The following is a 69,157-nucleotide window of genomic DNA, read 5'->3' as shown; positions in this document are numbered from 1 at the left end:
CGAGCCTTACACTCGAACTCCGGCCAAGTCCCCTCGCCTAACTCTCCTACTAGGCTTAGGAAGCTTGGTCTCCCTGCCGAGGTAAGGTCGAACATCCTGCCGAGCCTTACACTCTAACTCCGGCCATGTCCCCTCGTCTAACTCTCCTATTAGGCTTAGGAAGCTTGGTCTCCCTGCCGAGGTAAGGTCGAACGTCCTGCCGAGTCTCACACAGGAACTCCGGACAGGTCCCCTCGCCTAACTCTCCTACAAGGCTTAGGAAGCTTGGTCTCCCTGCCTAGCTAAGGTCGAACGTCCTGCCGAGCCTTACACTCGAACTCCGGCCAAGTCCCTTTGCCTGACTCCTACTAGGCTTAGGAAGCTTGGTCACCCTGCCGAGGTAAGGTCAAAAATCCTGCCGAGCCTTGCACTAGAACTCCGGCCAAGTCCCCTCGCCTAACTCTCCTACTAGGCTTAGGAAGCTTGGTCTCCCTGCCGAGGTAAGGTCGAACGTCCTGCTGAGCCTTACACTCGAACTCCGACCAAGTCCCTTTGCCTGACTCCTACTAGGCTTAGGAAGCTTGGTCTCCCTGCTTAGGTAAGGTCGAACGTCCTGCCGAGCGTTACACTCGAACTCCGGCCAAGTCCCTTTGCCTGACTCCTACTAGGCTTAGGAAGCTTGGTCTCCCTGCCGAGGTAAGGTCGAACATCCTGCCGAGCCTCACTTTCGAACTACGGCCAAGTCCCCTCGCCAAACTCTTTTTCTAGGCTTAGGAAGCTCGATCTCCCTGCCGAGGTAAGGTCGAACGTCCAGCCGAGCCTTACACAGGCACTCCGGACAGGTCCCCTCGCCAAAATCTCATTCTAGGCTTAGGAAGTTTAGTCTCCCTGCCGAGGTAAGGTCGAACGTCTTGCCGAGCCTCACTTTCGAACTCCGGCCAAGTCCCTTTGCCTGACTCCTACTAGGCTTAGGAAGCTTGGTCTCCCTGCCTAGGTAAGGTCGAACGTCCTGCCGAGCGTTACACTCGAACTCCGGCCAAGTCCCTTGGCCTGACTCCTACTAGGCTTAGGAAGCTTGGTCTCCCTGCTGAGGTAAGGTCGAACGTCCTGCCGAGTCTCACACAGGAACTCCGGACAGGTCCCCTCGCCTAACTCTCCTACTAGGCTTAGGAAGCTTGGTCACCCTGCCGAGGTAATGTCAAAAATCCTGCCGAGCCTTGCACTAGAACTCCGGCCAAGTCCCCTCGCCTAACTCTCCTACTAGGCTTAGGATGCTTGGTCTTCCTGCCGAGGTAAGGTCGAACATCCTGCCGAGCCTTACACTCGAACTCCGGACAAGTCCGCTCGCCTGACTCCTACTAGGCTTAGGAAGCTAGGTCTCCCTGCTGAGGTAAGGTCGAAAGCCCTGCCGAGCCTTACACTCGAACTCCGGACAAGTCCACTCGCCTGACTCCTACTAGGCTTAGGAAGCTTGGTCTCCCTGCCGAGGTAAGGTCAAAAATCCTGCCGAGCCTTACACTCAAACTCCGGCCAAGTCCCCTCGCCTAACTCTCCTACTAGGCTTAGGAAGCTTGGTCTCCCTGCCGAGGTAAGGTCGAACATCCTGCCGAGCCTTACACTCTAACTCCGGCCATGTCCCCTCGTCTAACTCTCCTATTAGGCTTAGGAAGCTTGGTCTCCCTGCCGAGGTAAGGTCGAACGTCCTGCCGAGCCTTAAACTCGAACTCCGGCCATGTCCCCGCGCCTGACTCCTACTAGGCTTAGGAAGCTTGGTCTCCCTGCTGAAGTAAGGTCGAACGTCCTGCCGAGCCTTACACTCAAACTCCGGAAATGTCCCCTGGCCTAACTCTCCTACTAGGCTTAGGAAGCTTGGTCTCCTTGCCGAGGTAAGGTTGAACGTCCTGCTGAGCCTTACATTCGAACTCCAACCAAGTCCCTTTGCCTGACTCCTACTAGGCTTAGGAAGCTTGGTCTCCCTGCCGAGGTAAGGTCGAACATCCTGCCGAGCCTCACTTTCGAACTCCGGCCAAGTCCCCTCGCCTAACTCTCCTACTAGGCTTAGGAACCTTGGTCGCCCTGCCGAGGTAAGGTCGAACGTCCTGCCGAACTTTTACACTCGAACTCCGGCCATGTCCATTCGCCTGACTCCTACTAGGCTTAGGAAGCTTGGTCTCCCTGCCGAGGTAAGGTCGAACGTCCTGCTGAGCCTTAAACTCGAACTCCGGCCAAGTACCCTCGCCTAACTCTCCTACTAGGCTTAGGAACCTTGGTCGCCCTGCCGAGGTAAGGTCGAACGTCCTGCCGAACTTTTACACTCGAACTCCGGCCATGTCCATTCGCCTGACTCCTACTAGGCTTAGGAAGCTTGGTCTCCCTGCCGAGGTAAGGTCGAACGTCCTGCTGAGCCTTAAACTCGAACTCCGGCCAAGTACCCTCGCCTAACTCTCCTACTAGGCTTAGGAAGCTTGGTCTCCCTGCCGAGGTAAGGTCGAACATCCTGCCGAACCTTACACTCGAACTTAGGCCTAGTCCTCTCTCCTAACTCTCCTACTAGGCTTAGGAAGCTTGGTCTCCCTGCCGAGGTAAGGTCGAACGTCCTGCCGAGCCTTACACTCGAACTCCGGCAATGTCCCTTCGCCTGACTCTCCTACTAGGCTTAGGAAGCTTGGTCTCCCTGCCGAGTTAAGGTCGAACGTCCAGCCGAGCCTTACACTCAAACTCCGGCCATGTCCCTTCGCCTGACTCCTACTAGGCTTAGGAAGCTTGGTCTCCCTGCCGAGGTAAGGTTGAACGTCCTCCCGAGCCTTAGACTCGAACTCCGGACAAGTCCCCTCGCCTAACTCTCCTACTAGGCTTAGGAAGCTTGGTCTCCCTGCCGAGGTAAGGTCGAACGTTCTGCCGAGCCTTACACTCGAACTCCGGCCAAGTCCCCTCGCCAAACTCTCCTTCTAGGCTTAGGAAGCTTGGTCTCCCTGCCGAGGTAAGGTCGAACGTCCTGCCGAGCCTTACACTCGAACTCCAGCCAAGTCTCTTTGCCTGACTCCTACTAGGCTTAGGAAGCTTGGTCTCCCTGCCGGGGTAAGGTCGAACGTCCTGCCGAGCCTCACTTTCGAAGACCGGCCAAGTCCCCTCGCCTAACTCTGCTACTAGGCTTAGGAAGCTTGGTCTCCCTGCCGAGGTAAGGTCGAACGTTCTGCCGAGCCTTACACTCGAACTCCGGCCAAGTCCCCTCGCCTAACTCTCCTATTAGGCTTAGGAAGCTTGGTCTCCCTGCCGAGGTAAGGTCGAACATCCTGCCGAGCCTTACACTCTAACTCCGGCCATGTCCCCTCGTCTAACTCTCCTATTAGGCTTAGGAAGCTTGGTCTCCCTGCCGAGGTAAGGTCGAACGTCCTGCCGAGCCTTAAACTCGAACTCCGGCCATGTACCCGCGCCTGACTCTCCTACTAGGCTTAGGAAGCTTGGTCTCCCTGCTGAAGTAAGGTCGAACGTCCTGCCGAGCCTTACACTCAAACTCCGGAAATGTCCCCTGGCCTAACTCTCCTACTAGGCTTAGGAAGCTTGGTCTCCTTGCCGAGGTAAGGTTGAACGTCCTGCTGAGCCTTACATTCGAACTCCAGCCAAGTCCCTTTGCCTGACTCCTACTAGGCTTAGGAAGCTTGGTCTCCCTGCCGAGGTAAGGTCGAACATCCTGCCGAGCCTCACTTTCGAACTCCGGCCAAGTCCGCTCGCCTAACTCTCCTACTAGGCTTAGGAACCTTGGTCGCCCTGCCGAGGTAAGGTCGAACGTCCTGCCGAACTTTTACACTCGAACTCCGGCCATGTCCATTCGCCTGACTCCTACTAGGCTTAGGAAGCTTGGTCTCCCTGCCGAGGTAAGGTCGAACGTCCTGCTGAGCCTTAAACTCGAACTCCGGCCAAGTACCCTCGCCTAACTCTCCTACTAGGCTTAGGAAGCTTGGTCTCCCTGCCGAGTTAAGGTCGAACATCCTGCCGAACCTTACACTCGAACTTAGGCCTAGTCCTCTCTCCTAACTCGCCTACTAGGCTTAGGAAGCTTGGTCTCCCTGCCGAGGTAAGGTCGATCGTCCTGCCGAGCCTTACACTCGAACTCCGGCCATGTCCCTTCGCCTGACTCTCCTACTAGGCTTAGGAAGCTTGGTCTCCCTGCCGAGGTAAGGTCGAACGTCCTGCCGAGCCTTACACTCGAACTCCGGCCAAGTCCCTTTGCCTGACTCCTACTAGGCTTAGGAAGCTTGGTCTCCCTGCCTAGGTAAGGTCGAACGTCCTGCCGAGCCTTACACTCGAACTCCAGCCAAGTCTCTTTGCCTGACTCCTACTAGGCTTAGGAAGCTTGGTCTCCCTGCCGGGGTAAGGTCGAACGTCCTGCCGAGCCTCACTTTCGAAGACCGGCCAAGTCCCCTCGCCTAACTCTGCTACTAGGCTTAGGAAGCTTGGTCTCCCTGCCGAGGTAAGGTCGAACGTTCTGCCGAGCCTTACACTCGAACTCCGGCCAAGTCCCCTCGCCTAACTCTCCTACTAGGCTTAGGAAGCTTGGTCTCCCTGCCGAGGTAAGGTCGAACATCCTGCCGAGCCTTACACTCTAACTCCGGCCATGTCCCCTCGTCTAACTCTCCTATTAGGCTTAGGAAGCTTGGTCTCCCTGCCGAGGTAAGGTCGAACGTCCTGCCGAGTCTCACACAGGAACTCCGGACAGGTCCCCTCGCCTAACTCTCCTACAAGGCTTAGGAAGCTTGGTCTCCCTGCCTAGCTAAGGTCGAACGTCCTGCCGAGCCTTACACTCGAACTCCGGCCAAGTCCCTTTGCCTGACTCCTACTAGGCTTAGGAAGCTTGGTCACCCTGCCGAGGTAAGGTCAAAAATCCTGCCGAGCCTTGCACTAGAACTCCGGCCAAGTCCCCTCGCCTAACTCTCCTACTAGGCTTAGGAAGCTTGGTCTCCCTGCTGAGGTAAGGTCGAACGTCCTGCTGAGCCTTACACTCGAACTCCGACCAAGTCCCTTTGCCTGACTCCTACTAGGCTTAGGAAGCTTGGTCTCCCTGCTTAGGTAAGGTCGAACGTCCTGCCGAGCGTTACACTCGAACTCCGGCCAAGTCCCTTTGCCTGACTCCTACTAGGCTTAGGAAGCTTGGTCTCCCTGCCGAGGTAAGGTCGAACATCCTGCCGAGCCTCACTTTCGAACTACGGCCAAGTCCCCTCGCCAAACTCTTTTTCTAGGCTTAGGAAGCTCGATCTCCCTGCCGAGGTAAGGTCGAACGTCCAGCCGAGCCTTACACAGGCACTCCGGACAGGTCCCCTCGCCAAAATCTCATTCTAGGCTTAGGAAGTTTAGTCTCCCTGCCGAGGTAAGGTCGAACGTCTTGCCGAGCCTCACTTTCGAACTCCGGCCAAGTCCCTTTGCCTGACTCCTACTAGGCTTAGGAAGCTTGGTCTCCCTGCCTAGGTAAGGTCGAACGTCCTGCCGAGCGTTACACTCGAACTCCGGCCAAGTCCCTTGGCCTGACTCCTACTAGGCTTAGGAAGCTTGGTCTCCCTGCTGAGGTAAGGTCGAACGTCCTGCCGAGTCTCACACAGGAACTCCGGACAGGTCCCCTCGCCTAACTCTCCTACTAGGCTTAGGAAGCTTGGTCACCCTGCCGAGGTAATGTCAAAAATCCTGCCGAGCCTTGCACTAGAACTCCGGCCAAGTCCCCTCGCCTAACTCTCCTACTAGGCTTAGGATGCTTGGTCTTCCTGCCGAGGTAAGGTCGAACATCCTGCCGAGCCTTACACTCGAACTCCGGACAAGTCCGCTCGCCTGACTCCTACTAGGCTTAGGAAGCTAGGTCTCCCTGCTGAGGTAAGGTCGAAAGCCCTGCCGAGCCTTACACTCGAACTCCGGACAAGTCCACTCGCCTGACTCCTACTAGGCTTAGGAAGCTTGGTCTCCCTGCCGAGGTAAGGTCAAAAATCCTGCCGAGCCTTACACTCAAACTCCGGCCAAGTCCCCTCGCCTAACTCTCCTACTAGGCTTAGGAAGCTTGGTCTCCCTGCCGAGGTAAGGTCGAACATCCTGCCGAGCCTTACACTCGAACTCCGGCCAAGTCCCCTCACCTAACTCTCCTACTAGGCTTAGGAAGCTTGGTCTCCCTGCCGAGGTAAGGTCGAACGTCCTGCCGAGCCTCACTTTCGAACTCCGGCCAAGTCCCCTGGCCTAACTCTCCTACTAGGCTTAGGAACCTTGGTCGCCCTGCCGAAGTAAGGTAGAACGTCCTGCCGAACTTTTACACTCGAACTCTGGCCATGTCCATTCGCCTAACTCTCCTACTAGGCTTAGGAAGCTTGGTCTCCCTGCCGAGGTAAGGTCGAACATCCTGCCGAGCCTTACACTCTAACTCCGGCCATGTCCCCTCGTCTAACTCTCCTATTAGGCTTAGGAAGCTTGGTCTCCCTGCCGAGGTAAGGTCGAACGTCCTGCCAAGCCTTAAACTCGAACTCCGGCCATGTCCCCGCGCCTGACTCCTACTAGGCTTAGGAAGCTTGGTCTCCCTGCTGAAGTAAGGTCGAACGTTCTGCCGAGCCTTACACTCAAACTCCGGAAATGTCCCCTGGCCTAACTCTCCTACTAGGCTTAGGAAGCTTGGTCTCCTTGCCGAGGTAAGGTTGAACGTCCTGCTGAGCCTTACATTCGAACTCCAGCCAAGTCCCTTTGCCTGACTCCTACTAGGCTTAGGAAGCTTGGTCTCCCTGCCGAGGTAAGGTCGAACATCCTGCCGAGCCTCACTTTCGAACTCCGGCCAAGTCCGCTCGCCTAACTCTCCTACTAGGCTTAGGAACCTTGGTCGCCCTGCCGAGGTAAGGTCGAACGTCCTGCCGAACTTTTACACTCGAACTCCGGCCATGTCCATTCGCCTGACTCCTACTAGGCTTAGGAAGCTTGGTCTCCCTGCCGAGGTAAGGTCGAACGTCCTGCTGAGCCTTAAACTCGAACTCCGGCCAAGTACCCTCGCCTAACTCTCCTACTAGGCTTAGGAAGCTTGGTCTCCCTGCCGAGGTAAGGTCGAACATCCTGCCGAAACTTACACTCGAACTTAGGCCTAGTCCTCTCTCCTAACTCTCCTACTAGGCTTAGGAAGCTTGGTCTCCCTGCCGAGGTAAGGTCGAACGTCCTGCCGAGCCTTACACTCGAACTCCGGCCATGTCCCTTCGCCTGACTCTCCTACTAGGCTTAGGAAGCTTGGTCTCCCTGCCGAGTTAAGGTCGAACGTCCAGCCGAGCCTTACACTCAAACTCCGGCCATGTCCCTTCGCCTGACACCTACTAGGCTTAGGAAGCTTGGTCTCCCTGCCGAGGTAAGGTTGAACGTCCTCCCGAGACTTAGACTCGAACTCCGGACAAGTCCCCTCGCCTGACTCCTACTAGGCTTAGGAAGCTTGGTCTCCCTGCCGAGGTAAGGTCGAACGTTCTGCCGAGCCTTACACTCGAACTCCGGCCAAGTCCCCTCGCCAAACTCTCCTTCTAGGCTTAGGAAGCTTGGTCTCCCTGCCGAGGTAAGGTCGAACGTCCTGCCGAGCCTTACATTCGAACTCCAGCCAAGTCTCTTTGCCTGACTCCTACTAGGCTTAGGAAGCTTGGTCTCCCTGCCGGGGTAAGGTCGAACGTCCTGCCGAGCCTCACTTTCGAAGACCGGCCAAGTCCCCTCGCCTAACTCTGCTACTAGGCTTAGGAAGCTTGGTCTCCCTGCCGAGGTAAGGTCGAACGTTCTGCCGAGCCTTACACTCGAACTCCGGCCAAGTCCCCTCGCCTAACTCTCCTACTAGGCTTAGGAAGCTTGGTCTCCCTGCCGAGGTAAGGTCGAACATCCTGCTGAGCCTTACACTCTAACTCCGGCCATGACCCCTCGTCTAACTCTCCTATTAGACTTAGGAAGCTTGGTCTCCTTGCCGAGGTAAGGTTGAACGTCCTGCTGAGCCTTACATTCGAACTCCAACCAAGTCCCTTTGCCTGACTCCTACTAGGCTTAGGAAGCTTGGTCTCCCTGCCGAGGTATGGTCGAACATCCTGCCGAGCCTCACTTTCGAACTCCGGCCAAGTCCCCTCGCCTAACTCTCCTACTAGGCTTAGGAACCTTGGTCGCCCTGCCGAGGTAAGGTCGAACGTCCTGCCGAACTTTTACACTCGAACTCCGGCCATGTCCATTCGCCTAACTCTCCTACTAGGCTTAGGAAGCTTGGTCTCCCTGCCGAGATAAGGTCGAACATCCTGCCGAGCCTTACACTCTAACTCCGGCCATGTCCCCTCGTCTAACTCTCCTATTAGGCTTAGGAAGCTTGGTCTCCCTGCAGAGGTAAGGTTGAACGTCCTGCTGAGCCTTACATTCGAACTCCAACCAAGTCCCTTTGCCTGGATCCTACTAGGCTTAGGAAGCTTGGTCTCCCTGCCGAGGTAAGGTTGAACGTCCTGCCGAGCCTCACTTTCGAACTCCGGCTAAGTCCCCTCGCCTAACTCTCCTACTAGGCTTAGGAAGCTTGGTCTTCCTGCCGCGGTAAGGTCGAACGTCCTGCCGAGCGTTACACTCGAACTCCGGCCAAGTCCCTTTGCCTGACTCCTACTAGGCTTAGGAAGCTTGGTCTCCCTGTCGAGGTAAGGTCGAACGTCCTGCCGAGTCTCACACAGGAACTCCGGACAGGTCCCCTCGCCTAACTCTCCTACAAGGCTTAGGAAGCTTGGTCTCCCTGCCTAGCTAAGGTCGAACGTCCTGCCGAGCCTTACACTCGAACTCCGGCCAAGTCCCTTTGCCTGACTCCTACTAGGCTTAGGAAGCTTGGTCACCCTGCCGAGGTAAGGTCAAAAATCCTGCCGAGCCTTGGACTAGAACTCCGGCCAAGTCCCCTCGCCTAACTCTCCTACTAGGCTTAGGAAGCTTGGTCTCCCTGCCGAGGTAAGGTCGAACGTCCTGCCGAGCCTTACACTCGAACTTCGGCTAAGTCCCTTTGCCTGACTCCTACTAGGCTTAGGAAGCTTGGTCTCCCTGCTTAGGTAAGGTCGAACGTCCTGCCGAGCGTTACACTCGAACTCCGGCCTAGTCCCTTTGCCTGACTCCTACTAGGCTTAGGAAGCTTGATCTCCCTGCCGAGGTAAGGTCGAACGTCCAGCCGAGCCTTACACAGGAACTCCGGACAGGTCCCCTCGCCAAAATCTCATTCTAGGCTTAGGAAGTTTAGTCTTCCTGACGAGGTAAGGTCGAACGTCCTGCCGAGCCTTACACGCGAACTCCGGCCAAGTCCCTTTGCCTGAATCCTACTAGGCTTAGGAAGCTTGGTCTCCCTGCCTAGCTAAGGTCGAACGTCCTGCCGAGCGTTACACTCGAACTCCGGCCAAGTCCCTTTGCCTGACTCCTACTAGGCTTAGGAAGCTTGGTCTCCCTGCCGAGGTAAGGTCGAACATCCTGCCGAGCCTCACTTTCGAACTCCGGCCAAGTCCCCTCGCCTAACTCTCCTACTACGCTTAGGAAGCTTGGTCTCCCTGCCGAGGTAAGGTCAAACGTCCTGCTGAGCCTTACACTCGAACTCCGGCCAAGTCCGTTTGCCTGACTCCTACTAGGCTTAGGAAGCTTGGTCTCCCTGCCGAGGTAAGGTTGAACGTCCTGCCTAGCCTTACACTCCAACTCCGGCCAAGTCCCTTTGCCTGACTCCTACTAGGCTTAGGAAGCTTGGTCTCCCTTCCGAGGTAAGGTCGAACGCCCTGCCGAGCCTCACTTTCGAACTCCGGCCAAGTCCCCTGGCCTAACTCTCCTACTAGGCTTAGGAACCTTGGTCGCCCTGCCGAAGTAAGGTAGAACGTCCTGCCGAACTTTTACACTCGAACTCCGGCCATGTCCATTCGCCTAACTCTCCTACTAGGCTTAGGAAGCTTGGTCTCCCTGCCGAGGTAAGGTCGAACATCCTGCCGAGCCTTAAACTCGAACTCCGGCCAAGTACCCTCGCCTAACTCTCCTACTAGGCTTAGGAAGCTTGGTCTCCCTGCCGAGGTAAGGTCGAACATCCTGCCGAACCTTACACTCGAACTTAGGCCTAGTCCTCTCTCCTAACTCTCCTACTAGGCTTAGGAAGCTTGGTCTCCCTGCCGAGGTAAGGTCGAACGTCCTGCCGAGCCTTACACTCGAACTCCGGCCATGTCCCTTCGCCTGACTCTCCTACTAGGCTTAGGAAGCTTGGTCTCCCTGCCGAGTTAAGGTCGAACGTCCAGCCGAGCCTTACACTCAAACTCCGGCCATGTCCCTTCGCCTGACTCCTACTAGGCTTAGGAAGCTTGGTCTCCCTGCCGAGGTAAGGTTGAACGTCCTCCCGAGCCTTAGACTCGAACTCCGGACAAGTCCCCTCGCCTGACTCCTACTAGGCTTAGGAAGCTTGGTCTTCCTGCCGAGGTAAGGTCGAACGTTCTGCCGAGCCTTACACTCGAACTCCGGCCAAGTCCCCTCGCCAAACTCTCCTTCTAGGCTTAGGAAGCTTGGTCTCCCTGCCGAGGTAAGGTCGAACGTCCTGCCGAGCCTTACACTCGAACTCCAGCCAAGTCTCTTTGCCTGATTCCTACTAGGCTTAGGAAGCTTGGTCTCCCTGCCGAGGTAAGGTCGAACGTCCTGCTGAGCCTTAAACTCGAACTCCGGCCAAGTACCCTCGCCTAACTCTCCTACTAGGCTTAGGAAGCTTGGTCTCCCTGCCGAGTTAAGGTCGAACATCCTGCCGAACCTTACACTCGAACTTAGGCCTAGTCCTCTCTCCTAACTCGCCTACTAGGCTTAGGAAGCTTGGTCTCCCTGCCGAGGTAAGGTCGATCGTCCTGCCGAGCCTTACACTCGAACTCCGGCCATGTCCCTTCGCCTGACTCTCCTACTAGGCTTAGGAAGCTTGGTCTCCCTGCCGAGGTAAGGTCGAACGTCCTGCCGAGCCTTACACTCGAACTCCGGCCAAGTCCCTTTGCCTGACTCCTACTAGGCTTAGGAAGCTTGGTCTCCCTGCCTAGGTAAGGTCGAACGTCCTGCCGAGCCTTACACTCGAACTCCAGCCAAGTCTCTTTGCCTGACTCCTACTAGGCTTAGGAAGCTTGGTCTCCCTGCCGGGGTAAGGTCGAACGTCCTGCCGAGCCTCACTTTCGAAGACCGGCCAAGTCCCCTCGCCTAACTCTGCTACTAGGCTTAGGAAGCTTGGTCTCCCTGCCGAGGTAAGGTCGAACGTTCTGCCGAGCCTTACACTCGAACTCCGGCCAAGTCCCCTCGCCTAACTCTCCTACTAGGCTTAGGAAGCTTGGTCTCCCTGCCGAGGTAAGGTCGAACATCCTGCCGAGCCTTACACTCTAACTCCGGCCATGTCCCCTCGTCTAACTCTCCTATTAGGCTTAGGAAGCTTGGTCTCCCTGCCGAGGTAAGGTCGAACGTCCTGCCGAGTCTCACACAGGAACTCCGGACAGGTCCCCTCGCCTAACTCTCCTACAAGGCTTAGGAAGCTTGGTCTCCCTGCCTAGCTAAGGTCGAACGTCCTGCCGAGCCTTACACTCGAACTCCGGCCAAGTCCCTTTGCCTGACTCCTACTAGGCTTAGGAAGCTTGGTCACCCTGCCGAGGTAAGGTCAAAAATCCTGCCGAGCCTTGCACTAGAACTCCGGCCAAGTCCCCTCGCCTAACTCTCCTACTAGGCTTAGGAAGCTTGGTCTCCCTGCTGAGGTAAGGTCGAACGTCCTGCTGAGCCTTACACTCGAACTCCGACCAAGTCCCTTTGCCTGACTCCTACTAGGCTTAGGAAGCTTGGTCTCCCTGCTTAGGTAAGGTCGAACGTCCTGCCGAGCGTTACACTCGAACTCCGGCCAAGTCCCTTTGCCTGACTCCTACTAGGCTTAGGAAGCTTGGTCTCCCTGCCGAGGTAAGGTCGAACATCCTGCCGAGCCTCACTTTCGAACTACGGCCAAGTCCCCTCGCCAAACTCTTTTTCTAGGCTTAGGAAGCTCGATCTCCCTGCCGAGGTAAGGTCGAACGTCCAGCCGAGCCTTACACAGGCACTCCGGACAGGTCCCCTCGCCAAAATCTCATTCTAGGCTTAGGAAGTTTAGTCTCCCTGCCGAGGTAAGGTCGAACGTCTTGCCGAGCCTCACTTTCGAACTCCGGCCAAGTCCCTTTGCCTGACTCCTACTAGGCTTAGGAAGCTTGGTCTCCCTGCCTAGGTAAGGTCGAACGTCCTGCCGAGCGTTACACTCGAACTCCGGCCAAGTCCCTTGGCCTGACTCCTACTAGGCTTAGGAAGCTTGGTCTCCCTGCTGAGGTAAGGTCGAACGTCCTGCCGAGTCTCACACAGGAACTCCGGACAGGTCCCCTCGCCTAACTCTCCTACTAGGCTTAGGAAGCTTGGTCACCCTGCCGAGGTAATGTCAAAAATCCTGCCGAGCCTTGCACTAGAACTCCGGCCAAGTCCCCTCGCCTAACTCTCCTACTAGGCTTAGGATGCTTGGTCTTCCTGCCGAGGTAAGGTCGAACATCCTGCCGAGCCTTACACTCGAACTCCGGACAAGTCCGCTCGCCTGACTCCTACTAGGCTTAGGAAGCTAGGTCTCCCTGCTGAGGTAAGGTCGAAAGCCCTGCCGAGCCTTACACTCGAACTCCGGACAAGTCCACTCGCCTGACTCCTACTAGGCTTAGGAAGCTTGGTCTCCCTGCCGAGGTAAGGTCAAAAATCCTGCCGAGCCTTACACTCAAACTCCGGCCAAGTCCCCTCGCCTAACTCTCCTACTAGGCTTAGGAAGCTTGGTCTCCCTGCCGAGGTAAGGTCGAACATCCTGCCGAGCCTTACACTCGAACTCCGGCCAAGTCCCCTCACCTAACTCTCCTACTAGGCTTAGGAAGCTTGGTCTCCCTGCCGAGGTAAGGTCGAACGTCCTGCCGAGCCTCACTTTCGAACTCCGGCCAAGTCCCCTGGCCTAACTCTCCTACTAGGCTTAGGAACCTTGGTCGCCCTGCCGAAGTAAGGTAGAACGTCCTGCCGAACTTTTACACTCGAACTCTGGCCATGTCCATTCGCCTAACTCTCCTACTAGGCTTAGGAAGCTTGGTCTCCCTGCCGAGGTAAGGTCGAACATCCTGCCGAGCCTTACACTCTAACTCCGGCCATGTCCCCTCGTCTAACTCTCCTATTAGGCTTAGGAAGCTTGGTCTCCCTGCCGAGGTAAGGTCGAACGTCCTGCCAAGCCTTAAACTCGAACTCCGGCCATGTCCCCGCGCCTGACTCCTACTAGGCTTAGGAAGCTTGGTCTCCCTGCTGAAGTAAGGTCGAACGTTCTGCCGAGCCTTACACTCAAACTCCGGAAATGTCCCCTGGCCTAACTCTCCTACTAGGCTTAGGAAGCTTGGTCTCCTTGCCGAGGTAAGGTTGAACGTCCTGCTGAGCCTTACATTCGAACTCCAGCCAAGTCCCTTTGCCTGACTCCTACTAGGCTTAGGAAGCTTGGTCTCCCTGCCGAGGTAAGGTCGAACATCCTGCCGAGCCTCACTTTCGAACTCCGGCCAAGTCCGCTCGCCTAACTCTCCTACTAGGCTTAGGAACCTTGGTCGCCCTGCCGAGGTAAGGTCGAACGTCCTGCCGAACTTTTACACTCGAACTCCGGCCATGTCCATTCGCCTGACTCCTACTAGGCTTAGGAAGCTTGGTCTCCCTGCCGAGGTAAGGTCGAACGTCCTGCTGAGCCTTAAACTCGAACTCCGGCCAAGTACCCTCGCCTAACTCTCCTACTAGGCTTAGGAAGCTTGGTCTCCCTGCCGAGGTAAGGTCGAACATCCTGCCGAAACTTACACTCGAACTTAGGCCTAGTCCTCTCTCCTAACTCTCCTACTAGGCTTAGGAAGCTTGGTCTCCCTGCCGAGGTAAGGTCGAACGTCCTGCCGAGCCTTACACTCGAACTCCGGCCATGTCCCTTCGCCTGACTCTCCTACTAGGCTTAGGAAGCTTGGTCTCCCTGCCGAGTTAAGGTCGAACGTCCAGCCGAGCCTTACACTCAAACTCCGGCCATGTCCCTTCGCCTGACACCTACTAGGCTTAGGAAGCTTGGTCTCCCTGCCGAGGTAAGGTTGAACGTCCTCCCGAGACTTAGACTCGAACTCCGGACAAGTCCCCTCGCCTGACTCCTACTAGGCTTAGGAAGCTTGGTCTCCCTGCCGAGGTAAGGTCGAACGTTCTGCCGAGCCTTACACTCGAACTCCGGCCAAGTCCCCTCGCCAAACTCTCCTTCTAGGCTTAGGAAGCTTGGTCTCCCTGCCGAGGTAAGGTCGAACGTCCTGCCGAGCCTTACATTCGAACTCCAGCCAAGTCTCTTTGCCTGACTCCTACTAGGCTTAGGAAGCTTGGTCTCCCTGCCGGGGTAAGGTCGAACGTCCTGCCGAGCCTCACTTTCGAAGACCGGCCAAGTCCCCTCGCCTAACTCTGCTACTAGGCTTAGGAAGCTTGGTCTCCCTGCCGAGGTAAGGTCGAACGTTCTGCCGAGCCTTACACTCGAACTCCGGCCAAGTCCCCTCGCCTAACTCTCCTACTAGGCTTAGGAAGCTTGGTCTCCCTGCCGAGGTAAGGTCGAACATCCTGCTGAGCCTTACACTCTAACTCCGGCCATGACCCCTCGTCTAACTCTCCTATTAGACTTAGGAAGCTTGGTCTCCTTGCCGAGGTAAGGTTGAACGTCCTGCTGAGCCTTACATTCGAACTCCAACCAAGTCCCTTTGCCTGACTCCTACTAGGCTTAGGAAGCTTGGTCTCCCTGCCGAGGTATGGTCGAACATCCTGCCGAGCCTCACTTTCGAACTCCGGCCAAGTCCCCTCGCCTAACTCTCCTACTAGGCTTAGGAACCTTGGTCGCCCTGCCGAGGTAAGGTCGAACGTCCTGCCGAACTTTTACACTCGAACTCCGGCCATGTCCATTCGCCTAACTCTCCTACTAGGCTTAGGAAGCTTGGTCTCCCTGCCGAGATAAGGTCGAACATCCTGCCGAGCCTTACACTCTAACTCCGGCCATGTCCCCTCGTCTAACTCTCCTATTAGGCTTAGGAAGCTTGGTCTCCCTGCAGAGGTAAGGTTGAACGTCCTGCTGAGCCTTACATTCGAACTCCAACCAAGTCCCTTTGCCTGGATCCTACTAGGCTTAGGAAGCTTGGTCTCCCTGCCGAGGTAAGGTTGAACGTCCTGCCGAGCCTCACTTTCGAACTCCGGCTAAGTCCCCTCGCCTAACTCTCCTACTAGGCTTAGGAAGCTTGGTCTTCCTGCCGCGGTAAGGTCGAACGTCCTGCCGAGCGTTACACTCGAACTCCGGCCAAGTCCCTTTGCCTGACTCCTACTAGGCTTAGGAAGCTTGGTCTCCCTGTCGAGGTAAGGTCGAACGTCCTGCCGAGTCTCACACAGGAACTCCGGACAGGTCCCCTCGCCTAACTCTCCTACAAGGCTTAGGAAGCTTGGTCTCCCTGCCTAGCTAAGGTCGAACGTCCTGCCGAGCCTTACACTCGAACTCCGGCCAAGTCCCTTTGCCTGACTCCTACTAGGCTTAGGAAGCTTGGTCACCCTGCCGAGGTAAGGTCAAAAATCCTGCCGAGCCTTGGACTAGAACTCCGGCCAAGTCCCCTCGCCTAACTCTCCTACTAGGCTTAGGAAGCTTGGTCTCCCTGCCGAGGTAAGGTCGAACGTCCTGCCGAGCCTTACACTCGAACTTCGGCTAAGTCCCTTTGCCTGACTCCTACTAGGCTTAGGAAGCTTGGTCTCCCTGCTTAGGTAAGGTCGAACGTCCTGCCGAGCGTTACACTCGAACTCCGGCCTAGTCCCTTTGCCTGACTCCTACTAGGCTTAGGAAGCTTGATCTCCCTGCCGAGGTAAGGTCGAACGTCCAGCCGAGCCTTACACAGGAACTCCGGACAGGTCCCCTCGCCAAAATCTCATTCTAGGCTTAGGAAGTTTAGTCTTCCTGACGAGGTAAGGTCGAACGTCCTGCCGAGCCTTACACGCGAACTCCGGCCAAGTCCCTTTGCCTGAATCCTACTAGGCTTAGGAAGCTTGGTCTCCCTGCCTAGCTAAGGTCGAACGTCCTGCCGAGCGTTACACTCGAACTCCGGCCAAGTCCCTTTGCCTGACTCCTACTAGGCTTAGGAAGCTTGGTCTCCCTGCCGAGGTAAGGTCGAACATCCTGCCGAGCCTCACTTTCGAACTCCGGCCAAGTCCCCTCGCCTAACTCTCCTACTACGCTTAGGAAGCTTGGTCTCCCTGCCGAGGTAAGGTCAAACGTCCTGCTGAGCCTTACACTCGAACTCCGGCCAAGTCCGTTTGCCTGACTCCTACTAGGCTTAGGAAGCTTGGTCTCCCTGCCGAGGTAAGGTTGAACGTCCTGCCTAGCCTTACACTCCAACTCCGGCCAAGTCCCTTTGCCTGACTCCTACTAGGCTTAGGAAGCTTGGTCTCCCTTCCGAGGTAAGGTCGAACGCCCTGCCGAGCCTCACTTTCGAACTCCGGCCAAGTCCCCTGGCCTAACTCTCCTACTAGGCTTAGGAACCTTGGTCGCCCTGCCGAAGTAAGGTAGAACGTCCTGCCGAACTTTTACACTCGAACTCCGGCCATGTCCATTCGCCTAACTCTCCTACTAGGCTTAGGAAGCTTGGTCTCCCTGCCGAGGTAAGGTCGAACATCCTGCCGAGCCTTAAACTCGAACTCCGGCCAAGTACCCTCGCCTAACTCTCCTACTAGGCTTAGGAAGCTTGGTCTCCCTGCCGAGGTAAGGTCGAACATCCTGCCGAACCTTACACTCGAACTTAGGCCTAGTCCTCTCTCCTAACTCTCCTACTAGGCTTAGGAAGCTTGGTCTCCCTGCCGAGGTAAGGTCGAACGTCCTGCCGAGCCTTACACTCGAACTCCGGCCATGTCCCTTCGCCTGACTCTCCTACTAGGCTTAGGAAGCTTGGTCTCCCTGCCGAGTTAAGGTCGAACGTCCAGCCGAGCCTTACACTCAAACTCCGGCCATGTCCCTTCGCCTGACTCCTACTAGGCTTAGGAAGCTTGGTCTCCCTGCCGAGGTAAGGTTGAACGTCCTCCCGAGCCTTAGACTCGAACTCCGGACAAGTCCCCTCGCCTGACTCCTACTAGGCTTAGGAAGCTTGGTCTTCCTGCCGAGGTAAGGTCGAACGTTCTGCCGAGCCTTACACTCGAACTCCGGCCAAGTCCCCTCGCCAAACTCTCCTTCTAGGCTTAGGAAGCTTGGTCTCCCTGCCGAGGTAAGGTCGAACGTCCTGCCGAGCCTTACACTCGAACTCCAGCCAAGTCTCTTTGCCTGATTCCTACTAGGCTTAGGAAGCTTGGTCTCCCTGCCGGGGTAAGGTCGAACGTCCTGCCGAGCCTCACTTTCGAAGACCGGCCAAGTCCCCTCGCCTAACTCTGCTACTAGGCTTAGGAAGCTTGGTCTCCCTGCCGAGGTAAGGTCGAACGTTCTGCCGAGCCTTACACTCGAACTCCGGCCAAGTCCCCTCGCCTAACTCTCCTACTAGGCTTAGGAAGCTTGGTCTCCCTGCCGAGGTAAGGTCGAACATCCTGCCGAGCCTTACACTCTAACTCCGGCCATGTCCCCTCGTCTAACTCTCCTATTAGGCTTAGGAAGCTTGGTCTCCCTGCCGAGGTAAGGTCGAACGTCCTGCCGAGCCTTAAACTCGAACTCCGGCCATGTCCCCGCGCCTGACTCCTACTAGGCTTAGGAAGCTTGGTCTCCCTGCTGAAGTAAGGTCGAACGTCCTGCCGAGCCTTACACTCAAACTCCGGAAATGTCCCCTGGCCTAACTCTCCTACTAGGCTTAGGAAGCTTGGTCTCCTTGCCGAGGTAAGGTCGAACGTCCTGCCGAGCCTTACACTCTAACTCCGGCCATGTCCCCTCGTCTAACTCTCCTATTAGGCTTAGGAAGTTTGGTCTCCCTGCCGAGGTAAGGTCGAACGTCCTGCTGAGCCTTAAACTCGAACTCCGGCCAAGTACCCTCGCCTAACTCTCCTACTAGGCTTAGGAAGCTTGGTCTCCCTGCCGAGGTAAGGTCGAACATCCTGCCGAACCTTACACTCGAACTTAGGCCTAGTCCTCTCTCCTAACTCTCCTACTAGGCTTAGGAAGCTTGGTCTCCCTGCCGAGGTAAGGTCGAACGTCCTGCCGAGCCTTACACTCGAACTCCGGCCATGTCCCTTCGCCTGACTCTCCTACTAGGCTTAGGAAGCTTGGTCTCCCTGCCGAGTTAAGGTCGAACGTCCAGCCGAGCCTTACACTCAAACTCCGGCCATGTCCCTTCGCCTGACTCCTACTAGGCTTAGGAAGCTTGGTCTCCCTGCCGAGGTAAGGTTGAACGTCCTCCCGAGCCTTAGACTCGAACTCCGGACAAGTCCCCTCGCCTGACTCCTACTAGGCTTAGGAAGCTTGGTCTTCCTGCCGAGGTAAGGTCGAACGTTCTGCCGAGCCTTACACTCGAACTCCGGCCAAGTCCCCTCGCCAAACTCTCCTTCTAGGCTTAGGAAGCTTGGTCTCCCTGCCGAGGTAAGGTCGAACGTCCTGCCGAGCCTTACACTCGAACTCCAGCCAAGTCTCTTTGCCTGATTCCTACTAGGCTTAGGAAGCTTGGTCTCCCTGCCGGGGTAAGGTCGAACGTCCTGCCGAGCCTCACTTTCGAAGACCGGCCAAGTCCCCTCGCCTAACTCTGCTACTAGGCTTAGGAAGCTTGTTCTCCCTGCCGAGGTAAGGTCGAACGTTCTGCCGAGCCTTACACTCGAACTCCGGCCAAGTCCCCTCGCCTAACTCTCCTACTAGGCTTAGGAAGCTTGGTCTCCCTGCCGAGGTAAGGTCGAACATCCTGCCGAGCCTTACACTCTAACTCCGGCCATGTCCCCTCGTCTAACTCTCCTATTAGGCTTAGGAAGCTTGGTCTCCCTGCCGAGGTAAGGTCGAACGTCCTGCCGAGCCTTAAACTCGAACTCCGGCCATGTCCCCGCGCCTGACTCCTACTAGGCTTAGGAAGCTTGGTCTCCCTGCTGAAGTAAGGTCGAACGTCCTGCCGAGCCTTACACTCAAACTCCGGAAATGTCCCCTGGCCTAACTCTCCTACTAGGCTTAGGAAGCTTGGTCTCCTTGCCGAGGTAAGGTTGAACGTCCTGCTGAGCCTTACATTCGAACTCCAACCAAGTCCCTTTGCCTGACTCCTACTAGGCTTAGGAAGCTTGGTCTCCCTGCCGAGGTAAGGTCGAACGTCCTGCCGAGCCTCACTTTCGAACTCCGGCCAAGTCCCCTCGCCTAACTCTCCTACTAGGCTAAGGAACCTTGGTCTCCTTGCCGAGGTAAGGTCGAACGTCCAGCCGAGCCTTACACAGGAACTCAGGACAGGTCCCCTCGCCTAACTTTCCTTATAGGCTTAGGAAGCTTGGTCTCCCTGCCGAGGTAATGTCGAACATCCTGCCGAACCTTACACTCGAACTCCGGCCTAGTCCCCTCTCCTAACTCTCCTACTAGGCTTAGGAAGCTTGGTCTCCCTGCCGAGGTAAGGTCGAACGTCCTGCCAAGCCTTACACTCGAACTCCAGCCAAGTCCCTCTGCCTGACTCCTACTAGGCTTAGGAAGCTTGGTCTCCCTGCCGAGGTAAGGTCGAACATCCTGCCGAGCCTCACTTTCGAACTACGGCCAAGTCCCCTCGCCTAACTCTCCTACTAGGCTTAGGAAGCTTGGTCTCCCTGCCGAGGTAAGGTCAAACGTCCTCCCGAGCCTTACACTCGAACTCCGGGCAGGTCCCCTCACCTAACTCTCCTACTAGGCTTAGGAAGCTTGGTCTCCCTGCCGAGGTAAGGATGAAGGTCCTGCTGAGCCTTACACTCGAACTCCAGCCAAGTCTCTTTGCCTGACTCCTACTAGGCTTAGGAAGCTTGGTCTCCCTGACGAGGTAAGGTCAAAAATCCTGCCGAGCCTTACACTCGAACTCCGGCCAAGTCCCCTCGCCTAACTCTCCTACTAGGCTTAGTAAGCTTGGTCTCCCTGCCGAGGTAAGGTCGAACGTCCGGCCGAGCCTTACACTCGAACTCCGGCCAAGTCCCTTAGCCTGACTCCTTCTAGGCTTAGGAAGCTAGGTCTCCCTGCTGAGGTAAGGTCGAAAGTCCTGCCGAGCCTTACACTCGAACTCCGGACAAGTCCACTCGCCTGACTCCTACTAGGCTTAGGAAGCTTGGTCTCCCTGCCGAGGTAAGGTCGAACGTCCTGCCGAGCCTTACACTCAAACTCCGGGCAGGTCCCCTCGCCTAACTCTCCTACTAGGCTTAGGAAGCTTGGTCTCCCTGCCGAGGTAAGGTTGAACGTCCTGCCTAGCGTTACACTCCAAATCCGGCCAAATCCCTTTGCCTGACTCCTACTAGGCTTAGGAAGCTTGGTCTCCCTGCCGAGGTAAGGTCGAACGTCCTGCCGAGCCTCACTTTCGAACTCCGCACAAGTCCACTCGCCTGACTCCTACTAGGCTTAGGAAGCTTGGTCTCCCTGCCGAGGTAAGATCGAACGTCCGGCCGAGCCTTACACTCCAACTCCGGGCAGGTCCCCTCGCCTAACTCTCCTACTTGGCTTAGGAAGCTTGGTCTCCCTGCCGAGGTAAGGTCGAACATCCTGCCGAGCCTCACTTTCGAACTCCGGCCAAGTCCCCTCGCCTAACTCTCCTACTAGGCTTAGGAACCTTGGTCGCCCTGCCGAGGTAAGGTCGAACGTCCTGCCGAACTTTTACACTCGAACTCCGGCCATGTCCATTCGCCTGACTCCTACTAGGCTTAGGAAGCTTGGTCTCCCTGCCGAGGTAAGGTCGAACGTCCTGCTGAGCCTTAAACTCGAACTCCGGCCAAGTACCCTCGCCTAACTCTCCTACTAGGCTTAGGAAGCTTGGTCTCCCTGCCGAGGTAAGGTCGAACATCCTGCCGAACCTTACACTCGAACTTAGGCCTAGTCCTCTCTCCTAACTCTCCTACTAGGCTTAGGAAGCTTGGTCTCCCTGCCGAGGTAAGGTCGAACGTCCTGCCGAGCCTTACACTCGAACTCCGGCAATGTCCCTTCGCCTGACTCTCCTACTAGGCTTAGGAAGCTTGGTCTCCCTGCCGAGTTAAGGTCGAACGTCCAGCCGAGCCTTACACTCAAACTCCGGCCATGTCCCTTCGCCTGACTCCTACTAGGCTTAGGAAGCTTGGTCTCCCTGCCGAGGTAAGGTTGAACGTCCTGCCGAGCCTTACACTCGAACTCCGGACAAGTCCCCTCGCCTAACTCTCCTACTAGGCTTAGGAAGCTTGGTCTCCCTGCCGAGGTAAGGTCGAACGTTCTGCCGAGCCTTACACTCGAACTCCGGCCAAGTCCCCTCGCCAAACTCTCCTTTTAGGCTTAGGAAGCTTGGTCTCCCTGCCGAGGTAAGGTCGAACGTCCTGCCGAGCCTTACACTCGAACTCCAGCCAAGTCTCTTTGCCTGACTCCTACTAGGCTTAGGAAGCTTGGTCTCCCTGCCGGGGTAAGGTCGAACGTCCTGCCGAGCCTCACTTTCGAAGACCGGCCAAGTCCCCTCGCCTAACTCTGCTATCAGGCTTAGGAAGCTTGGTCTCCCTGCCGAGGTAAGGTCGAACGTTCTGCCGAGCCTTACACTCGAACTCCGGCCAAGTCCCCTCGCCTAACTCTCCTACTAGGCTTAGGAAGCTTGGTCTCCCTGCCGAGGTAAGGTCGAACATCCTGCCGAGCCTTACACTCTAACTCCGGCCATGTCCCCTCGTCTAACTCTCCTATTAGGCTTAGGAAGCTTGGTCTCCCTGCCGAGGTAAGGTCGAACGTCCTGCCGAGCCTTAAACTCGAACTCCGGCCATGTCCCCGCGCCTGACTCCTACTAGGCTTAGGAAGCTTGGTCTCCCTGCTGAAGTAAGGTCGAACGTCCTGCCGAGCCTTACACTCAAACTCCGGAAATGTCCCCTGGCCTAACTCTCCTACTAGGCTTAGGAAGCTTGGTCTCCTTGCCGAGGTAAGGTTGAACGTCCTGCTGAGCCTTACATTCGAACTCCAACCAAGTCCCTTTGCCTGACTCCTACTAGGCTTAGGAAGCTTGGTCTCCCTGCCGAGGTAAGGTCGAACATCCTGCCGAGCCTCACTTTCGAACTCCGGCCAAGTCCCCTCGCCTAACTCTCCTACTAGGCTTAGGAACCTTGGTCGCCCTGCCGAGGTAAGGTCGAACGTCCTGCCGAACTTTTACACTCGAACTCCGGCCATGTCCATTCGCCTGACTCCTACTAGGCTTAGGAAGCTTGGTCTCCCTGCCGAGGTAAGGTCGAACGTCCTGCTGAGCCTTAAACTCGAACTCCGGCCAAGTACCCTCGCCTAACTCTCCTACTAGGCTTAGGAACCTTGGTCGCCCTGCCGAGGTAAGGTCGAACGTCCTGCCGAACTTTTACACTCGAACTCCGGCCATGTCCATTCGCCTGACTCCTACTAGGCTTAGGAAGCTTGGTCTCCCTGCCGAGGTAAGGTCGAACGTCCTGCTGAGCCTTAAACTCGAACTCCGGCCAAGTACCCTCGCCTAACTCTCCTACTAGGCTTAGGAAGCTTGGTCTCCCTGCCGAGGTAAGGTCGAACATCCTGCCGAACCTTACACTCGAACTTAGGCCTAGTCCTCTCTCCTAACTCTCCTACTAGGCTTAGGAAGCTTGGTCTCCCTGCCGAGGTAAGGTCGAACGTCCTGCCGAGCCTTACACTCGAACTCCGGCAATGTCCCTTCGCCTGACTCTCCTACTAGGCTTAGGAAGCTTGGTCTCCCTGCCGAGTTAAGGTCGAACGTCCAGCCGAGCCTTACACTCAAACTCCGGCCATGTCCCTTCGCCTGACTCCTACTAGGCTTAGGAAGCTTGGTCTCCCTGCCGAGGTAAGGTTGAACGTCCTCCCGAGCCTTAGACTCGAACTCCGGACAAGTCCCCTCGCCTAACTCTCCTACTAGGCTTAGGAAGCTTGGTCTCCCTGCCGAGGTAAGGTCGAACGTTCTGCCGAGCCTTACACTCGAACTCCGGCCAAGTCCCCTCGCCAAACTCTCCTTCTAGGCTTAGGAAGCTTGGTCTCCCTGCCGAGGTAAGGTCGAACGTCCTGCCGAGCCTTACACTCGAACTCCAGCCAAGTCTCTTTGCCTGACTCCTACTAGGCTTAGGAAGCTTGGTCTCCCTGCCGGGGTAAGGTCGAACGTCCTGCCGAGCCTCACTTTCGAAGACCGGCCAAGTCCCCTCGCCTAACTCTGCTACTAGGCTTAGGAAGCTTGGTCTCCCTGCCGAGGTAAGGTCGAACGTTCTGCCGAGCCTTACACTCGAACTCCGGCCAAGTCCCCTCGCCTAACTCTCCTATTAGGCTTAGGAAGCTTGGTCTCCCTGCCGAGGTAAGGTCGAACATCCTGCCGAGCCTTACACTCTAACTCCGGCCATGTCCCCTCGTCTAACTCTCCTATTAGGCTTAGGAAGCTTGGTCTCCCTGCCGAGGTAAGGTCGAACGTCCTGCCGAGCCTTAAACTCGAACTCCGGCCATGTACCCGCGCCTGACTCCTACTAGGCTTAGGAAGCTTGGTCTCCCTGCTGAAGTAAGGTCGAACGTCCTGCCGAGCCTTACACTCAAACTCCGGAAATGTCCCCTGGCCTAACTCTCCTACTAGGCTTAGGAAGCTTGGTCTCCTTGCCGAGGTAAGGTCGAACATCCTGCCGAGCCTCACTTTCGAACTCCGGCCAAGTCCCCTCGCCTAACTCTCCTACTAGGCTTAGGAACCTTGGTCGCCCTGCCGAGGTAAGGTCGAACGTCCTGCCGAACTTTTACACTCGAACTCCGGCCATGTCCATTCGCCTGACTCCTACTAGGCTTAGGAAGCTTGGTCTCCCTGCCGAGGTAAGGTCGAACGTCCTGCTGAGCCTTAAACTCGAACTCCGGCCAAGTACCCTCGCCAAACTCTCCTACTAGGCTTAGGAAGCTTGGTCTCCCTGCCGAGTTAAGGTCGAACATCCTGCCGAACCTTACACTCGAACTTAGGCCTAGTCCTCTCTCCTAACTCTCCTACTAGGCTTAGGAAGCTTGGTCTCCCTGCCGAGGTAAGGTCGATCGTCCTGCCGAGCCTTACACTCGAACTCCGGCCATGTCCCTTCGCCTGACTCTCCTACTAGGCTTAGGAAGCTTGGTCTCCCTGCCGAGGTAAGGTCGAACGTCCTGCCGAGCCTTACACTCGAACTCCGGCCAAGTCCCTTTGCCTGACTCCTACTAGGCTTAGGAAGCTTGGTCTCCCTGCCTAGGTAAGGTCGAACGTCCTGCCGAGCCTTACACTCGAACTCCACCCAAGTCTCTTTGCCTGACTCCTACTAGGCTTAGGAAGCTTGGTCTCCCTGCCGGGGTAAGGTCGAACGTCCTGCCGAGCCTCACTTTCGAAGACCGGCCAAGTCCCCTCGCCTAACTCTGCTACTAGGCTTAGGAAGCTTGGTCTCCCTGCCGAGGTAAGGTCGAACGTTCTGCCGAGCCTTACACTCGAACTCCGGCCAAGTCCCCTCGCCTAACTCTCCTACTAGGCTTAGGAAGCTTGGTCTCCCTGCCGAGGTAAGGTCGAACATCCTGCCGAGCCTTACACTCTAACTCCGGCCATGTCCCCTCGTCTAACTCTCCTATTAGGCTTAGGAAGCTTGGTCTCCCTGCCGAGGTAAGGTCGAACGTCCTGCCGAGTCTCACACAGGAACTCCGGACAGGTCCCCTCGCCTAACTCTCCTACAAGGCTTAGGAAGCTTGGTCTCCCTGCCTAGCTAAGGTCGAACGTCCTGCCGAGCCTTACACTCGAACTCCGGCCAAGTCCCTTTGCCTGACTCCTACTAGGCTTAGGAAGCTTGGTCACCCTGCCGAGGTAAGGTCAAAAATCCTGCCGAGCCTTGCACTAGAACTCCGGCCAAGTCCCCTCGCCTAACTCTCCTACTAGGCTTAGGAAGCTTGGTCTCCCTGCCGAGGTAAGGTCGAACGTCCTGCTGAGCCTTACACTCGAACTCCGACCAAGTCCCTTTGCCTGACTCCTACTAGGCTTAGGAAGCTTGGTCTCCCTGCTTAGGTAAGGTCGAACGTCCTGCCGAGCGTTACACTCGAACTCCGGCCAAGTCCCTTTGCCTGACTCCTACTAGGCTTAGGAAGCTTGGTCTCCCTGCCGAGGTAAGGTCGAACATCCTGCCGAGCCTCACTTTCGAACTACGGCCAAGTCCCCTCGCCAAACTCTTTTTCTAGGCTTAGGAAGCTCGATCTCCCTGCCGAGGTAAGGTCGAACGTCCAGCCGAGCCTTACACAGGAACTCCGGACAGGTCCCCTCGCCAAAATCTCATTCTAGGCTTAGGAAGTTTAGTCTCCCTGCCGAGGTAAGGTCGAACGTCTTGCCGAGCCTCACTTTCGAACTCCGGCCAAGTCCCTTTGCCTGACTCCTACTAGGCTTAGGAAGCTTGGTCTCCCTGCCTAGGTAAGGTCGAACGTCCTGCCGAGCGTTACACTCGAACTCCGGCCAAGTCCCTTGGCCTGACTCCTACTAGGCTTAGGAAGCTTGGTCTCCCTGCTGAGGTAAGGTCGAACGTCCTGCCGAGTCTCACACAGGAACTCCGGACAGGTCCCCTCGCCTAACTCTCCTACTAGGCTTAGGAAGCTTGGTCACCCTGCCGAGGTAATGTCAAAAATCCTGCCGAGCCTTGCACTAGAACTCCGGCCAAGTCCCCTCGCCTAACTCTCCTACTAGGCTTAGGATGCTTGGTCTTCCTGCCGAGGTAAGGTCGAACATCCTGCCGAGCCTTACACTCGAACTCCGGACAAGTCCGCTCGCCTGACTCCTACTAGGCTTAGGAAGCTAGGTCTCCCTGCTGAGGTAAGGTCGAAAGCCCTGCCGAGCCTTACACTCGAACTCCGGACAAGTCCACTCGCCTGACTCCTACTAGGCTTAGGAAGCTTGGTCTCCCTGCCGAGGTAAGGTCAAAAATCCTGCCGAGCCTTACACTCAAACTCCGGCCAAGTCCCCTCGCCTAACTCTCCTACTAGGCTTAGGAAGCTTGGTCTCCCTGCCGAGGTAAGGTCGAACGTCCTGCCGAGCCTTACACTCGAACTCCGGCCATGTCCCTTCGCCTGACTCTCCTACTAGGCTTAGGAAGCTTGGTCTCCCTGCCGAGTTAAGGTCGAACGTCCAGCCGAGCCTTACACTCAAACTCCGGCCATGTCCCTTCGCCTGACACCTACTAGGCTTAGGAAGCTTGGTCTCCCTGCCGAGGTAAGGTTGAACGTCCTCCCGAGACTTAGACTCGAACTCCGGACAAGTCCCCTCGCCTGACTCCTACTAGGCTTAGGAAGCTTGGTCTCCCTGCCGAGGTAAGGTCGAACGTTCTGCCGAGCCTTACACTCGAACTCCGGCCAAGTCCCCTCGCCAAACTCTCCTTCTAGGCTTAGGAAGCTTGGTCTCCCTGCCGAGGTAAGGTCGAACGTCCTGCCGAGCCTTACATTCGAACTCCAGCCAAGTCTCTTTGCCTGACTCCTACTAGGCTTAGGAAGCTTGGTCTCCCTGCCGGGGTAAGGTCGAACGTCCTGCCGAGCCTCACTTTCGAAGACCGGCCAAGTCCCCTCGCCTAACTCTGCTACTAGGCTTAGGAAGCTTGGTCTCCCTGCCGAGGTAAGGTCGAACGTTCTGCCGAGCCTTACACTCGAACTCCGGCCAAGTCCCCTCGCCTAACTCTCCTACTAGGCTTAGGAAGCTTGGTCTCCCTGCCGAGGTAAGGTCGAACATCCTGCCGAGCCTTACACTCTAACTCCGGCCATGACCCCTCGTCTAACTCTCCTATTAGACTTAGGAAGCTTGGTCTCCTTGCCGAGGTAAGGTTGAACGTCCTGCTGAGCCTTACATTCGAACTCCAACCAAGTCCCTTTGCCTGACTCCTACTAGGCTTAGGAAGCTTGGTCTCCCTGCCGAGGTATGGTCGAACATCCTGCCGAGCCTCACTTTCGAACTCCGGCCAAGTCCCCTCGCCTAACTCTCCTACTAGGCTTAGGAAGCTTGGTCTTCCTGCCGCGGTAAGGTCGAACGTCCTGCCGAGCGTTACACTCGAACTCCGGCCAAGTCCCTTTGCCTGACTCCTACTAGGCTTAGGAAGCTTGGTCTCCCTGTCGAGGTAAGGTCGAACGTCCTGCCGAGTCTCACACAGGAACTCCGGACAGGTCCCCTCGCCTAACTCTCCTACAAGGCTTAGGAAGCTTGGTCTCCCTGCCTAGCTAAGGTCGAACGTCCTGCCGAGCCTTACACTCGAACTCCGGCCAAGTCCCTTTGCCTGACTCCTACTAGGCTTAGGAAGCTTGGTCACCCTGCCGAGGTAAGGTCAAAAATCCTGCCGAGCCTTGGACTAGAACTCCGGCCAAGTCCCCTCGCCTAACTCTCCTACTAGGCTTAGGAAGCTTGGTCTCCCTGCCGAGGTAAGGTCGAACGTCCTGCCGAGCCTTACACTCGAACTTCGGCTAAGTCCCTTTGCCTGACTCCTACTAGGCTTAGGAAGCTTGGTCTCCCTGCTTAGGTAAGGTCGAACGTCCTGCCGAGCGTTACACTCGAACTCCGGCCTAGTCCCTTTGCCTGACTCCTACTAGGCTTAGGAAGCTTGATCTCCCTGCCGAGGTAAGGTCGAACGTCCAGCCGAGCCTTACACAGGAACTCCGGACAGGTCCCCTCGCCAAAATCTCATTCTAGGCTTAGGAAGTTTAGTCTTCCTGACGAGGTAAGGTCGAACGTCCTGCCGAGCCTTACACGCGAACTCCGGCCAAGTCCCTTTGCCTGAATCCTACTAGGCTTAGGAAGCTTGGTCTCCCTGCCTAGCTAAGGTCGAACGTCCTGCCGAGCGTTACACTCGAACTCCGGCCAAGTCCCTTTGCCTGACTCCTACTAGGCTTAGGAAGCTTGGTCTCCCTGCCGAGGTAAGGTCGAACATCCTGCCGAGCCTCACTTTCGAACTCCGGCCAAGTCCCCTCGCCTAACTCTCCTACTACGCTTAGGAAGCTTGGTCTCCCTGCCGAGGTAAGGTCAAACGTCCTGCTGAGCCTTACACTCGAACTCCGGCCAAGTCCGTTTGCCTGACTCCTACTAGGCTTAGGAAGCTTGGTCTCCCTGCCGAGGTAAGGTTGAACGTCCTGCCTAGCCTTACACTCCAACTCCGGCCAAGTCCCTTTGCCTGACTCCTACTAGGCTTAGGAAGCTTGGTCTCCCTGCTGAGGTAAGGTCGAACGTCCTGCCGAGTCTCACACAGGAACTCCGGACAGGTCCCCTCGCCTAACTCTCCTACTAGGCTTAGGAAGCTTGGTCACCCTGCCGAGGTAATGTCAAAAATCCTGCCGAGCCTTGCACTAGAACTCCGGCCAAGTCCCCTCGCCTAACTCTCCTACTAGGCTTAGGATGCTTGGTCTTCCTGCCGAGGTAAGGTCGAACATCCTGCCGAGCCTTACACTCGAACTCCGGACAAGTCCGCTCGCCTGACTCCTACTAGGCTTAGGAAGCTAGGTCTCCCTGCTGAGGTAAGGTCGAAAGCCCTACCGAGCCTTACACTCGAACTCCGGACAAGTCCACTCGCCTGACTCCTACTAGGCTTAGGAAGCTTGGTCTCCCTGCCGAGGTAAGGTCAAAAATCCTGCCGAGCCTTACACTCAAACTCCGGCCAAGTCCCCTCGCCTAACTCTCCTACTAGGCTTAGGAAGCTTGGTCTCCCTGCCGAGGTAAGGTCGAACGTCCTGCCGAGCCTTACACTCGAACTCCGGCCATGTCCCTTCGCCTGACTCTCCTACTAGGCTTAGGAAGCTTGGTCTCCCTGCCGAGTTAAGGTCGAACGTCCAGCCGAGCCTTACACTCAAACTCCGGCCATGTCCCTTCGCCTGACACCTACTAGGCTTAGGAAGCTTGGTCTCCCTGCCGAGGTAAGGTTGAACGTCCTCCCGAGACTTAGACTCGAACTCCGGACAAGTCCCCTCGCCTGACTCCTACTAGGCTTAGGAAGCTTGGTCTCCCTGCCGAGGTAAGGTCGAACGTTCTGCCGAGCCTTACACTCGAACTCCGGCCAAGTCCCCTCGCCAAACTCTCCTTCTAGGCTTAGGAAGCTTGGTCTCCCTGCCGAGGTAAGGTCGAACGTCCTGCCGAGCCTTACATTCGAACTCCAGCCAAGTCTCTTTGCCTGACTCCTACTAGGCTTAGGAAGCTTGGTCTCCCTGCCGGGGTAAGGTCGAACGTCCTGCCGAGCCTCACTTTCGAAGACCGGCCAAGTCCCCTCGCCTAACTCTGCTACTAGGCTTAGGAAGCTTGGTCTCCATGCCGAGGTAAGGTCGAACGTTCTGCCGAGCCTTACACTCGAACTCCGGCCAAGTCCCCTCGCCTAACTCTCCTACTAGGCTTAGGAAGCTTGGTCTCCCTGCCGAGGTAAGGTCGAACATCCTGCCGAGCCTTACACTCTAACTCCGGCCATGACCCCTCGTCTAACTCTCCTATTAGACTTAGGAAGCTTGGTCTCCTTGCCGAGGTAAGGTTGAACGTCCTGCTGAGCCTTACATTCGAACTCCAACCAAGTCCCTTTGCCTGACTCCTACTAGGCTTAGGAAGCTTGGTCTCCCTGCCGAGGTATGGTCGAACATCCTGCCGAGCCTCACTTTCGAACTCCGGCCAAGTCCCCTCGCCTAACTCTCCTACTAGGCTTAGGAACCTTGGTCGCCCTGCCGAGGTAAGGTCGAACGTCCTGCCGAACTTTTACACTCGAACTCCGGCCATGTCCATTCGCCTAACTCTCCTACTAGGCTTAGGAAGCTTGGTCTCCCTGCCGAGATAAGGTCGAACATCCTGCCGAGCCTTACACTCTAACTCCGGCCATGTCCCCTCGTCTAACTCTCCTATTAGGCTTAGGAAGCTTGGTCTCCCTGCCGAGGTAAGGTTGAACGTCCTGCTGAGCCTTACATTCGAACTCCAGCCAAGTCCCTTTGCCTGGATCCTACTAGGCTTAGGAAGCTTGGTCTCCCTGCCGAGGTAAGGTTGAACGTCCTGCCGAGCCTCACTTTCGAACTCCGGCTAAGTCCCCTCGCCTAACTCTCCTACTAGGCTTAGGAAGCTTGGTCTTCCTGCCGCGGTAAGGTCGAACGTCCTGCCGAGCGTTACACTCGAACTCCGGCCAAGTCCCTTTGCCTGACTCCTACTAGGCTTAGGAAGCTTGGTCTCCCTGTCGAGGTAAGGTCGAACGTCCTGCCGAGTCTCACACAGGAACTCCGGACAGGTCCCCTCGCCTAACTCTCCTACAAGGCTTAGGAAGCTTGGTCTCCCTGCCTAGCTAAGGTCGAACGTCCTGCCGAGCCTTACACTCGAACTCCGGCCAAGTCCCTTTGCCTGACTCCTACTAGGCTTAGGAAGCTTGGTCACCCTGCCGAGGTAAGGTCAAAAATCCTGCCGAGCCTTGGACTAGAACTCCGGCCAAGTCCCCTCGCCTAACTCTCCTACTAGGCTTAGGAAGCTTGGTCTCCCTGCCGAGGTAAGGTCGAACGTCCTGCCGAGCCTTACACTCGAACTTCGGCTAAGTCCCTTTGCCTGACTCCTACTAGGCTTAGGAAGCTTGGTCTCCCTGCTTAGGTAAGGTCGAACGTCCTGCCGAGCGTTACACTCGAACTCCGGCCTAGTCCCTTTGCCTGACTCCTACTAGGCTTAGGAAGCTTGATCTCCCTGCCGAGGTAAGGTCGAACGTCCAGCCGAGCCTTACACAGGAACTCCGGACAGGTCCCCTCGCCAAAATCTCATTCTAGGCTTAGGAAGTTTAGTCTTCCTGGCGAGGTAAGGTCGAACGTCCTGCCGAGCCTTACACGCGAACTCCGGCCAAGTCCCTTTGCCTGAATCCTACTAGGCTTAGGAAGCTTGGTCTCCCTGCCTAGCTAAGGTCGAACGTCCTGCCGAGCGTTACACTCGAACTCCGGCCAAGTCCCTTTGCCTGACTCCTACTAGGCTTAGGAAGCTTGGTCTCCCTGCCGAGGTAAGGTCGAACATCCTGCCGAGCCTCACTTTCGAACTCCGGCCAAGTCCCCTCGCCTAACTCTCCTACTACGCTTAGGAAGCTTGGTCTCCCTGCCGAGGTAAGGTCAAACGTCCTGCTGAGCCTTACACTCGAACTCCGGCCAAGTCCGTTTGCCTGACTCCTACTAGGCTTAGGAAGCTTGGTCTCCCTGCCGAGGTAAGGTTGAACGTCCTGCCTAGCCTTACACTCCAACTCCGGCCAAGTCCCTTTGCCTGACTCCTACTAGGCTTAGGAAGCTTGGTCTCCCTTCCGAGGTAAGGTCGAACGCCCTGCCGAGCCTCACTTTCGAACTCCGGCCAAGTCCCCTGGCCTAACTCTCCTACTAGGCTTAGGAACCTTGGTCGCCCTGCCGAAGTAAGGTAGAACGTCCTGCCGAACTTTTACACTCGAACTCCGGCCATGTCCATTCGCCTTACTCTCCTACTAGGCTTAGGAAGCTTGGTCTCCCTGCCGAGGTAAGGTCGAACATCCTGCCGAGCCTTAAACTCGAACTCCGGCCAAGTACCCTCGCCTAACTCTCCTACTAGGCTTAGGAAGCTTGGTCTCCCTGCCGAGGTAAGGTCGAACATCCTGCCGAACCTTACACTCGAACTTAGGCCTAGTCCTCTCTCCTAACTCTCCTACTAGGCTTAGGAAGCTTGGTCTCCCTGCCGAGGTAAGGTCGAACGTCCTGCCGAGCCTTACACTCGAACTCCGGCCATGTCCCTTCGCCTGACTCTCCTACTAGGCTTAGGAAGCTTGGTCTCCCTGCCGAGTTAAGGTCGAACGTCCAGCCGAGCCTTACACTCAAACTCCGGCCATGTCCCTTCGCCTGACTCCTACTAGGCTTAGGAAGCTTGGTCTCCCTGCCGAGGTAAGGTTGAACGTCCTCCCGAGCCTTAGACTCGAACTCCGGACAAGTCCCCTCGCCTGACTCCTACTAGGCTTAGCAAGCTTGGTCTTCCTGCCGAGGTAAGGTCGAACGTTCTGCCGAGCCTTACACTCGAACTCCGGCCAAGTCCCCTCGCCAAACTCTCCTTCTAGGCTTAGGAAGCTTGGTCTCCCTGCCGAGGTAAGGTCGAACGTCCTGCCGAGCCTTACACTCGAACTCCAGCCAAGTCTCTTTGCCTGATTCCTACTAGGCTTAGGAAGCTTGGTCTCCCTGCCGGGGTAAGGTCGAACGTCCTGCCGAGCCTCACTTTCGAAGACCGGCCAAGTCCCCTCGCCTAACTCTGCTACTAGGCTTAGGAAGCTTGGTCTCCCTGCCGAGGTAAGGTCGAACGTTCTGCCGAGCCTTACACTCGAACTCCGGCCAAGTCCCCTCGCCTAACTCTCCTACTAGGCTTAGGAAGCTTGGTCTCCCTGCCGAGGTAAGGTCGAACATCCTGCCGAGCCTTACACTCTAACTCCGGCCATGTCCCCTCGTCTAACTCTCCTATTAGGCTTAGGAAGCTTGGTCTCCCTGCCGAGGTAAGGTCGAACGTCCTGCCGAGCCTTAAACTCGAACTCCGGCCATGTCCCCGCGCCTGACTCCTACTAGGCTTAGGAAGCTTGGTCTCCCTGCTGAAGTAAGGTCGAACGTCCTGCCGAGCCTTACACTCAAACTTCGGAAATGTCCCCTGGCCTAACTCTCCTACTAGGCTTAGGAAGCTTGGTCTCCTTGCCGAGGTAAGGTCGAACGTCCTGCCGAGCCTTACACTCTAACTCCGGCCATGTCCCCTCGTCTAACTCTCCTATTAGGCTTAGGAAGCTTGGTCTCCCTGCCGAGGTAAGGTCGAACGTCCTGCTGAGCCTTAAACTCGAACTCCGGCCAAGTACCCTCGCCTAACTCTCCTACTAGGCTTAGGAAGCTTGGTCTCCCTGCCGAGGTAAGGTCGAACATCCTGCCGAACCTTACACTCGAACTCCGGCCATGTCCCTTCGCCTGACTCTCCTACTTGGCTTAGGAAGCTTGGTCTCCCTGCCGAGTTAAGGTCGAACGTCCAGCCGAGCCTTACACTCAAACTCCGGCCATGTCCCTTCGCCTGACTCCTACTAGGCTTAGGAAGCTTGGTCTCCCTGCCGAGGTAAGGTTGAACGTCCTCCCGAGCCTTAGACTCGAACTCCGGACAAGTCCCCTCGCCTGACTCCTACTAGGCTTAGGAAGCTTGGTCTTCCTGCCGAGGTAAGGTCGAACGTTCTGCCGAGCCTTACACTCGAACTCCGGCCAAGTCCCCTCGCCAAACTCTCCTTCTAGGCTTAGGAAGCTTGGTCTCCCTGCCGAGGTAAGGTCGAACGTCCTGCCGAGCCTTACACTCGAACTCCAGCCAAGTCTCTTTGCCTGATTCCTACTAGGCTTAGGAAGCTTGGTCTCCCTGCCGGGGTAAGGTCGAACGTCCTGCCGAGCCTCACTTTCGAAGACCGGCCAAGTCCCCTCGCCTAACTCTGCTACTAGGCTTAGGAAGCTTGGTCTCCCTGCCGAGGTAAGGTCGAACGTTCTGCCGAGCCTTACACTCGAACTCCGGCCAAGTCCCCTCGCCTAACTCTCCTACTAGGCTTAGGAAGCTTGGTCTCCCTGCCGAGGTAAGGTCGAACATCCTGCCGAGCCTTACACTCTAACTCCGGCCATGTCCCCTCGTCTAACTCTCCTATTAGGCTTAGGAAGCTTGGTCTCCCTGCCGAGGTAAGGTCGAACGTCCTGCCGAGCCTTAAACTCGAACTCCGGCCATGTCCAGGCGCCTGACTCCTACTAGGCTTAGGAAGCTTGGTCTCCCTGCTGAAGTAAGGTCGAACGTCCTGCCGAGCCTTACACTCAAACTCCGGAAATGTCCCCTGGCCTAACTCTCCTACTAGGCTTAGGAAGCTTGGTCTCCTTGCCGAGGTAAGGTTGAACGTCCTGCTGAGCCTTACATTCGAACTCCAACCAAGTCCCTTTGCCTGACTCCTACTAGGCTTAGGAAGCTTGGTCTCCCTGCCGAGGTAAGGTCGAACGTCCTGCCGAGCCTCACTTTCGAACTCCGGCCAAGTCCCCTCGCCTAACTCTCCTACTAGGCTAAGGAACCTTGGTCTCCTTGCCGAGGTAAGGTCGAACGTCCAGCCGAGCCTTACACAGGAACTCAGGACAGGTCCCCTCGCCTAACTTTCCTTATAGGCTTAGGAAGCTTGGTCTCCCTGCCGAGGTAATGTCGAACATCCTGCCGAACCTTACACTCGAACTCCGGCCTAGTCCCCTCTCCTAACTCTCCTACTAGGCTTAGGAAGCTTGGTCTCCCTGCCGAGGTAAGGTCGAACGTCCTGCCAAGCCTTACACTCGAACTCCAGCCAAGTCCCTCTGCCTGACTCCTACTAGGCTTAGGAAGCTTGGTCTCCCTGCCGAGGTAAGGTCGAACATCCTGCCGAGCCTCACTTTCGAACTACGGCCAAGTCCCCTCGCCTAACTCTCCTACTAGGCTTAGGAAGCTTGGTCTCCCTGCCGAGGTAAGGTCAAACGTCCTCCCGAGCCTTACACTCGAACTCCGGGCAGGTCCCCTCACCTAACTCTCCTACTAGGCTTAGGAAGCTTGGTCTCCCTGCCGAGGTAAGGATGAAGGTCCTGCTGAGCCTTACACTCGAACTCCAGCCAAGTCTCTTTGCCTGACTCCTACTAGGCTTAGGAAGCTTGGTCTCCCTGACGAGGTAAGGTCAAAAATCCTGCCGAGCCTTACACTCGAACTCCGGCCAAGTCCCCTCGCCTAACTCTCCTACTAGGCTTAGTAAGCTTGGTCTCCCTGCCGAGGTAAGGTCGAACGTCCGGCCGAGCCTTACACTCGAACTCCGGCCAAGTCCCTTAGCCTGACTCCTTCTAGGCTTAGGAAGCTAGGTCTCCCTGCTGAGGTAAGGTCGAAAGTCCTGCCGAGCCTTACACTCGAACTCCGGACAAGTCCACTCGCGTGACTCCTACTAGGCTTAGGAAGCTTGGTCTCCCTGCCGAGGTAAGGTCAAACGTCCTGCCGAGCATTACACTCAAACTCCGGGCAGGTCCCCTCGCCTAACTCTCCTACTAGGCTTAGGAAGCTTGGTCTCCCTGCCGAGGTAAGGTTGAACGTCCTGCCTAGCCTTACACTCCAAATCCGGCCAAATCCCTTTGCCTGACTCCTACTAGGCTTAGGAAGCTTGGTCTCCCTGCCGAGGTAAGGTCGAACGTCCTGCCGAGCCTCACTTTCGAACTCCGCACAAGTCCACTCGCCTGACTCCTACTAGGCTTAGGAAGCTTGGTCTCCCTGCCGAGGTAAGATCGAACGTCCGGCCGAGCCTTACACTCCAACTCCGGGCAGGTCCCCTCGCCTAACTCTCCTACTAGGCTTAGGAAGCTTGGTCTCCCTGCCGAGGTAAGGTCGAACATCCTGCCGAGCCTCACTTTCGAACTCCGGCCAAGTCCCCTCGCCTAACTCTCCTACTAGGCTTAGGAACCTTGGTCGCCCTGCCGAGGTAAGGTCGAACGTCCTGCCGAACTTTTACACTCGAACTCCGGCCATGTCCATTCGCCTGACTCCTACTAGGCTTAGGAAGCTTGGTCTCCCTGCCGAGGTAAGGTCGAACGTCCTGCTGAGCCTTAAACTCGAACTCCGGCCAAGTACCCTCGCCTAACTCTCCTACTAGGCTTAGGAAGCTTGGTCTCCCTGCCGAGGTAAGGTCGAACATCCTGCCGAACCTTACACTCGAACTTAGGCCTAGTCCTCTCTCCTAACTCTCCTACTAGGCTTAGGAAGCTTGGTCTCCCTGCCGAGGTAAGGTCGAACGTCCTGCCGAGCCTTACACTCGAACTCCGGCAATGTCCCTTCGCCTGACTCTCCTACTCGGCTTAGGAAGCTTGGTCTCCCTGCCGAGTTAAGGTCGAACGTCCAGCCGAGCCTTACACTCAAACTCCGGCCATGTCCCTTCGCCTGACTCCTACTAGGCTTAGGAAGCTTGGTCTCCCTGCCGAGGTAAGGTTGAACGTCCTGCCGAGCCTTACACTCGAACTCCGGACAAGTCCCCTCGCCTAACTCTCCTACTAGGCTTAGGAAGCTTGGTCTCCCTGCCGAGGTAAGGTCGAACGTTCTGCCGAGCCTTACACTCGAACTCCGGCCAAGTCCCCTCGCCAAACTCTCCTTCTAGGCTTAGGAAGCTTGGTCTCCCTGCCGAGGTAAGGTCGAACGTCCTGCCGAGCCTTACACTCGAACTCCAGCCAAGTCTCTTTGCCTGACTCCTACTAGGCTTAGGAAGCTTGGTCTCCCTGCCGGGGTAAGGTCGAACGTCCTGCCGAGCCTCACTTTCGAAGACCGGCCAAGTCCCCTCGCCTAACTCTGCTACTAGGCTTAGGAAGCTTGGTCTCCCTGCCGAGGTAAGGTCGAACGTTCTGCCGAGCCTTACACTCGAACTCCGGCCAAGTCCCCTCGCCTAACTCTCCTACTAGGCTTAGGAAGCTTGGTCTCCCTGCCGAGGTAAGGTCGAACATCCTGCCGAGCCTTACACTCTAACTCCGGCCATGTCCCCTCGTCTAACTCTCCTATTAGGCTTAGGAAGCTTGGTCTCCCTGCCGAGGTAAGGTCGAACGTCCTGCCGAGCCTTAAACTCGAACTCCGGCCATGTCCCCGCGCCTGACTCCTACTAGGCTTAGGAAGCTTGGTCTCCCTGCTGAAGTAAGGTCGAACGTCCTGCCGAGCCTTACACTCAAACTCCGGAAATGTCCCCTGGCCTAACTCTCCTACTAGGCTTAGGAAGCTTGGTCTCCTTGCCGAGGTAAGGTTGAACGTCCTGCTGAGCCTTACATTCGAACTCCAACCAAGTCCCTTTGCCTGACTCCTACTAGGCTTAGGAAGCTTGGTCTCCCTGCCGAGGTAAGGTCGAACATCCTGCCGAGCCTCACTTTCGAACTCCGGCCAAGTCCCCTCGCCTAACTCTCCTACTAGGCTTAGGAACCTTGGTCGCCCTGCCGAGGTAAGGTCGAACGTCCTGCCGAACTTTTACACTCGAACTCCGGCCATGTCCATTCGCCTGACTCCTACTAGGCTTAGGAAGCTTGGTCTCCCTGCCGAGGTAAGGTCGAACGTCCTGCTGAGCCTTAAACTCGAACTCCGGCCAAGTACCCTCGCCTAACTCTCCTACTAGGCTTAGGAACCTTGGTCGCCCTGCCGAGGTAAGGTCGAACGTCCTGCCGAACTTTTACACTCGAACTCCGGCCATGTCCATTCGCCTGACTCCTACTAGGCTTAGGAAGCTTGGTCTCCCTGCCGAGGTAAGGTCGAACGTCCTGCCGAACCTTACACTCGAACTTAGGCCTAGTCCTCTCTCCTAACTCTCCTACTAGGCTTAGGAAGCTTGGTCTCCCTGCCGAGGTAAGGTCGAACGTCCTGCCGAGCCTTACACTCGAACTCCGGCAATGTCCCTTCGCCTGACTCTCCTACTAGGCTTAGGAAGCTTGGTCTCCCTGCCGAGTTAAGGTCGAACGTCCAGCCGAGCCTTACACTCAAACTCCGGCCATGTCCCTTCGCCTGACTCCTACTAGGCTTAGGAAGCTTGGTCTCCCTGCCGAGGTAAGGTTGAACGTCCTCCCGAGCCTTAGACTCGAACTCCGGACAAGTCCCCTCGCCTAACTCTCCTACTAGGCTTAGGAAGCTTGGTCTCCCTGCCGAGGTAAGGTCGAACGTTCTGCCGAGCCTTACACTCGAACTCCGGCCAAGTCCCCTCGCCAAACTCTCCTTCTAGGCTTAGGAAGCTTGGTCTCCCTGCCGAGGTAAGGTCGAACGTCCTGCCGAGCCTTACACTCGAACTCCAGCCAAGTCTCTTTGCCTGACTCCTACTAGGCTTAGGAAGCTTGGTCTCCCTGCCGGGGTAAGGTCGAACGTCCTGCCGAGCCTCACTTTCGAAGACCGGCCAAGTCCCCTCGCCTAACTCTGCTACTAGGCTTAGGAAGCTTGGTCTCCCTGCCGAGGTAAGGTCGAACGTTCTGCCGAGCCTTACACTCGAACTCCGGCCAAGTCCCCTCGCCTAACTCTCCTATTAGGCTTAGGAAGCTTGGTCTCCCTGCCGAGGTAAGGTCGAACATCCTGCCGAGCCTTACACTCTAACTCCGGCCATGTCCCCTCGTCTAACTCTCCTATTAGGCTTAGGAAGCTTGGTCTCCCTGCCGAGGTAAGGTCGAACGTCCTGCCGAGCCTTAAACTCGAACTCCGGCCATGTACCCGCGCCTGACTCCTACTAGGCTTAGGAAGCTTGGTCTCCCTGCTGAAGTAAGGTCGAACGTCCTGCCGAGCCTTACACTCAAACTCCGGAAATGTCCCCTGGCCTAACTCTCCTACTAGGCTTAGGAAGCTTGGTCTCCTTGCCGAGGTAAGGTTGAACGTCCTGCTGAGCCTTACATTCGAACTCCAACCAAGTCCCTTTGCCTGACTCCTACTAGGCTTAGGAAGCTTGGTCTCCCTGCCGAGGTAAGGTCGAACATCCTGCCGAGCCTCACTTTCGAACTCCGGCCAAGTCCCCTCGCCTAACTCTCCTACTAGGCTTAGGAACCTTGGTCGCCCTGCCGAGGTAAGGTCGAACGTCCTGCCGAACTTTTACACTCGAACTCCGGCCATGTCCATTCGCCTGACTCCTACTAGGCTTAGGAAGCTTGGTCTCCCTGCCGAGGTAAGGTCGAACGTCCTGCTGAGCCTTAAACTCGAACTCCGGCCAAGTACCCTCGCCTAACTCTCCTACTAGGCTTAGGAAGCTTGGTCTCCCTGCCGAGTTAAGGTCGAACATCCTGCCGAACCTTACACTCGAACTTAGGCCTAGTCCTCTCTCCTAACTCTCCTACTAGGCTTAGGAAGCTTGGTCTCCCTGCCGAGGTAAGGTCGATCGTCCTGCCGAGCCTTACACTCGAACTCCGGCCATGTCCCTTCGCCTGACTCTCCTACTAGGCTTAGGAAGCTTGGTCTCCCTGCCGAGGTAAGGTCGAACGTCCTGCCGAGCCTTACACTCGAACTCCGGCCAAGTCCCTTTGCCTGACTCCTACTAGGCTTAGGAAGCTTGGTCTCCCTGCCTAGGTAAGGTCGAACGTCCTGCCGAGCCTTACACTCGAACTCCACCCAAGTCTCTTTGCCTGACTCCTACTAGGCTTAGGAAGCTTGGTCTCCCTGCCGGGGTAAGGTCGAACGTCCTGCCGAGCCTCACTTTCGAAGACCGGCCAAGTCCCCTCGCCTAACTCTGCTACTAGGCTTAGGAAGCTTGGTCTCCCTGCCGAGGTAAGGTCGAACGTTCTGCCGAGCCTTACACTCGAACTCCGGCCAAGTCCCCTCGCCTAACTCTCCTACTAGGCTTAGGAAGCTTGGTCTCCCTGCCGAGGTAAGGTCGAACATCCTGCCGAGCCTTACACTCTAACTCCGGCCATGTCCCCTCGTCTAACTCTCCTATTAGGCTTAGGAAGCTTGGTCTCCCTGCCGAGGTAAGGTCGAACGTCCTGCCGAGTCTCACACAGGAACTCCGGACAGGTCCCCTCGCCTAACTCTCCTACAAGGCTTAGGAAGCTTGGTCTCCCTGCCTAGCTAAGGTCGAACGTCCTGCCGAGCCTTACACTCGAACTCCGGCCAAGTCCCTTTGCCTGACTCCTACTAGGCTTAGGAAGCTTGGTCACCCTGCCGAGGTAAGGTCAAAAATCCTGCCGAGCCTTGCACTAGAACTCCGGCCAAGTCCCCTCGCCTAACTCTCCTACTAGGCTTAGGAAGCTTGGTCTCCCTGCCGAGGTAAGGTCGAACGTCCTGCTGAGCCTTACACTCGAACTCCGACCAAGTCCCTTTGCCTGACTCCTACTAGGCTTAGGAAGCTTGGTCTCCCTGCTTAGGTAAGGTCGAACGTCCTGCCGAGCGTTACACTCGAACTCCGGCCAAGTCCCTTTGCCTGACTCCTACTAGGCTTAGGAAGCTTGGTCTCCCTGCCTAGGTAAGGTCGAACGTCCTGCCGAGCGTTACACTCGAACTCCGGCCAAGTCCCTTGGCCTGACTCCTACTAGGCTTAGGAAGCTTGGTCTCCCTGCTGAGGTAAGGTCGAACGTCCTGCCGAGTCTCACACAGGAACTCCGGACAGGTCCCCTCGCCTAACTCTCCTACTAGGCTTAGGAAGCTTGGTCACCCTGCCGAGGTAATGTCAAAAATCCTGCCGAGCCTTGCACTAGAACTCCGGCCAAGTCCCCTCGCCTAACTCTCCTACTAGGCTTAGGATGCTTGGTCTTCCTGCCGAGGTAAGGTCGAACATCCTGCCGAGCCTTACACTCGAACTCCGGACAAGTCCGCTCGCCTGACTCCTACTAGGCTTAGGAAGCTAGGTCTCCCTGCTGAGGTAAGGTCGAAAGCCCTGCCGAGCCTTACACTCGAACTCCGGACAAGTCCACTCGCCTGACTCCTACTAGGCTTAGGAAGCTTGGTCTCCCTGCCGAGGTAAGGTCAAAAATCCTGCCGAGCCTTACACTCAAACTCCGGCCAAGTCCCCTCGCCTAACTCTCCTACTAGGCTTAGGAAGCTTGGTCTCCCTGCCGAGGTAAGGTCGAACATCCTGCCGAGCCTTACACTCGAACTCCGGCCAAGTCCCCTCACCTAACTCTCCTACTAGGCTTAGGAAGCTTGGTCTCCCTGCCGAGGTAAGGTCGAACGTCCTGCCGAGCCTCACTTTCGAACTCCGGCCAAGTCCCCTGGCCTAACTCTCCTACTAGGCTTAGGAACCTTGGTCGCCCTGCCGAAGTAAGGTAGAACGTCCTGCCGAACTTTTACACTCGAACTCTGGCCATGTCCATTCGCCTAACTCTCCTACTAGGCTTAGGAAGCTTGGTCTCCCTGCCGAGGTAAGGTCGAACATCCTGCCGAGCCTTACACTCTAACTCCGGCCATGTCCCCTCGTCTAACTCTCCTATTAGGCTTAGGAAGCTTGGTCTCCCTGCCGAGGTAAGGTCGAACGTCCTGCCAAGCCTTAAACTCGAACTCCGGCCATGTCCCCGCGCCTGACTCCTACTAGGCTTAGGAAGCTTGGTCTCCCTGCTGAAGTAAGGTCGAACGTTCTGCCGAGCCTTACACTCAAACTCCGGAAATGTCCCCTGGCCTAACTCTCCTACTAGGCTTAGGAAGCTTGGTCTCCTTGCCGAGGTAAGGTTGAACGTCCTGCTGAGCCTTACATTCGAACTCCAGCCAAGTCCCTTTGCCTGACTCCTACTAGGCTTAGGAAGCTTGGTCTCCCTGCCGAGGTAAGGTCGAACATCCTGCCGAGCCTCACTTTCGAACTCCGGCCAAGTCCGCTCGCCTAACTCTCCTACTAGGCTTAGGAACCTTGGTCGCCCTGCCGAGGTAAGGTCGAACGTCCTGCCGAACTTTTACACTCGAACTCCGGCCATGTCCATTCGCCTGACTCCTACTAGGCTTAGGAAGCTTGGTCTCCCTGCCGAGGTAAGGTCGAACGTCCTGCTGAGCCTTAAACTCGAACTCCGGCCAAGTACCCTCGCCTAACTCTCCTACTAGGCTTAGGAAGCTTGGTCTCCCTGCCGAGGTAAGGTCGAACATCCTGCCGAAACTTACACTCGAACTTAGGCCTAGTCCTCTCTCCTAACTCTCCTACTAGGCTTAGGAAGCTTGGTCTCCCTGCCGAGGTAAGGTCGAACGTCCTGCCGAGCCTTACACTCGAACTCCGGCCATGTCCCTTCGCCTGACTCTCCTACTCGGCTTAGGAAGCTTGGTCTCCCTGCCGAGTTAAGGTCGAACGTCCAGCCGAGCCTTACACTCAAACTCCGGCCATGTCCCTTCGCCTGACTCCTACTAGGCTTAGGAAGCTTGGTCTCCCTGCCGAGGTAAGGTTGAAGGTCCTCCCGAGACTTAGACTCGAACTCCGGACAAGTCCCCTCGCCTGACTCCTACTAGGCTTAGGAAGCTTGGTCTCCCTGCCGAGGTAAGGTCGAACGTTCTGCCGAGCCTTACACTCGAACTCCGGCCAAGTCCCCTCGCCAAACTCTCCTTCTAGGCTTAGGAAGCTTGGTCTCCCTGCCGAGGTAAGGTCGAACGTCCTGCCGAGCCTTACATTCGAACTCCAGCCAAGTCTCTTTGCCTGACTCCTACTAGGCTTAGGAAGCTTGGTCTCCCTGCCGGGGTAAGGTCGAACGTCCTGCCGAGCCTCACTTTCGAAGACCGGCCAAGTCCCCTCGCCTAACTCTGCTACTAGGCTTAGGAAGCTTGGTCTCCCTGCCGAGGTAAGGTCGAACGTTCTGCCGAGCCTTACACTCGAACTCCGGCCAAGTCCCCTCGCCTAACTCTCCTACTAGGCTTAGGAAGCTTGGTCTCCCTGCCGAGGTAAGGTCGAACATCCTGCCGAGCCTTACACTCTAACTCCGGCCATGACCCCTCGTCTAACTCTCCTATTAGACTTAGGAAGCTTGGTCTCCTTGCAGAGGTAAGGTTGAACGTCCTGCTGAGCCTTACATTCGAACTCCAACCAAGTCCCTTTGCCTGACTCCTACTAGGCTTAGGAAGCTTGGTCTCCCTGCCGAGGTATGGTCGAACATCCTGCCGAGCCTCACTTTCGAACTCCGGCCAAGTCCCCTCGCCTAACTCTCCTACTAGGCTTAGGAACCTTGGTCGCCCTGCCGAGGTAAGGTCGAACGTCCTGCCGAACTTTTACACTCGAACTCCGGCCATGTCCATTCGCCTAACTCTCCTACTAGGCTTAGGAAGCTTGGTCTCCCTGCCGAGATAAGGTCGAACATCCTGCCGAGCCTTACACTCTAACTCCGGCCATGTCCCCTCGTCTAACTCTCCTATTAGGCTTAGGAAGCTTGGTCTCCCTGCCGAGGTAAGGTTGAACGTCCTGCTGAGCCTTACATTCGAACTCCAGCCAAGTCCCTTTGCCTGGATCCTACTAGGCTTAGGAAGCTTGGTCTCCCTGCCGAGGTAAGGTTGAACGTCCTGCCGAGCCTCACTTTCGAACTCCGGCTAAGTCCCCTCGCCTAACTCTCCTACTAGGCTTAGGAAGCTTGGTCTTCCTGCCGCGGTAAGGTCGAACGTCCTGCCGAGCGTTACACTCGAACTCCGGCCAAGTCCCTTTGCCTGACTCCTACTAGGCTTAGGAAGCTTGGTCTCCCTGTCGAGGTAAGGTCGAACGTCCTGCCGAGTCTCACACAGGAACTCCGGACAGGTCCCCTCGCCTAACTCTCCTACAAGGCTTAGGAAGCTTGGTCTCCCTGCCTAGCTAAGGTCGAACGTCCTGCCGAGCCTTACACTCGAACTCCGGCCAAGTCCCTTTGCCTGACTCCTACTAGGCTTAGGAAGCTTGGTCACCCTGCCGAGGTAAGGTCAAAAATCCTGCCGAGCCTTGGACTAGAACTCCGGCCAAGTCCCCTCGCCTAACTCTCCTACTAGGCTTAGGAAGCTTGGTCTCCCTGCCGAGGTAAGGTCGAACGTCCTGCCGAGCCTTACACTCGAACTTCGGCTAAGTCCCTTTGCCTGACTCCTACTAGGCTTAGGAAGCTTGGTCTCCCTGCTTAGGTAAGGTCGAACGTCCTGCCGAGCGTTACACTCGAACTCCGGCCTAGTCCCTTTGCCTGACTCCTACTAGGCTTAGGAAGCTTGATCTCCCTGCCGAGGTAAGGTCGAACGTCCAGCCGAGCCTTACACAGGAACTCCGGACAGGTCCCCTCGCCAAAATCTCATTCTAGGCTTAGGAAGTTTAGTCTTCCTGACGAGGTAAGGTCGAACGTCCTGCCGAGCCTTACACGCGAACTCCGGCCAAGTCCCTTTGCCTGAATCCTACTAGGCTTAGGAAGCTTGGTCTCCCTGCCTAGCTAAGGTCGAACGTCCTGCCGAGCGTTACACTCGAACTCCGGCCAAGTCCCTTTGCCTGACTCCTACTAGGCTTAGGAAGCTTGGTCTCCCTGCCGAGGTAAGGTCGAACATCCTGCCGAGCCTCACTTTCGAACTCCGGCCAAGTCCCCTCGCCTAACTCTCCTACTACGCTTAGGAAGCTTGGTCTCCCTGCCGAGGTAAGGTCAAACGTCCTGCTGAGCCTTACACTCGAACTCCGGCCAAGTCCGTTTGCCTGACTCCTACTAGGCTTAGGAAGCTTGGTCTCCCTGCCGAGGTAAGGTTGAACGTCCTGCCTAGCCTTACACTCCAACTCCGGCCAAGTCCCTTTGCCTGACTCCTACTAGGCTTAGGAAGCTTGGTCTCCCTTCCGAGGTAAGGTCGAACGCCCTGCCGAGCCTCACTTTCGAACTCCGGCCAAGTCCCCTGGCCTAACTCTCCTACTAGGCTTAGGAACCTTGGTCGCCCTGCCGAAGTAAGGTAGAACGTCCTGCCGAACTTTTACACTCGAACTCCGGCCATGTCCATTCGCCTAACTCTCCTACTAGGCTTAGGAAGCTTGGTCTCCCTGCCGAGGTAAGGTCGAACATCCTGCCGAGCCTTAAACTCGAACTCCGGCCAAGTACCCTCGCCTAACTCTCCTACTAGGCTTAGGAAGCTTGGTCTCCCTGCCGAGGTAAGGTCGAACATCCTGCCGAACCTTACACTCGAACTTAGGCCTAGTCCTCTCTCCTAACTCTCCTACTAGGCTTAGGAAGCTTGGTCTCCCTGCCGAGGTAAGGTCGAACGTCCTGCCGAGCCTTACACTCGAACTCCGGCCATGTCCCTTCGCCTGACTCTCCTACTAGGCTTAGGAAGCTTGGTCTCCCTGCCGAGTTAAGGTCGAACGTCCAGCCGAGCCTTACACTCAAACTCCGGCCATGTCCCTTCGCCTGACTCCTACTAGGCTTAGGAAGCTTGGTCTCCCTGCCGAGGTAAGGTTGAACGTCCTCCCGAGCCTTAGACTCGAACTCCGGACAAGTCCCCTCGCCTGACTCCTACTAGGCTTAGGAAGTTTGGTCTTCCTGCCGAGGTAAGGTCGAACGTTCTGCCGAGCCTTACACTCGAACTCCGGCCAAGTCCCCTCGCCAAACTCTCCTTCTAGGCTTAGGAAGCTTGGTCTCCCTGCCGAGGTAAGGTCGAACGTCCTGCCGAGCCTTACACTCGAACTCCAGCCAAGTCTCTTTGCCTGATTCCTACTAGGCTTAGGAAGCTTGGTCTCCCTGCCGGGGTAAGGTCGAACGTCCTGCCGAGCCTCACTTTCGAAGACCGGCCAAGTCCCCTCGCCTAACTCTGCTACTAGGCTTAGGAAGCTTGGTCTCCCTGCCGAGGTAAGGTCGAACGTTCTGCCGAGCCTTACACTCGAACTCCGGCCAAGTCCCCTCGCCTAACTCTCCTACTAGGCTTAGGAAGCTTGGTCTCCCTGCCGAGGTAAGGTCGAACATCCTGCCGAGCCTTACACTCTAACTCCGGCCATGTCCCCTCGTCTAACTCTCCTATTAGGCTTAGGAAGCTTGGTCTCCCTGCCGAGGTAAGGTCGAACGTCCTGCCGAGCCTTAAACTCGAACTCCGGCCATGTCCCCGCGCCTGACTCCTACTAGGCTTAGGAAGCTTGGTCTCCCTGCTGAAGTAAGGTCGAACGTCCTGCCGAGCCTTACACTCAAACTCCGGAAATGTCCCCTGGCCTAACTCTCCTACTAGGCTTAGGAAGCTTGGTCTCCTTGCCGAGGTAAGGTCGAACGTCCTGCCGAGCCTTACACTCTAACTCCGGCCATGTCCCCTCGTCTAACTCTCCTATTAGGCTTAGGAAGCTTGGTCTCCCTGCCGAGGTAAGGTCGAACGTCCTGCTGAGCCTTAAACTCGAACTCCGGCCATGTACCCTCGCCTAACTCTCCTACTAGGCTTAGGAAGCTTGGTCTCCCTGCCGAGGTAAGGTCGAACATCCTGCCGAACCTTACACTCGAACTTAGGCCTAGTCCTCTCTCCTAACTCTCCTACTAGGCTTAGGAAGCTTGGTCTCCCTGCCGAGGTAAGGTCGAACGTCCTGCCGAGCCTTACACTCGAACTCCGGCCATGTCCCTTCGCCTGACTCTCCTACTAGGCTTAGGAAGCTTGGTCTCCCTGCCGAGTTAAGGTCGAACGTCCAGCCGAGCCTTACACTCAAACTCCGGCCATGTCCCTTCGCCTGACTCCTACTAGGCTTAGGAAGCTTGGTCTCCCTGCCGAGGTAAGGTTGAACGTCCTCCCGAGCCTTAGACTCGAACTCCGGACAAGTCCCCTCGCCTGACTCCTACTAGGCTTAGGAAGCTTGGTCTTCCTGCCGAGGTAAGGTCGAACGTTCTGCCGAGCCTTACACTCGAACTCCGGCCAAGTCCCCTCGCCAAACTCTCCTTCTAGGCTTAGGAAGCTTGGTCTCCCTGCCGAGGTAAGGTCGAACGTCCTGCCGAGCCTTACACTCGAACTCCAGCCAAGTCTCTTTGCCTGATTCCTACTAGGCTTAGGAAGCTTGGTCTCCCTGCCGGGGTAAGGTCGAACGTCCTGCCGAGCCTCACTTTCGAAGACCGGCCAAGTCCCCTCGCCTAACTCTGCTACTAGGCTTAGGAAGCTTGGTCTCCCTGCCGAGGTAAGGTCGAACGTTCTGCCGAGCCTTACACTCGAACTCCGGCCAAGTCCCCTCGCCTAACTCTCCTACTAGGCTTAGGAAGCTTGGTCTCCCTGCCGAGGTAAGGTCGAACATCCTGCCGAGCCTTACACTCTAACTCCGGCCATGTCCCCTCGTCTAACTCTCCTATTAGGCTTAGGAAGCTTGGTCTCCCTGCCGAGGTAAGGTCGAACGTCCTGCCGAGCCTTAAACTCGAACTCCGGCCATGTCCCCGCGCCTGACTCCTACTAGGCTTAGGAAGCTTGGTCTCCCTGCTGAAGTAAGGTCGAACGTCCTGCCGAGCCTTACACTCAAACTCCGGAAATGTCCCCTGGCCTAACTCTCCTACTAGGCTTAGGAAGCTTGGTCTCCTTGCCGAGGTAAGGTTGAACGTCCTGCTGAGCCTTACATTCGAACTCCAACCAAGTCCCTTTGCCTGACTCCTACTAGGCTTAGGAAGCTTGGTCTCCCTGCCGAGGTAAGGTCGAACGTCCTGCCGAGCCTCACTTTCGAACTCCGGCCAAGTCCCCTCGCCTAACTCTCCTACTAGGCTAAGGAACCTTGGTCTCCTTGCCGAGGTAAGGTCGAACGTCCAGCCGAGCCTTACACAGGAACTCAGGACAGGTCCCCTCGCCTAACTTTCCTTATAGGCTTAGGAAGCTTGGTCTCCCTGCCGAGGTAATGTCGAACATCCTGCCGAACCTTACACTCGAACTCCGGCCTAGTCCCCTCTCCTAACTCTCCTACTAGGCTTAGGAAGCTTGGTCTCCCTGCCGAGGTAAGGTCGAACGTCCTGCCAAGCCTTACACTCGAACTCCAGCCAAGTCCCTCTGCCTGACTCCTACTAGGCTTAGGAAGCTTGGTCTCCCTGCCGAGGTAAGGTCGAACATCCTGCCGAGCCTCACTTTCGAACTACGGCCAAGTCCCCTCGCCTAACTCTCCTACTAGGCTTAGGAAGCTTGGTCTCCCTGCCGAGGTAAGGTCAAACGTCCTCCCGAGCCTTACACTCGAACTCCGGGCAGGTCCCCTCACCTAACTCTCCTACTAGGCTTAGGAAGCTTGGTCTCCCTGCCGAGGTAAGGATGAAGGTCCTGCTGAGCCTTACACTCGAACTCCAGCCAAGTCTCTTTGCCTGACTCCTACTAGGCTTAGGAAGCTTGGTCTCCCTGACGAGGTAAGGTCAAAAATCCTGCCGAGCCTTACACTCGAACTCCGGCCAAGTCCCCTCGCCTAACTCTCCTACTAGGCTTAGTAAGCTTGGTCTCCCTGCCGAGGTAAGGTCGAACGTCCGGCCGAGCCTTACACTCGAACTCCGGCCAAGTCCCTTAGCCTGACTCCTACTAGGCTTAGGAAGCTAGGTCTCCCTGCTGAGGTAAGGTCGAAAGTCCTGCCGAGCCTTACACTCGAACTCCGGACAAGTCCACTCGCCTGACTCCTACTAGGCTTAGGAAGCTTGGTCTCCCTGCCGAGGTAAGGTCGAACGTCCTGCCGAGCCTTACACTCAAACTCCGGGCAGGTCCCCTCGCCTAACTCTCCTACTCGGCTTAGGAAGCTTGGTCTCCCTGCCGAGGTAAGGTTGAACGTCCTGCCTAGCCTTACACTCCAAATCCGGCCAAATCCCTTTGCCTGACTCCTACTAGGCTTAGGAAGCTTGGTCTCCCTGCCGAGGTAAGGTCGAACGTCCTGCCGAGCCTTAAACTCGAACTCCGGCCATGTCCCCTGGCCTAACTCTCCTACTAGGCTTAGGAAGCTTGGTCTCCTTGCCGAGGTAAGGTCGAACGTCCTGCCGAGCCTTACACTCTAACTCCGGCCATGTCCCCTCGTCTAACTCTCCTATTAGGCTTAGGAAGCTTGGTCTCCCTGCCGAGGTAAGGTCGAACGTCCTGCTGAGCCTTAAACTCGAACTCCGGCCAAGTACCCTCGCCTAACTCTCCTACTAGGCTTAGGAAGCTTGGTCTCCCTGCCGAGGTAAGGTCGAACATCCTGCCGAACCTTACACTCGAACTTAGGCCTAGTCCTCTCTCCTAACTCTCCTACTAGGCTTAGGAAGCTTGGTCTCCCTGCCGAGGTAAGGTCGAACGTCCTGCCGAGCCTTACACTCGAACTCCGGCAATGTCCCTTCGCCTGACTCTCCTACTAGGCTTAGGAAGCTTGGTCTCCCTGCCGAGTTAAGGTCGAACGTCCAGCCGAGCCTTACACTCAAACTCCGGCCATGTCCCTTCGCCTGACTCCTACTAGGCTTAGGAAGCTTGGTCTCCCTGCCGAGGTAAGGTTGAACGTCCTCCCGAGCCTTAGACTCGAACTCCGGACAAGTCCCCTCGCCTGACTCCTACTAGGCTTAGGAAGCTTGGTCTTCCTGCCGAGGTAAGGTCGAACGTTCTGCCGAGCCTTACACTCGAACTCCGGCCAAGTCCCCTCGCCAAACTCTCCTTCTAGGCTTAGGAAGCTTGGTCTCCCTGCCGAGGTAAGGTCGAACGTCCTGCCGAGCCTTACACTCGAACTCCAGCCAAGTCTCTTTGCCTGATTCCTACTAGGCTTAGGAAGCTTGGTCTCCCTGCCGGGGTAAGGTCGAACGTCCTGCCGAGCCTCACTTTCGAAGACCGGCCAAGTCCCCTCGCCTAACTCTGCTACTAGGCTTAGGAAGCTTGGTCTCCCTGCCGAGGTAAGGTCGAACGTTCTGCCGAGCCTTACACTCGAACTCCGGCCAAGTCCCCTCGCCTAACTCTCCTACTAGGCTTAGGAAGCTTGGTCTCCCTGCCGAGGTAAGGTCGAACATCCTGCCGAGCCTTACACTCTAACTCCGGCCATGTCCCCTCGTCTAACTCTCCTATTAGGCTTAGGAAGCTTGGTCTCCCTGCCGAGGTAAGGTCGAACGTCCTGCTGAGCCTTAAACTCGAACTCCGGCCATGTCCCCGCGCCTGACTCCTACTAGGCTTAGGAAGCTTGGTCTCCCTGCTGAAGTAAGGTCGAACGTCCTGCCGAGCCTTACACTCAAACTCCGGAAATGTCCCCTGGCCTAACTCTCCTACTAGGCTTAGGAAGCTTGGTCTCCTTGCCGAGGTAAGGTTGAACGTCCTGCTGAGCCTTACATTCGAACTCCAACCAAGTCCCTTTGCCTGACTCCTACTAGGCTTAGGAAGCTTGGTCTCCCTGCCGAGGTAAGGTCGAACGTCCTGCCGAGCCTCACTTTCGAACTCCGGCCAAGTCCCCTCGCCTAACTCTCCTACTAGGCTAAGGAACCTTGGTCTCCTTGCCGAGGTAAGGTCGAACGTCCAGCCGAGCCTTACACAGGAACTCAGGACAGGTCCCCTCGCCTAACTTTCCTTATAGGCTTAGGAAGCTTGGTCTCCCTGCCGAGGTAATGTCGAACATCCTGCCGAACCTTACACTCGAACTCCGGCCTAGTCCCCTCTCCTAACTCTCCTACTAGGCTTAGGAAGCTTGGTCTCCCTGCCGAGGTAAGGTCGAACGTCCTGCCAAGCCTTACACTCGAACTCCAGCCAAGTCCCTCAGCCTGACTCCTACTAGGCTTAGGAAGCTTGGTCTCCCTGCCGAGGTAAGGTCGAACATCCTGCCGAGCCTCACTTTCGAACTACGGCCAAGTCCCCTCGCCTAACTCTCCTACTAGGCTTAGGAAGCTTGGTCTCCCTGCCGAGGTAAGGTCAAACGTCCTCCCGAGCCTTACACTCGAACTCCGGGCAGGTCCCCTCACCTAACTCTCCTACTAGGCTTAGGAAGCTTGGTCTCCCTGCCGAGGTAAGGATGAAGGTCCTGCTGAGCCTTACACTCGAACTCCAGCCAAGTCTCTTTGCCTGACTCCTACTAGGCTTAGGAAGCTTGGTCTCCCTGACGAGGTAAGGTCAAAAATCCTGCCGAGCCTTACACTCGAACTCCGGCCAAGTCCCCTCGCCTAACTCTCCTACTAGGCTTAGTAAGCTTGGTCTCCCTGCCGAGGTAAGGTCGAACGTCCGGCCGAGCCTTACACTCGAACTCCGGCCAAGTCCCTTAGCCTGACTCCTTCTAGGCTTAGGAAGCTAGGTCTCCCTGCTGAGGTAAGGTCGAAAGTCCTGCCGAGCCTTACACTCGAACTCCGGACAAGTCCACTCGCCTGACTCCTACTAGGCTTAGGAAGCTTGGTCTCCCTGCCGAGGTAAGGTCGAACGTCCTGCCGAGCCTTACACTCAAACTCCGGGCAGGTCCCCTCGCCTAACTCTCCTACTAGGCTTAGGAAGCTTGGTCTCCCTGCCGAGGTAAGGTTGAACGTCCTGCCTAGCCTTACACTCCAAATCCGGCCAAATCCCTTTGCCTGACTCCTACTAGGCTTAGGAAGCTTGGTCTCCCTGCCGAGGTAAGGTCGAACGTCCTGCCGAGCCTCACTTTCGAACTCCGCACAAGTCCACTCGCCTGACTCCTACTAGGCTTAGGAAGCTTGGTCTCCCTGCCGAGGTAAGATCGAACGTCCGGCCGAGCCTTACACTCCAACTCCGGGCAGGTCCCCTCGCCTAACTCTCCTACTTGGCTTAGGAAGCTTGGTCTCCCTGCCGAGGTAAGGTCGAACATCCTGCCGAGCCTCACTTTCGAACTCCGGCCAAGTCCCCTCGCCTAACTCTCCTACTAGGCTTAGGAACCTTGGTCGCCCTGCCGAGGTAAGGTCGAACGTCCTGCCGAACTTTTACACTCGAACTCCGGCCATGTCCATTCGCCAGACTCCTACTAGGCTTAGGAAGCTTGGTCTCCCTGCCGAGGTAAGGTCGAACGTCCTGCTGAGCCTTAAACTCGAACTCCGGCCAAGTACCCTCGCCTAACTCTCCTACTAGGCTTAGGAAGCTTGGTCTCCCTGCCGAGGTAAGGTCGAACATCCTGCCGAACCTTACACTCGAACTTAGGCCTAGTCCTCTCTCCTAACTCTCCTACTAGGCTTAGGAAGCTTGGTCTCCCTGCCGAGGTAAGGTCGAACGTCCTGCCGAGCCTTACACTCGAACTCCGGCAATGTCCCTTCGCCTGACTCTCCTACTAGGCTTAGGAAGCTTGGTCTCCCTGCCGAGTTAAGGTCGAACGTCCAGCCGAGCCTTACACTCAAACGCCGGCCATGTCCCTTCGCCTGACTCCTACTAGGCTTAGGAAGCTTGGTCTCCCTGCCGAGGTAAGGTTGAACGTCCTGCCGAGCCTTACACTCGAACTCCGGACAAGTCCCCTCGCCTAACTCTCCTACTAGGCTTAGGAAGCTTGGTCTCCCTGCCGAGGTAAGGTCGAACGTTCTGCCGAGCCTTACACTCGAACTCCGGCCAAGTCCCCTCGCCAAACTCTCCTTCTAGGCTTAGGAAGCTTGGTCTCCCTGCCGAGGTAAGGTCGAACGTCCTGCCGAGCCTTACACTCGAACTCCAGCCAAGTCTCTTTGCCTGACTCCTACTAGGCTTAGGAAGCTTGGTCTCCCTGCCGGGGTAAGGTCGAACGTCCTGCCGAGCCTCACTTTCGAAGACCGGCCAAGTCCCCTCGCCTAACTCTGCTACTAGGCTTAGGAAGCTTGGTCTCCCTGCCGAGGTAAGGTCGAACGTTCTGCCGAGCCTTACACTCGAACTCCGGCCAAGTCCCCTCGCCTAACTCTCCTACTAGGCTTAGGAAGCTTGGTCTCCCTGCCGAGGTAAGGTCGAACATCCTGCCGAGCCTTACACTCTAACTCCGGCCATGTCCCCTCGTCTAACTCTCCTATTAGGCTTAGGAAGCTTGGTCTCCCTGCCGAGGTAAGGTCGAACGTCCTGCCGAGCCTTAAACTCGAACTCCGGCCATGTCCCCGCGCCTGACTCCTACTAGGCTTAGGAAGCTTGGTCTCCCTGCTGAAGTAAGGTCGAACGTCCTGCCGAGCCTTACACTCAAACTCCGGAAATGTCCCCTGGCCTAACTCTCCTACTAGGCTTAGGAAGCTTGGTCTCCTTGCCGAGGTAAGGTTGAACGTCCTGCTGAGCCTTACATTCGAACTCCAACCAAGTCCCTTTGCCTGACTCCTACTAGGCTTAGGAAGCTTGGTCTCCCTGCCGAGGTAAGGTCGAACATCCTGCCGAGCCTCACTTTCGAACTCCGGCCAAGTCCCCTCGCCTAACTCTCCTACTAGGCTTAGGAACCTTGGTCGCCCTGCCGAGGTAAGGTCGAACGTCCTGCCGAACTTTTACACTCGAACTCCGGCCATGTCCATTCGCCTGACTCCTACTAGGCTTAGGAAGCTTGGTCTCCCTGCTGAGGTAAGGTCGAAAGTCCTGCCGAGCCTTACACTCGAACTCCGGCCTAGTCCCCTCTCCTAACTCTCCTACTAGGCTTAGTAAGCTTGGTCTCCCTGCCGAGGTAAGGTCGAACGTCCGGCCGAGCCTTACACTCGAACTCCGGCCAAGTCCCTTAGCCTGACTCCTTCTAGGCTTAGGAAGCTAGGTCTCCCTGCTGAGGTAAGGTCGAAAGTCCTGCCGAGCCTTACACTCGAACTCCGGACAAGTCCACTCGCCTGACTCCTACTAGGCTTAGGAAGCTTGGTCTCCCTGCCGAGGTAAGGTCGAACGTCCTGCCGAGCCTTACACTCAAACTCCGGGCAGGTCCCCTCGCCTAACTCTCCTACTAGGCTTAGGAAGCTTGGTCTCCCTGCCGAGGTAAGGTTGAACGTCCTGCCTAGCCTTACACTCCAAATCCGGCCAAATCCCTTTGCCTGACTCCTACTAGGCTTAGGAAGCTTGGTCTCCCTGCCGAGGTAAGGTCGAACGTCCTGCCGAGCCTCACTTTCGAACTCCGCACAAGTCCACTCGCCTGACTCCTACTAGGCTTAGGAAGCTTGGTCTCCCTGCCGAGGTAAGATCGAACGTCCGGCCGAGCCTTACACTCCAACTCCGGGCAGGTCCCCTCGCCTAACTCTCCTACTTGGCTTAGGAAGCTTGGTCTCCCTGCCGAGGTAAGGTCGAACATCCTGCCGAGCCTCACTTTCGAACTCCGGCCAAGTCCCCTCGCCTAACTCTCCTACTAGGCTTAGGAACCTTGGTCGCCCTGCCGAGGTAAGGTCGAACGTCCTGCCGAACTTTTACACTCGAACTCCGGCCATGTCCATTCGCCAGACTCCTACTAGGCTTAGGAAGCTTGGTCTCCCTGCCGAGGTAAGGTCGAACGTCCTGCTGAGCCTTAAACTCGAACTCCGGCCAAGTACCCTCGCCTAACTCTCCTACTAGGCTTAGGAAGCTTGGTCTCCCTGCCGAGGTAAGGTCGAACATCCTGCCGAACCTTACACTCGAACTTAGGCCTAGTCCTCTCTCCTAACTCTCCTACTAGGCTTAGGAAGCTTGGTCTCCCTGCCGAGGTAAGGTCGAACGTCCTGCCGAGCCTTACACTCGAACTCCGGCAATGTCCCTTCGCCTGACTCTCCTACTAGGCTTAGGAAGCTTGGTCTCCCTGCCGAGTTAAGGTCGAACGTCCAGCCGAGCCTTACACTCAAACGCCGGCCATGTCCCTTCGCCTGACTCCTACTAGGCTTAGGAAGCTTGGTCTCCCTGCCGAGGTAAGGTTGAACGTCCTGCCGAGCCTTACACTCGAACTCCGGACAAGTCCCCTCGCCTAACTCTCCTACTAGGCTTAGGAAGCTTGGTCTCCCTGCCGAGGTAAGGTCGAACGTTCTGCCGAGCCTTACACTCGAACTCCGGCCAAGTCCCCTCGCCAAACTCTCCTTCTAGGCTTAGGAAGCTTGGTCTCCCTGCCGAGGTAAGGTCGAACGTCCTGCCGAGCCTTACACTCGAACTCCAGCCAAGTCTCTTTGCCTGACTCCTACTAGGCTTAGGAAGCTTGGTCTCCCTGCCGGGGTAAGGTCGAACGTCCTGCCGAGCCTCACTTTCGAAGACCGGCCAAGTCCCCTCGCCTAACTCTGCTACTAGGCTTAGGAAGCTTGGTCTCCCTGCCGAGGTAAGGTCGAACGTTCTGCCGAGCCTTACACTCGAACTCCGGCCAAGTCCCCTCGCCTAACTCTCCTACTAGGCTTAGGAAGCTTGGTCTCCCTGCCGAGGTAAGGTCGAACATCCTGCCGAGCCTTACACTCTAACTCCGGCCATGTCCCCTCGTCTAACTCTCCTATTAGGCTTAGGAAGCTTGGTCTCCCTGCCGAGGTAAGGTCGAACGTCCTGCCGAGCCTTAAACTCGAACTCCGGCCATGTCCCCGCGCCTGACTCCTACTAGGCTTAGGAAGCTTGGTCTCCCTGCTGAAGTAAGGTCGAACGTCCTGCCGAGCCTTACACTCAAACTCCGGAAATGTCCCCTGGCCTAACTCTCCTACTAGGCTTAGGAAGCTTGGTCTCCTTGCCGAGGTAAGGTTGAACGTCCTGCTGAGCCTTACATTCGAACTCCAACCAAGTCCCTTTGCCTGACTCCTACTAGGCTTAGGAAGCTTGGTCTCCCTGCCGAGGTAAGGTCGAACATCCTGCCGAGCCTCACTTTCGAACTCCGGCCAAGTCCCCTCGCCTAACTCTCCTACTAGGCTTAGGAACCTTGGTCGCCCTGCCGAGGTAAGGTCGAACGTCCTGCCGAACTTTTACACTCGAACTCCGGCCATGTCCATTCGCCTGACTCCTACTAGGCTTAGGAAGCTTGGTCTCCCTGCCGAGGTAAGGTCGAACGTCCTGCTGAGCCTTAAACTCGAACTCCGGCCAAGTACCCTCGCCTAACTCTCCTACTAGGCTTAGGAAGCTTGGTCTCCCTGCCGAGTTAAGGTCGAACATCCTGCCGAACCTTACACTCGAACTTAGGCCTAGTCCTCTCTCCTAACTCTCCTACTAGGCTTAGGAAGCTTGGTCTCCCTGCCGAGGTAAGGTCGATCGTCCTGCCGAGCCTTACACTCGAACTCCGGCCATGTCCCTTCGCCTGACTCTCCTACTAGGCTTAGGAAGCTTGGTCTCCCTGCCGAGGTAAGGTCGAACGTCCTGCCGAGCCTTACACTCGAACTCCGGCCAAGTCCCTTTGCCTGACTCCTACTAGGCTTAGGAAGCTTGGTCTCCCTGCCTAGGTAAGGTCGAACGTCCTGCCGAGCCTTACACTCGAACTCCAGCCAAGTCTCTTTGCCTGACTCCTACTAGGCTTAGGAAGCTTGGTCTCCCTGCCGGGGTAAGGTCGAACGTCCTGCCGAGCCTCACTTTCGAAGACCGGCCAAGTCCCCTCGCCTAACTCTGCTACTAGGCTTAGGAAGCTTGGTCTCCCTGCCGAGGTAAGGTCGAACGTTCTGCCGAGCCTTACACTCGAACTCCGGCCAAGTCCCCTCGCCTAACTCTCCTACTAGGCTTAGGAAGCTTGGTCTCCCTGCCGAGGTAAGGTCGAACATCCTGCCGAGCCTTACACTCTAACTCCGGCCATGTCCCCTCGTCTAACTCTCCTATTAGGCTTAGGAAGCTTGGTCTCCCTGCCGAGGTAAGGTCGAACGTCCTGCCGAGTCTCACACAGGAACTCCGGACAGGTCCCCTCGCCTAACTCTCCTACAAGGCTTAGGAAGCTTGGTCTCCCTGCCTAGCTAAGGTCGAACGTCCTGCCGAGCCTTACACTCGAACTCCGGCCAAGTCCCTTTGCCTGACTCCTACTAGGCTTAGGAAGCTTGGTCACCCTGCCGAGGTAAGGTCAAAAATCCTGCCGAGCCTTGCACTAGAACTCCGGCCAAGTCCCCTCGCCTAACTCTCCTACTAGGCTTAGGAAGCTTGGTCTCCCTGCCGAGGTAAGGTCGAACGTCCTGCTGAGCCTTACACTCGAACTCCGACCAAGTCCCTTTGCCTGACTCCTACTAGGCTTAGGAAGCTTGGTCTCCCTGCTTAGGTAAGGTCGAACGTCCTGCCGAGCGTTACACTCGAACTCCGGCCAAGTCCCTTTGCCTGACTCCTACTAGGCTTAGGAAGCTTGGTCTCCCTGCCGAGGTAAGGTCGAACATCCTGCCGAGCCTCACTTTCGAACTACGGCCAAGTCCCCTCGCCAAACTCTTTTTCTAGGCTTAGGAAGCTCGATCTCCCTGCCGAGGTAAGGTCGAACGTCCAGCCGAGCCTTACACAGGAACTCCGGACAGGTCCCCTCGCCAAAATCTCATTCTAGGCTTAGGAAGTTTAGTCTCCCTGCCGAGGTAAGGTCGAACGTCTTGCCGAGCCTCACTTTCGAACTCCGGCCAAGTCCCTTTGCCTGACTCCTACTAGGCTTAGGAAGCTTGGTCTCCCTGCCTAGGTAAGGTCGAACGTCCTGCCGAGCGTTACACTCGAACTCCGGCCAAGTCCCTTGGCCTGACTCCTACTAGGCTTAGGAAGCTTGGTCTCCCTGCTGAGGTAAGGTCGAACGTCCTGCCGAGTCTCACACAGGAACTCCGGACAGGTCCCCTCGCCTAACTCTCCTACTAGGCTTAGGAAGCTTGGTCACCCTGCCGAGGTAATGTCAAAAATCCTGCCGAGCCTTGCACTAGAACTCCGGCCAAGTCCCCTCGCCTAACTCTCCTACTAGGCTTAGGATGCTTGGTCTTCCTGCCGAGGTAAGGTCGAACATCCTGCCGAGCCTTACACTCGAACTCCGGACAAGTCCGCTCGCCTGACTCCTACTAGGCTTAGGAAGCTAGGTCTCCCTGCTGAGGTAAGGTCGAAAGCCCTGCCGAGCCTTACACTCGAACTCCGGACAAGTCCACTCGCCTGACTCCTACTAGGCTTAGGAAGCTTGGTCTCCCTGCCGAGGTAAGGTCAAAAATCCTGCCGAGCCTTACACTCAAACTCCGGCCAAGTCCCCTCGCCTAACTCTCCTACTAGGCTTAGGAAGCTTGGTCTCCCTGCCGAGGTAAGGTCGAACATCCTGCCGAGCCTTACACTCGAACTCCGGCCAAGTCCCCTCACCTAACTCTCCTACTAGGCTTAGGAAGCTTGGTCTCCCTGCCGAGGTAAGGTCGAACGTCCTGCCGAGCCTCACTTTCGAACTCCGGCCAAGTCCCCTGGCCTAACTCTCCTACTAGGCTTAGGAACCTTGGTCGCCCTGCCGAAGTAAGGTAGAACGTCCTGCCGAACTTTTACACTCGAACTCTGGCCATGTCCATTCGCCTAACTCTCCTACTAGGCTTAGGAAGCTTGGTCTCCCTGCCGAGGTAAGGTCGAACATCCTGCCGAGCCTTACACTCTAACTCCGGCCATGTCCCCTCGTCTAACTCTCCTATTAGGCTTAGGAAGCTTGGTCTCCCTGCCGAGGTAAGGTCGAACGTCCTGCCAAGCCTTAAACTCGAACTCCGGCCATGTCCCCGCGCCTGACTCCTACTAGGCTTAGGAAGCTTGGTCTCCCTGCTGAAGTAAGGTCGAACGTTCTGCCGAGCCTTACACTCAAACTCCGGAAATGTCCCCTGGCCTAACTCTCCTACTAGGCTTAGGAAGCTTGGTCTCCTTGCCGAGGTAAGGTTGAACGTCCTGCTGAGCCTTACATTCGAACTCCAGCCAAGTCCCTTTGCCTGACTCCTACTAGGCTTAGGAAGCTTGGTCTCCCTGCCGAGGTAAGGTCGAACATCCTGCCGAGCCTCACTTTCGAACTCCGGCCAAGTCCGCTCGCCTAACTCTCCTACTAGGCTTAGGAACCTTGGTCGCCCTGCCGAGGTAAGGTCGAACGTCCTGCCGAACTTTTACACTCGAACTCCGGCCATGTCCATTCGCCTGACTCCTACTAGGCTTAGGAAGCTTGGTCTCCCTGCCGAGGTAAGGTCGAACGTCCTGCTGAGCCTTAAACTCGAACTCCGGCCAAGTACCCTCGCCTAACTCTCCTACTAGGCTTAGGAAGCTTGGTCTCCCTGCCGAGGTAAGGTCGAACATCCTGCCGAACCTTACACTCGAACTTAGGCCTAGTCCTCTCTCCTAACTCTCCTACTAGGCTTAGGAAGCTTGGTCTCCCTGCCGAGGTAAGGTCGAACGTCCTGCCGAGCCTTACACTCGAACTCCGGCCATGTCCCTTCGCCTGACTCTCCTACTAGGCTTAGGAAGCTTGGTCTCCCTGCCGAGTTAAGGTCGAACGTCCAGCCGAGCCTTACACTCAAACTCCGGCCATGTCCCTTCGCCTGACTCCTACTAGGCTTAGGAAGCTTGGTCTCCCTGCCGAGGTAAGGTTGAACGTCCTCCCGAGACTTAGACTCGAACTCCGGACAAGTCCCCTCGCCTGACTCCTACTAGGCTTAGGAAGCTTGGTCTCCCTGCCGAGGTAAGGTCGAACGTTCTGCCGAGCCTTACACTCGAACTCCGGCCAAGTCCCCTCGCTAAACTCTCCTTCTAGGCTTAGGAAGCTTGGTCTCCCTGCCGAGGTAAGGTCGAACGTCCTGCCGAGCCTTACATTCGAACTCCAGCCAAGTCTCTTTGCCTGACTCCTACTAGGCTTAGGAAGCTTGGTCTCCCTGCCGGGGTAAGGTCGAACGTCCTGCCGAGCCTCACTTTCGAAGACCGGCCAAGTCCCCTCGCCTAACTCTGCTACTAGGCTTAGGAAGCTTGGTCTCCCTGCCGAGGTAAGGTCGAACGTTCTGCCGAGCCTTACACTCGAACTCCGGCCAAGTCCCCTCGCCTAACTCTCCTACTAGGCTTAGGAAGCTTGGTCTCCCTGCCGAGGTAAGGTCGAACATCCTGCCGAGCCTTACACTCTAACTCCGGCCATGACCCCTCGTCTAACTCTCCTATTAGACTTAGGAAGCTTGGTCTCCTTGCCGAGGTAAGGTTGAACGTCCTGCTGAGCCTTACATTCGAACTCCAACCAAGTCCCTTTGCCTGACTCCTACTAGGCTTAGGAAGCTTGGTCTCCCTGCCGAGGTATGGTCGAACATCCTGCCGAGCCTCACTTTCGAACTCCGGCCAAGTCCCCTCGCCTAACTCTCCTACTAGGCTTAGGAACCTTGGTCGCCCTGCCGAGGTAAGGTCGAACGTCCTGCCGAACTTTTACACTCGAACTCCGGCCATGTCCATTCGCCTAACTCTCCTACTAGGCTTAGGAAGCTTGGTCTCCCTGCCGAGATAAGGTCGAACATCCTGCCGAGCCTTACACTCTAACTCCGGCCATGTCCCCTCGTCTAACTCTCCTATTAGGCTTAGGAAGCTTGGTCTCCCTGCCGAGGTAAGGTTGAACGTCCTGCTGAGCCTTACATTCGAACTCCAGCCAAGTCCCTTTGCCTGGATCCTACTAGGCTTAGGAAGCTTGGTCTCCCTGCCGAGGTAAGGTCGAACGTCCTGCCGAGCCTTAAACTCGAACTCCGGCCATGTCCCCTGGCCTAACTCTCCTACTAGGCTTAGGAAGCTTGGTCTCCTTGCCGAGGTAAGGTCGAACGTCCTGCCGAGCCTTACACTCTAACTCCGGCCATGTCCCCTCGTCTAACTCTCCTATTAGGCTTAGGAAGCTTGGTCTCCCTGCCGAGGTAAGGTCGAACGTCCTGCTGAGCCTTAAACTCGAACTCCGGCCAAGTACCCTCGCCTAACTCTCCTACTAGGCTTAGGAAGCTTGGTCTCCCTGCCGAGGTAAGGTCGAACATCCTGCCGAACCTTACACTCGAACTTAGGCCTAGTCCTCTCTCCTAACTCTCCTACTAGGCTTAGGAAGCTTGGTCTCCCTGCCGAGGTAAGGTCGAACGTCCTGCCGAGCCTTACACTCGAACTCCGGCAATGTCCCTTCGCCTGACTCTCCTACTAGGCTTAGGAAGCTTGGTCTCCCTGCCGAGTTAAGGTCGAACGTCCAGCCGAGCCTTACACTCAAACTCCGGCCATGTCCCTTCGCCTGACTCCTACTAGGCTTAGGAAGCTTGGTCTCCCTGCCGAGGTAAGGTTGAACGTCCTCCCGAGCCTTAGACTCGAACTCCGGACAAGTCCCCTCGCCTGACTCCTACTAGGCTTAGGAAGCTTGGTCTTCCTGCCGAGGTAAGGTCGAACGTTCTGCCGAGCCTTACACTCGAACTCCGGCCAAGTCCCCTCGCCAAACTCTCCTTCTAGGCTTAGGAAGCTTGGTCTCCCTGCCGAGGTAAGGTCGAACGTCCTGCCGAGCCTTACACTCGAACTCCAGCCAAGTCTCTTTGCCTGATTCCTACTAGGCTTAGGAAGCTTGGTCTCCCTGCCGGGGTAAGGTCGAACGTCCTGCCGAGCCTCACTTTCGAAGACCGGCCAAGTCCCCTCGCCTAACTCTGCTACTAGGCTTAGGAAGCTTGGTCTCCCTGCCGAGGTAAGGTCGAACGTTCTGCCGAGCCTTACACTCGAACTCCGGCCAAGTCCCCTCGCCTAACTCTCCTACTAGGCTTAGGAAGCTTGGTCTCCCTGCCGAGGTAAGGTCGAACATCCTGCCGAGCCTTACACTCTAACTCCGGCCATGTCCCCTCGTCTAACTCTCCTATTAGGCTTAGGAAGCTTGGTCTCCCTGCCGAGGTAAGGTCGAACGTCCTGCTGAGCCTTAAACTCGAACTCCGGCCATGTCCCCGCGCCTGACTCCTACTAGGCTTAGGAAGCTTGGTCTCCCTGCTGAAGTAAGGTCGAACGTCCTGCCGAGCCTTACACTCAAACTCCGGAAATGTCCCCTGGCCTAACTCTCCTACTAGGCTTAGGAAGCTTGGTCTCCTTGCCGAGGTAAGGTTGAACGTCCTGCTGAGCCTTACATTCGAACTCCAACCAAGTCCCTTTGCCTGACTCCTACTAGGCTTAGGAAGCTTGGTCTCCCTGCCGAGGTAAGGTCGAACGTCCTGCCGAGCCTCACTTTCGAACTCCGGCCAAGTCCCCTCGCCTAACTCTCCTACTAGGCTAAGGAACCTTGGTCTCCTTGCCGAGGTAAGGTCGAACGTCCAGCCGAGCCTTACACAGGAACTCAGGACAGGTCCCCTCGCCTAACTTTCCTTATAGGCTTAGGAAGCTTGGTCTCCCTGCCGAGGTAATGTCGAACATCCTGCCGAACCTTACACTCGAACTCCGGCCTAGTCCCCTCTCCTAACTCTCCTACTAGGCTTAGGAAGCTTGGTCTCCCTGCCGAGGTAAGGTCGAACGTCCTGCCAAGCCTTACACTCGAACTCCAGCCAAGTCCCTCAGCCTGACTCCTACTAGGCTTAGGAAGCTTGGTCTCCCTGCCGAGGTAAGGTCGAACATCCTGCCGAGCCTCACTTTCGAACTACGGCCAAGTCCCCTCGCCTAACTCTCCTACTAGGCTTAGGAAGCTTGGTCTCCCTGCCGAGGTAAGGTCAAACGTCCTCCCGAGCCTTACACTCGAACTCCGGGCAGGTCCCCTCACCTAACTCTCCTACTAGGCTTAGGAAGCTTGGTCTCCCTGCCGAGGTAAGGATGAAGGTCCTGCTGAGCCTTACACTCGAACTCCAGCCAAGTCTCTTTGCCTGACTCCTACTAGGCTTAGGAAGCTTGGTCTCCCTGACGAGGTAAGGTCAAAAATCCTGCCGAGCCTTACACTCGAACTCCGGCCAAGTCCCCTCGCCTAACTCTCCTACTAGGCTTAGTAAGCTTGGTCTCCCTGCCGAGGTAAGGTCGAACGTCCGGCCGAGCCTTACACTCGAACTCCGGCCAAGTCCCTTAGCCTGACTCCTTCTAGGCTTAGGAAGCTAGGTCTCCCTGCTGAGGTAAGGTCGAAAGTCCTGCCGAGCCTTACACTCGAACTCCGGACAAGTCCACTCGCCTGACTCCTACTAGGCTTAGGAAGCTTGGTCTCCCTGCCGAGGTAAGGTCGAACGTCCTGCCGAGCCTTACACTCAAACTCCGGGCAGGTCCCCTCGCCTAACTCTCCTACTAGGCTTAGGAAGCTTGGTCTCCCTGCCGAGGTAAGGTTGAACGTCCTGCCTAGCCTTACACTCCAAATCCGGCCAAATCCCTTTGCCTGACTCCTACTAGGCTTAGGAAGCTTGGTCTCCCTGCCGAGGTAAGGTCGAACGTCCTGCCGAGCCTCACTTTCGAACTCCGCACAAGTCCACTCGCCTGACTCCTACTAGGCTTAGGAAGCTTGGTCTCCCTGCCGAGGTAAGATCGAACGTCCGGCCGAGCCTTACACTCCAACTCCGGGCAGGTCCCCTCGCCTAACTCTCCTACTTGGCTTAGGAAGCTTGGTCTCCCTGCCGAGGTAAGGTCGAACATCCTGCCGAGCCTCACTTTCGAACTCCGGCCAAGTCCCCTCGCCTAACTCTCCTACTAGGCTTAGGAACCTTGGTCGCCCTGCCGAGGTAAGGTCGAACGTCCTGCCGAACTTTTACACTCGAACTCCGGCCATGTCCATTCGCCAGACTCCTACTAGGCTTAGGAAGCTTGGTCTCCCTGCCGAGGTAAGGTCGAACGTCCTGCTGAGCCTTAAACTCGAACTCCGGCCAAGTACCCTCGCCTAACTCTCCTACTAGGCTTAGGAAGCTTGGTCTCCCTGCCGAGGTAAGGTCGAACATCCTGCCGAACCTTACACTCGAACTTAGGCCTAGTCCTCTCTCCTAACTCTCCTACTAGGCTTAGGAAGCTTGGTCTCCCTGCCGAGGTAAGGTCGAACGTCCTGCCGAGCCTTACACTCGAACTCCGGCAATGTCCCTTCGCCTGACTCTCCTACTAGGCTTAGGAAGCTTGGTCTCCCTGCCGAGTTAAGGTCGAACGTCCAGCCGAGCCTTACACTCAAACGCCGGCCATGTCCCTTCGCCTGACTCCTACTAGGCTTAGGAAGCTTGGTCTCCCTGCCGAGGTAAGGTTGAACGTCCTGCCGAGCCTTACACTCGAACTCCGGACAAGTCCCCTCGCCTAACTCTCCTACTAGGCTTAGGAAGCTTGGTCTCCCTGCCGAGGTAAGGTCGAACGTTCTGCCGAGCCTTACACTCGAACTCCGGCCAAGTCCCCTCGCCAAACTCTCCTTCTAGGCTTAGGAAGCTTGGTCTCCCTGCCGAGGTAAGGTCGAACGTCCTGCCGAGCCTTACACTCGAACTCCAGCCAAGTCTCTTTGCCTGACTCCTACTAGGCTTAGGAAGCTTGGTCTCCCTGCCGGGGTAAGGTCGAACGTCCTGCCGAGCCTCACTTTCGAAGACCGGCCAAGTCCCCTCGCCTAACTCTGCTACTAGGCTTAGGAAGCTTGGTCTCCCTGCCGAGGTAAGGTCGAACGTTCTGCCGAGCCTTACACTCGAACTCCGGCCAAGTCCCCTCGCCTAACTCTCCTACTAGGCTTAGGAAGCTTGGTCTCCCTGCCGAGGTAAGGTCGAACATCCTGCCGAGCCTTACACTCTAACTCCGGCCATGTCCCCTCGTCTAACTCTCCTATTAGGCTTAGGAAGCTTGGTCTCCCTGCCGAGGTAAGGTCGAACGTCCTGCCGAGCCTTAAACTCGAACTCCGGCCATGTCCCCGCGCCTGACTCCTACTAGGCTTAGGAAGCTTGGTCTCCCTGCTGAAGTAAGGTCGAACGTCCTGCCGAGCCTTACACTCAAACTCCGGAAATGTCCCCTGGCCTAACTCTCCTACTAGGCTTAGGAAGCTTGGTCTCCTTGCCGAGGTAAGGTTGAACGTCCTGCTGAGCCTTACATTCGAACTCCAACCAAGTCCCTTTGCCTGACTCCTACTAGGCTTAGGAAGCTTGGTCTCCCTGCCGAGGTAAGGTCGAACATCCTGCCGAGCCTCACTTTCGAACTCCGGCCAAGTCCCCTCGCCTAACTCTCCTACTAGGCTTAGGAACCTTGGTCGCCCTGCCGAGGTAAGGTCGAACGTCCTGCCGAACTTTTACACTCGAACTCCGGCCATGTCCATTCGCCTGACTCCTACTAGGCTTAGGAAGCTTGGTCTCCCTGCTGAGGTAAGGTCGAAAGTCCTGCCGAGCCTTACACTCGAACTCCGGCCTAGTCCCCTCTCCTAACTCTCCTACTAGGCTTAGTAAGCTTGGTCTCCCTGCCGAGGTAAGGTCGAACGTCCGGCCGAGCCTTACACTCGAACTCCGGCCAAGTCCCTTAGCCTGACTCCTTCTAGGCTTAGGAAGCTAGGTCTCCCTGCTGAGGTAAGGTCGAAAGTCCTGCCGAGCCTTACACTCGAACTCCGGACAAGTCCACTCGCCTGACTCCTACTAGGCTTAGGAAGCTTGGTCTCCCTGCCGAGGTAAGGTCGAACGTCCTGCCGAGCCTTACACTCAAACTCCGGGCAGGTCCCCTCGCCTAACTCTCCTACTAGGCTTAGGAAGCTTGGTCTCCCTGCCGAGGTAAGGTTGAACGTCCTGCCTAGCCTTACACTCCAAATCCGGCCAAATCCCTTTGCCTGACTCCTACTAGGCTTAGGAAGCTTGGTCTCCCTGCCGAGGTAAGGTCGAACGTCCTGCCGAGCCTCACTTTCGAACTCCGCACAAGTCCACTCGCCTGACTCCTACTAGGCTTAGGAAGCTTGGTCTCCCTGCCGAGGTAAGATCGAACGTCCGGCCGAGCCTTACACTCCAACTCCGGGCAGGTCCCCTCGCCTAACTCTCCTACTTGGCTTAGGAAGCTTGGTCTCCCTGCCGAGGTAAGGTCGAACATCCTGCCGAGCCTCACTTTCGAACTCCGGCCAAGTCCCCTCGCCTAACTCTCCTACTAGGCTTAGGAACCTTGGTCGCCCTGCCGAGGTAAGGTCGAACGTCCTGCCGAACTTTTACACTCGAACTCCGGCCATGTCCATTCGCCAGACTCCTACTAGGCTTAGGAAGCTTGGTCTCCCTGCCGAGGTAAGGTCGAACGTCCTGCTGAGCCTTAAACTCGAACTCCGGCCAAGTACCCTCGCCTAACTCTCCTACTAGGCTTAGGAAGCTTGGTCTCCCTGCCGAGGTAAGGTCGAACATCCTGCCGAACCTTACACTCGAACTTAGGCCTAGTCCTCTCTCCTAACTCTCCTACTAGGCTTAGGAAGCTTGGTCTCCCTGCCGAGGTAAGGTCGAACGTCCTGCCGAGCCTTACACTCGAACTCCGGCAATGTCCCTTCGCCTGACTCTCCTACTAGGCTTAGGAAGCTTGGTCTCCCTGCCGAGTTAAGGTCGAACGTCCAGCCGAGCCTTACACTCAAACGCCGGCCATGTCCCTTCGCCTGACTCCTACTAGGCTTAGGAAGCTTGGTCTCCCTGCCGAGGTAAGGTTGAACGTCCTGCCGAGCCTTACACTCGAACTCCGGACAAGTCCCCTCGCCTAACTCTCCTACTAGGCTTAGGAAGCTTGGTCTCCCTGCCGAGGTAAGGTCGAACGTTCTGCCGAGCCTTACACTCGAACTCCGGCCAAGTCCCCTCGCCAAACTCTCCTTCTAGGCTTAGGAAGCTTGGTCTCCCTGCCGAGGTAAGGTCGAACGTCCTGCCGAGCCTTACACTCGAACTCCAGCCAAGTCTCTTTGCCTGACTCCTACTAGGCTTAGGAAGCTTGGTCTCCCTGCCGGGGTAAGGTCGAACGTCCTGCCGAGCCTCACTTTCGAAGACCGGCCAAGTCCCCTCGCCTAACTCTGCTACTAGGCTTAGGAAGCTTGGTCTCCCTGCCGAGGTAAGGTCGAACGTTCTGCCGAGCCTTACACTCGAACTCCGGCCAAGTCCCCTCGCCTAACTCTCCTACTAGGCTTAGGAAGCTTGGTCTCCCTGCCGAGGTAAGGTCGAACATCCTGCCGAGCCTTACACTCTAACTCCGGCCATGTCCCCTCGTCTAACTCTCCTATTAGGCTTAGGAAGCTTGGTCTCCCTGCCGAGGTAAGGTCGAACGTCCTGCCGAGCCTTAAACTCGAACTCCGGCCATGTCCCCGCGCCTGACTCCTACTAGGCTTAGGAAGCTTGGTCTCCCTGCTGAAGTAAGGTCGAACGTCCTGCCGAGCCTTACACTCAAACTCCGGAAATGTCCCCTGGCCTAACTCTCCTACTAGGCTTAGGAAGCTTGGTCTCCTTGCCGAGGTAAGGTTGAACGTCCTGCTGAGCCTTACATTCGAACTCCAACCAAGTCCCTTTGCCTGACTCCTACTAGGCTTAGGAAGCTTGGTCTCCCTGCCGAGGTAAGGTCGAACATCCTGCCGAGCCTCACTTTCGAACTCCGGCCAAGTCCCCTCGCCTAACTCTCCTACTAGGCTTAGGAACCTTGGTCGCCCTGCCGAGGTAAGGTCGAACGTCCTGCCGAACTTTTACACTCGAACTCCGGCCATGTCCATTCGCCTGACTCCTACTAGGCTTAGGAAGCTTGGTCTCCCTGCCGAGGTAAGGTCGAACGTCCTGCTGAGCCTTAAACTCGAACTCCGGCCAAGTACCCTCGCCTAACTCTCCTACTAGGCTTAGGAAGCTTGGTCTCCCTGCCGAGTTAAGGTCGAACATCCTGCCGAACCTTACACTCGAACTTAGGCCTAGTCCTCTCTCCTAACTCTCCTACTAGGCTTAGGAAGCTTGGTCTCCCTGCCGAGGTAAGGTCGATCGTCCTGCCGAGCCTTACACTCGAACTCCGGCCATGTCCCTTCGCCTGACTCTCCTACTAGGCTTAGGAAGCTTGGTCTCCCTGCCGAGGTAAGGTCGAACGTCCTGCCGAGCCTTACACTCGAACTCCGGCCAAGTCCCTTTGCCTGACTCCTACTAGGCTTAGGAAGCTTGGTCTCCCTGCCTAGGTAAGGTCGAACGTCCTGCCGAGCCTTACACTCGAACTCCAGCCAAGTCTCTTTGCCTGACTCCTACTAGGCTTAGGAAGCTTGGTCTCCCTGCCGGGGTAAGGTCGAACGTCCTGCCGAGCCTCACTTTCGAAGACCGGCCAAGTCCCCTCGCCTAACTCTGCTACTAGGCTTAGGAAGCTTGGTCTCCCTGCCGAGGTAAGGTCGAACGTTCTGCCGAGCCTTACACTCGAACTCCGGCCAAGTCCCCTCGCCTAACTCTCCTACTAGGCTTAGGAAGCTTGGTCTCCCTGCCGAGGTAAGGTCGAACATCCTGCCGAGCCTTACACTCTAACTCCGGCCATGTCCCCTCGTCTAACTCTCCTATTAGGCTTAGGAAGCTTGGTCTCCCTGCCGAGGTAAGGTCGAACGTCCTGCCGAGTCTCACACAGGAACTCCGGACAGGTCCCCTCGCCTAACTCTCCTACAAGGCTTAGGAAGCTTGGTCTCCCTGCCTAGCTAAGGTCGAACGTCCTGCCGAGCCTTACACTCGAACTCCGGCCAAGTCCCTTTGCCTGACTCCTACTAGGCTTAGGAAGCTTGGTCACCCTGCCGAGGTAAGGTCAAAAATCCTGCCGAGCCTTGCACTAGAACTCCGGCCAAGTCCCCTCGCCTAACTCTCCTACTAGGCTTAGGAAGCTTGGTCTCCCTGCCGAGGTAAGGTCGAACGTCCTGCTGAGCCTTACACTCGAACTCCGACCAAGTCCCTTTGCCTGACTCCTACTAGGCTTAGGAAGCTTGGTCTCCCTGCTTAGGTAAGGTCGAACGTCCTGCCGAGCGTTACACTCGAACTCCGGCCAAGTCCCTTTGCCTGACTCCTACTAGGCTTAGGAAGCTTGGTCTCCCTGCCGAGGTAAGGTCGAACATCCTGCCGAGCCTCACTTTCGAACTACGGCCAAGTCCCCTCGCCAAACTCTTTTTCTAGGCTTAGGAAGCTCGATCTCCCTGCCGAGGTAAGGTCGAACGTCCAGCCGAGCCTTACACAGGAACTCCGGACAGGTCCCCTCGCCAAAATCTCATTCTAGGCTTAGGAAGTTTAGTCTCCCTGCCGAGGTAAGGTCGAACGTCTTGCCGAGCCTCACTTTCGAACTCCGGCCAAGTCCCTTTGCCTGACTCCTACTAGGCTTAGGAAGCTTGGTCTCCCTGCCTAGGTAAGGTCGAACGTCCTGCCGAGCGTTACACTCGAACTCCGGCCAAGTCCCTTGGCCTGACTCCTACTAGGCTTAGGAAGCTTGGTCTCCCTGCTGAGGTAAGGTCGAACGTCCTGCCGAGTCTCACACAGGAACTCCGGACAGGTCCCCTCGCCTAACTCTCCTACTAGGCTTAGGAAGCTTGGTCACCCTGCCGAGGTAATGTCAAAAATCCTGCCGAGCCTTGCACTAGAACTCCGGCCAAGTCCCCTCGCCTAACTCTCCTACTAGGCTTAGGATGCTTGGTCTTCCTGCCGAGGTAAGGTCGAACATCCTGCCGAGCCTTACACTCGAACTCCGGACAAGTCCGCTCGCCTGACTCCTACTAGGCTTAGGAAGCTAGGTCTCCCTGCTGAGGTAAGGTCGAAAGCCCTGCCGAGCCTTACACTCGAACTCCGGACAAGTCCACTCGCCTGACTCCTACTAGGCTTAGGAAGCTTGGTCTCCCTGCCGAGGTAAGGTCAAAAATCCTGCCGAGCCTTACACTCAAACTCCGGCCAAGTCCCCTCGCCTAACTCTCCTACTAGGCTTAGGAAGCTTGGTCTCCCTGCCGAGGTAAGGTCGAACATCCTGCCGAGCCTTACACTCGAACTCCGGCCAAGTCCCCTCACCTAACTCTCCTACTAGGCTTAGGAAGCTTGGTCTCCCTGCCGAGGTAAGGTCGAACGTCCTGCCGAGCCTCACTTTCGAACTCCGGCCAAGTCCCCTGGCCTAACTCTCCTACTAGGCTTAGGAACCTTGGTCGCCCTGCCGAAGTAAGGTAGAACGTCCTGCCGAACTTTTACACTCGAACTCTGGCCATGTCCATTCGCCTAACTCTCCTACTAGGCTTAGGAAGCTTGGTC

The sequence above is a fragment of the Lonchura striata genome, chromosome W (genome assembly GCF_050655825.1).
Source record: "Lonchura striata isolate lonStrDom1 chromosome W, ASM5065582v1, whole genome shotgun sequence".
NCBI lineage: Eukaryota > Metazoa > Chordata > Aves > Passeriformes > Estrildidae > Lonchura > Lonchura striata.
Note: the sequence above shows the minus strand (reverse complement) of the source record.